The 71,896-nt window shown below is 43.7% G+C and overlaps 1 protein-coding gene and 1 long non-coding RNA gene across 3 annotated transcripts; one reads left to right on the top strand and one right to left on the bottom strand.

Annotated features, from left to right (window-relative positions):
- The first annotated feature begins 17,956 nt into the window (after positions 1 to 17,956).
- LOC128822756 (arrestin domain-containing protein 3-like) lies at positions 17,957 to 55,851 on the top strand. The gene is made up of 8 exons (XM_054004565.1): positions 17,957 to 18,441; positions 22,869 to 22,950; positions 49,612 to 49,759; positions 51,353 to 51,455; positions 51,918 to 52,174; positions 52,590 to 52,752; positions 53,576 to 53,730; positions 55,346 to 55,851. Exons 1-8 carry the CDS (start codon positions 18,162 to 18,164, stop codon positions 55,400 to 55,402), a joined length of 1,245 nt encoding a protein of 414 aa, XP_053860540.1. The 5' UTR covers positions 17,957 to 18,161; the 3' UTR covers positions 55,403 to 55,851.
- On the bottom strand, positions 31,041 to 38,625 carry LOC128822757 (uncharacterized). Of its 2 annotated transcripts, none has more exons than XR_008441584.1 (2): positions 37,780 to 38,625; positions 31,041 to 32,633 (listed from the first exon to the last, which is right to left on the bottom strand). It is a non-coding gene; the product is annotated as an uncharacterized LOC128822757 (long non-coding RNA). The 2 variants fall into 2 exon arrangements; XR_008441585.1 differs by lacking the exon at positions 37,780 to 38,625 and adding an exon at positions 37,183 to 37,290.
- Positions 55,852 to 71,896: the final 16,045 nt, after the last annotated feature.

Raw genomic sequence — 71,896 nt, 5'->3', positions numbered from 1 at the left:
AAAAGATGCAACCGCTCCCGACACTCGCATGGGAGAAAATGGCGCCTGGGTTACGGCGGGGTAGGATTTTATGGAGGGGCGGGGCGAGAGGATCCACGGCCTCCCATCCAATAGAGGCGGCTGCCGTGGCGGTGATATCGGCCACAGCAATCAACCAAGATGGGGCTGGGGCGGTTCCCAGGTCCCTGGGCTAGTGGGGATGGGGCATCAGGGAGATTGGTGGGGAACACTCTGGCCAGGACGGGGAGCGTCTGCCAGAGTGATTGGGGTAAGCTCCAATAGCACGCAGCTAGGAGTGAACAACTGCGGGGAAGGGAAACACGGGGGGTGTGCGGGATTACAGAACTTGGCTATCTAACATAAATTTAAAACCCCTAATCTAAACCCGAACCCCAGGATGGAACAGAATACTGCCACTTCAGACAGGAGCATTGGGACTGTCTTAGTCAAAGAGTTCTTACAGTCTGGCCTTAGCCTGTGACTTGTACAGGGAAGAAGGGAAATTACCATTAGTACTATACTGTATACTTTATTTGATTCATCCCAATACTGGACACGCTAGCTGGGTTATACGTAAATGTTTAAATTATGGGAATAATTGGTATTGTAGTTCATAAAATCTATGTTCTCGTTGCAAGAAGTATCGAGAACTGAATCAATTCCCTATACAAATAGAACTCAAAACAACTGAAGTAAAAACTTTGTTTTGAGGATGAGAATTATAAGTGCCTGTTGACTGAGAGATACCTGAGGAATGGTGGGAAACAACAGTTAAGGAGTGCTGCAAATTATTTGCCTGGAAATTAGCTAAGAGAAAGTGACAAGGAAATAGAGGGCAAGACCGGATCGGCCTCTGTATTCGCCACCAAGAAGATCAAATACACCTGCTGTGGGTTGCAACCCCATAGGCATGGGAGGTGGGAGTATAAGCCATACTGCACCTCTGTCATTCCTTCTTCTGTCACTCATTTTTTGTCTTTTCCCTATTGGGATATCGACAAAGCCATGCCAGAGATGTTACGGAAAGCTGTATATGGAAAGAAACCAAAGTTCCTTTTTTGTTACACACACCCATGTCAACAGCCACTGTTATAACCCATCCAAATTAAGTACCTGTAGGCAAAATGGGGAAAAAGATTGGATTACAAGGAACTTAGGAAAAAGTGGTAATAGATGGGGCATTGAATGTCCGAAAGGAGAGAGATGGATTCGTTTTACATTTGATCTCAGAGATATAGTCCAAGATTTGGTAAAAAGGCAATTAGTAAACAAAAAGGTAAAACCAGCACTGCAATCTAACTCTGTATTGACCCCAAATTATATACTGAATCCTATTATAGTGAAGCAATACGCGGAATAAATAAATAGACTCCACAACCTGGGGTAGTTATGAAGTGGCTATGTATGTCAGCGCCCGGCACAAGTGAGATAGCTCTCCAAAACATGTGCCCCGAGCCTCAGTCTGACCCACACTTTTATTCCCAAAGGTGTTCCATGTGCAATACATTACACAACTTTTCCATGCATATTCAACCCCTGGCCCCGCCTGTCCTCGCCTCTCATGCCAAATAGGTCCACGCCCTTCTCGACACACGTGGTTTGCTGTGGTGGTCGTACAGGGGTCTCTCGGTGGTCCTGAGGCTGAAGATTGTGGTCTTCCTCATGATTGAACTTCTGAACTTTTCCCCTCTGTGCGTGCGCTTTCGGTCCTTTGGTGCTTATCTGAGTACGTCTGTCAGTCTTGATAGGCTTGGAGACAGAGGAGCTTTTTTATCTGGGTCCTTTGCCTCCTCTGGTATTGTTCTTTATGCAAGAAGCTTCAGAAATGTGCATTTTCCTATGCCCTTTTTACCAGGCAGAGGTTTCTTAAGTAAAAGGTTAAAATTCAATACATACCTCTACAAGCTAAAATATAAATGCTTAATTCATTTTGTTAACTTAAGTGAACTCCAAAAATCTCTATTTCAGTCCCCCCTTTTCTTAAAATATAGTAAAGTCTTTTACTACAGGGGTCTCGATTTAAATTCCGACCTACTATCACGACAGTCTTCCTTCAGCAGGATTCTATGAGTTCTAGAGAGGGAAGTTAGAATGCTTACACATTTTAACATCTTTTAATTTTACTTGAGTGTTAAAATAGACATCATTAAACTTATAGAAACTAAAGTTAATTAAGTTATAATGGGGTGACATAGTGTTCTAAACAGTGCATTTCACTAGTTATGACTTGTGTTTATTAGCTAGTGGGATATGATTGGTGCTGAATACACAAAGTTAGTAAGGGGCACTTGGTGCGGTCTCTCTCATTGTGGTTCTAGGGCCTTCTTGTAAGAGACTTAACACATAGGAGATTAGTGGCATGTCTTGGGTAGACGTTCCCTTCTGCACCCCATATGGTTTCTCATAAAGCAATTCAAAGGGGCTCAGCTTTTCTTTAGTCTTGGGTTTGGTTCGAATCCGCACCAGACCGCTTGATTGTGGGTTATATGGGGTGTCAAGTTCCTAGTCTATGCCCAAGTATTGGCTAACCTGTTGCACCAATTTTGCGATAAAATGTGGTCCTCTATCTGAGGAGATTGTGGCCGGGACTCCAAAGCGTGGCATGATTTCCTGTACCAATACCTTAGTTATTTCGCGAGCTTTAGAAGTCCTGGTGGGGAATGCTTCTGGCTATCCTGAAAAGGTATCTGTTAGCACCAGTAAAAACTTATACCCCCCTTTTCTTGGCAATTCCGTGAAATCGATCTGCCATTGCTGCCCCGGCCCATGACCCTTCCCAATCTGGCCAAGTTTTGGTTTGGGAGTATTTTTGGGGTTGGTCTGGAGGCAAAGGTCACATTGTCGAGTCACTTGGGTGATAGTTGCTCGTAAATGTCTAGCTATGATCCTTTCATTTAGATATTTATATAGAGCATCAATACCTCAATGGGTTTTCTGGTGTTCCTCCCGTATTAGGGATCATAGTAAATAGAAGGGTATAACTAATTTTCCTTCTATGGTGGCCCATCCCTCTTGGTTATAGGCTCCTTTCTGCTCATAGATCAATTTCCTGTCTAATTTGTTGTATTTTGGCTTACCTTCGAGGGAAATTTGCCCATCTGGAATCAGGGCCGCCTCAGTTATTACGTCAATTTTTGCTGCTTCTTTTGCTTCCCTGTCTGCCAGCTCGTTCTTTTCTTCCAATTCTGAGTTTGTCTTCTGATGTGCCTTAATGTGCATGATTGCTACTTTCTCTGGGAACTGGACTGCTTCCAGAAGTCACAGTATTTCTGATGCGTTTTTAATATTTTTCCCTTGAGAGTTCAGCAGTCCTCTCTCTTTCTAAATGGCTCCGTGAGCATGCACTACTCTAAATGCATACTTTGAGTCCGTGTATATGTTTATTTCTTTCCCTCTTGTCAATTCTAAGGCCCGAGTCAGGGCAACGATCTCGGACTTTTGTGCAGAGGTATTCGTTGGCAGGGGCCCAGATTCTATTACCTCTTTACAGGTAGTAATTGCATACCCGGCATGCCGTTTTCTACGGATGGTATAACTGCTTCCATCAGCAAACCAGACTTCTGCATTCTCGAGAGGGGTGTCCTTCAAGTCAGGGCGGCTGGAATAGGTGGCTTTGATGGTCTCCAGGCAGTCATGTTCCACTGGCTCCCCTTGGTTTCTACTGAGGAAGGAGGCTGGATTGATAATGTTAGTCACCACTATCTCCACATCATCTTGCTCCACCATAATAGCTTGGTATGTCAGGAACCATTGTGGGGAAAGCCAATGTCTGCCTTTTACCTCTAGCACTGCAGGCACTGTGTGGGACACTAGCACAGTCATTTTCTGGCCCAGGGTGAATTTGCGTGCCTCTTGGATATTCAGTATGACTGCTGCAACAGCTCTGAGGCATCCAGGCCACCCTTTAGCTGCTGCATCCAATTGCTTAGAGAAGTAAGCCACTGCCCTCCAGTATGGGCTGAGGTCCTGTACTAATATTCCCAAGGCGATTCTTTGCTTCTCATGGGAGAACAAAAGGAAAGGCTTACTCACGTCTGGCAGTCTCAGGGCTGGAGCTGACATGAGGGCTTTTTTCAGTTGGTTGAAAGCTTGCGTAGCTTCCTTTGTCCATTGGATGTCCCTGCTTTCAGTTGCAATCAGTTCATATAAGGGCTTAACAAACAGTCCATAGTTATAGATCCATAACCTGCACTACCCAGGAAAGTTCGTAGTTCTTTACAGTCTGAGGCTTTGGGGTCTGGTATATTGCCTCCTTCCGGCTTTGGCCCACTGTATGTTGTCCAGCACTAACTTCGTAACCCAGATAAGTTACTTTCTGTTTTACTACTTGGGCTTTTTTCTTTGATACCCGGTACCTTTGGAGCCCCAAAAAGTTCAAGAGGCTTACTGTGCAGGCCACCCATGCTTCCTTGTCCGTAGCAGCTGTAGCAGCTTCCCTTCCTCTGGAGGGGCTTCCCAGGTCTCTAATTCCTTTGCAAGTTGTTCTCCAAAGAAAGTGGGTGAGTTTTTTGAATCCTTGTGGGAGTCTGGTCTATGTAAGTTGAGTTCAACGCCCGCTTTTAGGATTTTCCCATTCAAATGCAAAAATTTTCTGGCTGGCTTCGTGGATAGGGGGGCAAAAGAAGGCGTCTTTTAAATCTAAAACAGTAAACCAAGTTAGTTTGGGTGTTAAGCAAGTTAATAACGTGTAGGGATTGGACACCACAGGATACAGATCCTTAGTTACATTGTTCACGGCTTGCAGATCCTGTACTAACCGGTATGACCTATCAGGTTTGCGAACTGGTAGAATGGGGATATTAAAATCAGATTGACATCCTTTTAATAATCTTAGACGCAAAAAGTTCTCAATTACTGGGTTAATTCCTTCCTTATCCTCCCTCTTCAAGGAATACTGTTTAACCCTGACAGGTTGCTTTCCCTCTTTTAGCCTGATCTGTATAGGGGGAGCATTTTTCGCTCTCCCTGGTACATCAGAGGCCCATACCCCAGGGAATACCTGATTCATTATCTCTTCATCAATTTCCGTTTCTCTCGTGACTTCACTAGTGGTTAATAGCAAATTTAATACTTCTACATACTTTTGATCATTTACCTTCTGAGTTATTTCCCTATTTTTAAATGTAATGTTGCCTGTAATTGTCCCAGCAAATCTCTTCTTAAAAGTGGCTCAGGGCAATTGGTCACATATAGAAATTTGTGGATCCCCCACTGCTGTATTTTAGTGGCTTAAATAAAAATGCCTTTTCAGTTTGGCCAGTCGCTCTTATAACTATAGCGTATTCATCTCCTATGGGCATCAAGGCTGTATTTAGAACTGAGTACGTTGTCCTAGTATTGACTTGGAGTTTTACTTCTTTCTTCACTTCTCCCAGCTTTAGAATTACAACTAGAAGGCCTGCTGGGGTAGTCTTTTCTGGTCTCACTTAAATAACATTAGTTGTAACAAGGTATTATATTCCAATGTACCTGTAGGAGGCTATCTTGCCTCCTCCATTAAACAATATAATGGTCATCAATGGGAGCAATATTTGATAAAACTTTTTTTTTTTCCCCGCCCCCTTTGCCTAATATTTCTTTCCAGTGTGCTACGACACATCCTAGTGGGCTGGCCTTGGGTACGTCTTTACTCTGTTTTGCTCCCATTATGTCTTTTAAAGCAAACTTAACTTATTCAGTTCTGAGTGTTCAAATATAAGTCACAGATAAAAGGAAAAGAAAACCTTTTGTTTTGTTTTGTTTTTTTGTTTCAAAAATTAATAATTATTCAAATTAAAATACTCAAATAACCGAATTAAAATATAAATAGCCAAATTATTAATCAATAATACTTCTAATATTGAAATATTATTGTATTAATTAAGTAACCACCAATTGTTGTTAATTTGTTGTTTGCCCAGTCCCACATAAATTTACGAACTCCTAAGGGTTCAATCTAAACCACTGGGGAGGAGAGAAAAGGAAAAAAAATTCTTTAGTTCTTCATTTTAATATTAAGGCTGTGCCACTCCTTTATCCTTTCCCAATCTTCTTCAAACACGTCCTAGGTTTCAGGGACTAGGTGGCTTTTCCCACAGATTAAATTCACTATTTCACACCTTGCTTGTTCAACCCCCGGGTTATAGTATCTCGGTAATTCAGGGGTACACGCATGACATGTGGATCTCCGCCTAGATGAAATACAATACCACCTCCTCTGACACTTCAAGCATCAGAGGAGAACCTAACCTGTGTGCCAGTCTGGCTTCTAGCAAAAGGTTGTCACTCCGCCCATGAAACAGGGGATTACCCTTTCCAGACCCCACCTCAAGGGGTTCCTAAGCACCCGTTCAACTGGCGGTTGTTCCCAGTTAAAGGCTAGATAGCAACTTGTTGAACTTTGGTATATCCCTCCTAAGAACACTCTGTCCCTCCATCTTACTACCCAGTCCCCTGATGGATGAAGAGTCTGACTTGGTTCAAGCTGAAACCACCTGTGGAGAGCCTGTCTGGGAGGCCGGGCTCTCTCGGCCCGGGCTTGAAGTTCTGCAGCCACTGTGGGCAGATCGCCTCTCACTTGTAACTGTTGCTTCTTTTCTCTCCGACTTCCTTGTTTTCGCCCGGCTCCTCTTTCCCGGGCCGCTGGCCAGGCACTTCCAGGAGCAGCCGGAGAGAAGCAACAAACACATTTGTGGGTTCATTTGATACAGGCAGAGCTATTTAGAGAGCACGATCAAGACTGGGATAAAGAGACTCAAGAGATTGGACACTTGTTGTGCAGTCCAAAGTAGGTTGCATTTGCTCGATCGCCGCACGTACAAGTGACCATGGTCAGGGGTTGAGTTACAGGTTATATAGGGGAAAAAAAGAGATAAGGTGAAACCAATAGAACAATGCCCAGTATGAATACATTATAGGTAAAATCCAATGGGAATAACTCCAGGGGGAAGGATGAATACACATAAAAAATACTGAATAGAAACTCCAGCTTTAGGTTTAGGAAACAGAAACTCCCATCTCAAATTCACAAAGCCTTTTTGCTCCATTTGCGTAGCTGTACACTACAACATCTCCCTCTTTTTTGTTTAATAAAATGAACGGAGCTTTGGGGGAAGGAGAAACTGCAGCTATCAAACTGCAGTGTTGTTTTGTTTTCCATCTTCCCACCATTCTCCTCCCGTGGTGGCAGCAGCAACTACGACAGGTGCGGAGGCTGCAAACTTGGAGGAAGCAATGCTAAAAATGATTCGCTTAAAAATCCCAAATGATAGCAAAACTAAAAAAATTGCAACTACAAAATAACAAATATCCTTTAGAAGGGACAACACCCACCCAGAAAGATCCCAGCCCTTGAACATGCCCTTGAACCAGTCCTCATTCTCCTGCTTCACGCTGCCAATGAGGTTTCTCATTTCCTGGATGGATGATTGAACACTTTGGCCTTTTGATGACAAATTAAAGCAACACTATCCCTCAAATTCTTTGCATCCATGCCCATGTGCCAACAGCAGGAAATCGATAGCTGCCCTGTTTTGCAGGGTGGCTTTCCTGGTAATTTCCTCGTCTGCAAGCAGGTCACTCAAGACTGCTGATGTTAAACTTGCCTGCTTTGTCACCCAGCTTTCCAAATTGCCTAATTCACTCAATGCTTTGGCTGCCACTACCCATGGTAGGAACACAGAGACGGCAACCCTTTTTGATTTTGCCCAATGGTAAATTTCGGTGTCACAATGTTCATCAAATTGACTTGCACTCCGTTTAGTAATTTTTGTTTCACCTTTTGTTTGCCCGATTGGAATTTGAGTCATGTTGGGGGAAGCAAGGGAAAGACGCCCCAGAGTGCATGGACCTCCAACCAGACGAGAAGGGATTCCTGGATATGCTCTATCCCCACAGATGAAAAACATTCCCTTTTCCAGCTTGCGGGGATAGAAATCCGTGGTGCTAGGGACCTCTAAAACAGCAACAGCTGTGCACCATTGTCCCGCTCTGAATACCATCTTGTATTGTCTGACCTGTGCATATTGTTTTATCTCTTTAACTGTTGAGAAATCAAGTTGAATGCAGTATTCAGCTTTTGTGGAGCCCAGTAGTTCTAATTCCTGGGGCTCCCCATCAGCAACGGGCAAGTCTAGAACAAACTTTTGCCACAGGAGCAGGGGATTCTGAACAGGTATTTTAACACGTTCTACAACATCCTTGTGCTTGTAGAACTCTGCCCAAATATTCGGTGGATTGTTTTCATTTAACTCAGTTTGCAAATGGATCAAGGACTTTGGAAATTCTTGCCCCTTGCTCGGAATCCCTACCAGGCATGTGGACATTGGATTTTCTGCTGAGGCAGTGGCTAAAAACAGGTGTTCTTGTTTCAAAGCTTGGGCAAGGGTGACCCACACATTTTTCCGTGGCTGAGGGACAATCCATGCGTCCCCTGTGGACAGGTAGAAGGTCATTTTCTGGAACCAAACGAGGAGCAGGAACATAGAAATTGACATCCTGCTAGTCTGAAAGAAAAATGAAACCATACAACAGGGTAAACCAACTATAAAAATTCTGCCAGTATAAAGGAAAAACAGGAATTAGGGTTCTCTTCCTCCCTTGTGGCATTTCCTGTTTGACGCAACTGCATCATCTGTGGCGTCTCCAACATCCCCCTGACCCACCCCATTTGTATCATCACGCGGGGTGGATCCGCCCTCCCCAATTAGTTTTTTTGCTGCTTAGAGACTTCTCCCCCCCGCCTCCCTCCCCCCCTGAGGAGGCGTTGTCCCCCGAAAGGGGCACTGGCTGATGAAATGGCCTTCCTCATTGCAGTAATAACACCTACGTTTGGGAGGAGGAGAACTCGATGTTGGAGTTTTTGGGGTTGCTGATGTCGGGGCAACCACTTTTTCCTGAAGACTTTCCACCAAGTCCTCTGCCATCAGTGTGGCTTTTCTTGTGTACTCCTCAATGAGCCGATCCAGCGTTGGTGGAGGAGACGCTGGAAGAGCCATGATGACTCGCTGACAGGCATCATTGGCATTTGTGGTAACAATTTCAAACGTGATTTCGTCTCGTGCTTCTTGCCCTTCCACCTTTTTCTCGACCGTGTCTCTCACTCGATCAACAAAATCCATGAATGGCTCTGAAACAGATTGCTTGAGAGCGATATAAGGTATTACAGGTTCTTTTGAGGGCATACTAAGAAATGCCCGTTCTGCTGTGTCTTTTGTGAGATCTAACACTGGTCTTGGAATCCCTGCTGCTTGTTTTTGGGCTTGATTCCAATCCCCTTCACCCACAAGATGTTCGAGGGTGATCTCATCATCCTCTATATCTTTTGCATAATCGGGACTCTGCAAAATTCCTGGAAGAAGGTCTCCTGCAAACCTTTTCCAAGTTCTTTCCCACATTCTGTATTCTGATGGAGGGAGCAAGCAACTGAACAAGCGCTTTAAATCAGCGGGAACTAAGGTGTTAGAATTGAAAGTTGCCTTTAACATGCTCCTAAAAAATTCGCTTTTTTGCCCAAATTCACATTTTGTTTTGCAGAGTTCCTTTATACTTTCGTATGAAAGTGGTTCCCATCTGGGGTTTTGCCCTCTCGCGTTGTACAACACTGGCGTGAGAAACAAGGAATTTGAATCCTTGCCTGCTTTCTGTTTCCCGGCTTCGGCTTCCCCGTCTTTCCCTTCGCCATGGGAACCAGAGGCCGGGGCTTGGGAAACAGGACGAGGGGGGGCAGGGTCCGGAGGCTCGGGGGTGGAGGTTTGTGTGGGAGTGGCTGAGGTTGGTGATGCCGTGTGGAGCGGGGTGGGATCGGGTGATGGAACCTCGAGGAGTGGAGCTGAAGGAACCACCTGGAGGGGCGGTGCTGTGGGTGGAGGCCTGCAATAGCACTTGGGAGGAGTTTGGTCTGCTGCAAGAGAGGAGGAGGAGGGGTCAGGACAAAGGGAAGGAGGGTCAGGGACTGGTGTGGGGGGGGTACCTGGGAAGGAGGAGTTCCCACCGTGCTTCTTTGTCCATCTTGTGATGAGACAAAGACCCCCGCCACGCGGCCGCCGCCATCTTGTGGCGGTTCGTCCTGTGGGGGTTGAGGGAAGGGGTTAGAAGGAGTACAGCATTTTCGGGAACAGCCACAACTGTGAAAAGAATCAGAAGATGGGTTAGGAACAGAAGTTTCAACAGAGCGATTAGCATTTTCAGACCGTGGGGGTCGGGGAGATGGGGGAAAAAAAGCAGATGGGCTCTTTTCAGTTTCCCGTGTTTCCCGACTGTCTGCGTCCTCTTTAACAATGTCATACACTAACAAAAAGATCCTCATGAAGCCTTTTTTCACTGAAGGATCCCCCTTCTTGGTACCTTCTGTTAAAACTGCCCCAACATGATTCCAAAAACCCATTTTCCTCACATCCTGAGCTGAGACGTTTGGAAATCTTAAAATCAACCACTTTATAAACTTTTTCACAAAACTTTTAGAAACTCTGTCAGGGTTACTTTTACTTGGTTATAGATCTCTTTCTGCTGTGTAGACAATTTCCCAACCACTCTGCCCACCAGCAAGCCTCACCCACCTGCTGCTGAAAAAACAAAGAAAAAAAACCCTAAAAAAGTCTAAAAACCGACGGTGGTACCCCAGCACGCTGCGCGCCGCGTGCTCCTTTCCCTCCGCGGGAACGGGGGTGCCTCCACGCAGATTCACTAACCAGGGCCCTCCCGCGTTATTATTGAATCTTACCGATCCGTCGACCCTTAGAAAACAAGAAAGCAACAGCGGTTCCCGGTCTGAAGCCGTCTTCTGGGGTGTGCAGAAGCTGTGTCTTCACTCCGCTGGAAACCCGGAACCGGGCAGTAGCCAGAACAGTTTCTCAGCGGCAATAGTGCTGCCGGGGCTGAGCAGAAGGAGCGGAAACCCCCTCAGGCTCGCCGTGGTCCAAGAGCTTTTTCCCGCCGGGCGGACTCTGGCGCTGACGGCTCAATGGTGGCGGCGTCATCAGCCGTGTCTCCCGTGGTGACGGCGGTGGAAATCAGCATCTGGAAAAGCCCCAAACCAGAGCGCTATCTGTTGCGCTTTAAAACCAGCTGCCGCATCAGAGCCTTATGTTGGGGCGCCACTTGTTGCTTCTTTTCTCTCCGACTTCCTTGTTTCTCGCCCGGCTCCTCTTTCCCGGGCCGCTGGCCAGGCACTTCCAGGAGCAGCCGGATAAAAGCAACAAACACCTTTGTGGGTTCGTTTGATACAGGCAGAGTTATTTAGAGAGCACGATCAAGACCGGGATAAAGAGACTCAAGAGATTGGACACTTGTTGTGCAGTCCAAAGTAGGTTGTATTTGCTCGATCGCCGCACGTACAAGTGACCATGGTCAGGGGTTGAGTTACAGGTTATATAGGGGAAAATAAGAGATAAGGTGAAACCAATAGAACAATGCCCAGTATGAATACATTATAGGTAAAATCCAATGGGAATAACTCCAGAGGGAAGGATGAATACACGTAAAAAATACTGAATAGAAACTCCAGCTTTAGGTGTAGGAAACAGAAACTCCCATTTCAAATTCACAAAGCCTTTTTGCTCCGATTGCATAGCTGTACACTACAACAGTAACAAGAACCAAGCAGCAAGCCCCGTAATGCAAAGGATCTCCCAGTGACAGCTTTTAACATTAAAGGGCAGTGCTATCGCACAACAAACACTTAACTCTTAGCTCAGCCGGGTTCACTGGCTGCTTTTGCAAGCCCTTTACCAACCAGCAATGCTTTTAAGCGGTGCTTGTAACTCCCAAATTGTACCGCGCTCCCACTAGCTGCACTATCATCTAGCGGTGTTCAAAGCAGCTCCTCAAACCGTGGCTTGTGCCTGCGCGCCTGCTGCGCTATCAGCTAGGCTGCACCTAGAGCACCTTTACAAGTCCCGACTTAAGCCCCATACTGCGCTCCCCCTGCTCGCCAGAGACAGCCCGTGCCACACATGTGCACTGCCTGATCTATCAGGCGAATGCGCCTGTCTACTCCATCAAACAGTGACGGCTGAGAGCTGCCCCGCGCATGCGCTCTGCCTGCTCTATCAGGCAGTGTGGGCTGAGAGCTGCCCTGCCTCTGCGGTCTCCAGCATCGCCATGCCGCGTCTCTGTATCTTAGTAACGCCGCACCACGCTTCACCGTTTCACTCACACACACACAAGCACGCATGTCTAGACATAACAGACACACCACACTGAAATTGGAACACACCACACTGCAGTCGGGACAAAACACACTGAAATGGCGATTTCTCCCTCCCCGAGCCACACTATCAGCTGGGGGGGGGTGGAGGTTCTCCCGCCGCTGGTCTCTCCCCTGGTGGTGTTCTGCTTGCAAGCCCCTGGGCAAAACTGCACGCAAAAACGTCTTTTTGCGACTTATCAGTGCCAACCTTAAGAAAAGAAATTAACACATACCGCTTCCATCCTCTTGTTGACGGGCCGTGGTCTGCTCCCCGCAGTGTACAGCCGAGGTGCAGAGTCCCTCCGGGGAAAAGCCCCGCGGCGCCTGAGGGCGTCTACTCCCAACCAGACCCGCGGGTGAGCAGAGAAGTCCCTTTGTGGTCGCCAACTGAAGCGATACGCGGAATAAATAAATAGACTCCACAACCTGGGGTAGTTATGAAGTGGCTATGTATGTCAGCGCCCGGCACAAGTGAGATAGCTCTCCAAAACATGTGCCCCGAGCCTCAGTCTGACCCACACTTTTATTCCCAAAGGTGTTCCATGTGCAATACATTACACAACTTTTCCATGCATATTCAACCCCTGGCCCCGCCTGTCCTCGCCTCTCATGCCAAATAGGTCCACGCCCTTTTCGACACACGTGGTTTGCTGTGGTGGTCGTACGGGGGTCTCTCGGTGGTCCTGAGGCTGAAGATTGTGGTCTTCCTCATGATTGAACTTCTGAACTTTTCCCCTCTGTGTGTGCGCTTTCGGTCCTTTGGTGCTTATCTGAGTACGTCTGTCAGTCTTGATAGGCTTGGAGACAGAGGAGCTTTTTTATCTGGGTCCTTTGCCTCCTCTGGTATTGTTCTTTATGCAAGAAGCTTCAGAAATGTGCATTTTCCTATGCCCTTTTTACCAGGCAGAGGTCTCTTAAGTAAAAGGTTAAAATTCAATACATACCTCTACAAGCTGAAATATAAATGCTTAATTCATTTTGTTAACTTAAGTGAACTCCAAAAATCTCTATTTCAATTGGACTCCAAGCAGTTATAGAGGAGATAACAAACAAAGCTGCTCAAGCATTGGAATTAATATCGCGTCAGAAAAGCCAAACAAAAGCTGTAGTGTATCAGAATAGGCTGGCTTTAGACTATTTATTGGCTAAAGAAGGGGGTGTTTGTGGAAAGTTTAATATATCAGATTGTTGAAAATAGATGACAACAGGGAGGTCATCCTGGCACCGGTCCGAAAAAAATTGGAAAACAATGTTAAAAACTAACTGATGGGGTAATGTATTGAGGATGGGATGGTGGAAGAAATTAGGATTCTTCCTTTTAAGTGTTACAACTGTTTTGATGTTTCTTCCTTGTTTAATCCCATGTTTTATTTGATTACCAACATAGTCCAAAGAATGCAAGTGGATAAGGAATATTGCTCAAGCCAAATGATTTATAAAGAATAAGAGGGGGGATTGTGAAAAATGCCTATTTTATTATTGGCTCTTTGCAAATATTAAATTGAATACTATATGTATTATGGAGTGTTATTTTGTAATACTGTGTTAATCCTTTTAAAGTAGTGTGTTAAATATAGTTTTAGGTTATAACAATGTCAAAATAGAAACTATGAGATGTAAGATATTTTTTTACTAGATCAAGAAAAGGGATAAGATAAACAAGAAACTCTTCACACAGAGATAACAGCGACATGAAACCTGAAGTGTTACAGACAAAGCAAACATTCTTCCACCTTCTCTCTGTCTTTATGGAACCACCAGGATTAAGGGGAAGAAGTTGACAAAAACCAGAAAAATTCTTAATTTGAAAGGAATTTATGCATCATGTATATGAATATGCAACAGGCTATTGCTTTTAAGGGTTATTCCTTTGTTCACAAGGCATGTTTTTGGCACCTTAGTGCCCAAAAACATCCGGACATCCGTAATTCTTTGCTTTTTATTGTCTCATAGTGTCCTAATCCTCATTGTCCAAATTTTTATTACTCTAATTTTATTACTATTTGTTTATAACTATTTTATTACTAATAAACTTTTAAGATTAAAAAAAAAAAAGTGGTGTTTTTCACAATGTGCATGGTAGCTTCCCCCCTTCTTGCAATTCCCCTCCCTTTGCTATAGCATACCTGGTATCTCATTTTCCTCCTGCTGTCCTTTAAGATCCATTAATAAACACCTTTTCTCTATTTGAAAGAGGGGTCCTGTAAATCTTCCCTACTTCGAGTCTGGAGATCTGTTACCTGGATACAGTTAAGATCCTCCTTTAAGGCTCGTTTCTCGAGACCAATTAAACAGGAGGCTGGGTTCTCAATTCTAAATCCTCCTGTTCCATTTCACACTGTAAAAGTCTAGTACTGGTCATCCACCTAGAACTTGGTGCCAGACTTTAACAATCCTGCCATCAGTTATCATCAAAGCCGTGGCTGCACTACTCTGCAGATAACAGAGCCTCAGTTACCCTTTGAGCAAAGAATGGGGCCATCCCCTCTCTTCGCAAATATTTTAGCACTAGAATTCCTCTGGCACAGCCCCATACTAGAGGACCACACTGCTTATTACAATTCTGGGTACCTTCAGCATAACCTAAAGTTAGTAGAAATAGCCTATGCATTTTCTCTGTTCAGCAAATTCCTTCACCATTCCTAGGTTTGAGTGTGGGATCACCCGAAAAGCAGTATTTCCAAAAAGTATTTCCACATTTATGAATGATTCACACAAGAGAAATCAGTCTTTGCAACCAGTCCATATACAATTCCAATTCCTTTTCCGGGCCTGGGAGAACAAAAGCTGGGGCATTAATCAACCTTTTTTAAAATTTTCTTGTAATACTCTATTAATCCTAGAAATTGTCCCATTTCCCTTTCAGCCCTGGGCCACCGCACCTCCAAGATTCCCTGGACCCCCTCTGGGCTAACACACCCCCAAGCCTAAAGTCAAAATGCGCCCCAAACATTCAACCTTTGTCTCCATCATCTGTGCCTTCACTTCTGTCTTGGTTTGAAAAGACAGGAGTCTGTGAAGGAAGGCAAGGGCCTCCCGTGAAATGGAAAAGGTAAACCCCCTCTCTCCGAATTACCACAATTTCAAAATAAAAAGGCTCTCAGACAAAGATATGGGAATAACAGTTCTTTACTAGGAAAAAACTAAATAATAATAAAAAAATGTAATTAGTACAAACAAAACTACTGATAGAGTCAGAAACCTGACACCCTGAGGAGTCAGGGTGTTGGTGACAGTCCAGTTAAATGGTGGCTGCTCCTCCTGGAGTGGCAGATGAAATGCGGCTGAAGCGGTGATCCCGTAGAAGGGTGTCGTTTTCTCTGAAGGTCTGGTGATAGAGTAGATGGGCTTGGTCTTCTTCTGGGAATCTAGTGAAAAGGCTGATCTGATGTCTCAAAAAATGCTGATTTTATGCAGGTAGGGATGCTTGGCTCCTCTCTCTGGGTGAAGCATCTCACAATGGGATGATGTAACTTTATCAGTCATGCAGTGAGCCATTCAATGGCTCATTAACAGAAGATATCTCCCCGGGGGGGAGACATTGTTCTTGGAAGAGATAAGAAAACTGCCCAACTTAACAGAAGATACCTGCCCCACCTCTGACAGATGGCAAATAGAATATATGCTTATCTTACAAGCCAGGACAACTTCAGACACTCCAAGCCTCCCCTCCAGCCAGAAAATGGAGCAATTTCACAGTGGCTTCCCTTACCATCTCCTCCCATTCTCCCAATAGGAACAAGTCCTCCACACACTGCAGTAACCAAATTCCTAGGGATGGAGTAAATTAACCTCTTGCTCAACTAAGCCCTTCTCCCTCTTGTTCCCACTCAAAGGCAAAATACTGTTTACTATTCTCTGTAAGGGGGCATCCCCAGAAAGCATCCCTAAAATCAAGTACTGAATAGCACCAGTGTGACGAAGGAATCCAGCTCAAGATGGTACAAGGATCTAGGACCATGGAATGCCTGGGTTTAATAGTTTCACCTGATGCCTCAGATATTAGCTTTTATATTTTTTTGCTTCTGTACTGCTTTAGTGTGTACTTCTGAGCTTCATATTAGGGGATAGTAAGTTCTCTTCACGCAGTAGGTAGACAAAACAATTCCTTCTCTACCTGAGGACCAAGGACAAATGATCCAAATTTCAGGCCCAAGAGCATAACCAACGGTGGACTGAAGAGAGAAAAACAAAAAGGATAGGACTTCATAAGCTAAAGCTATAATTGGACAAGTAACTCCATGTCCTACGGTAACTTTATGATGCTTGTATCCCCAATCATCTGTTCTGTTTATGCTGGATATTATATTCTGTGCCTTCAAGACTAGTTCTGACAGCGAAGGCGGGGAGAAGAACAAGCACAGATTTTGTTATCAGAGACTGCACTCACTCCTCTAAAAACAACACTCCTCCACATTCTGTGCTGGACTGTGTTGTCTGGGCATGGATGGAGCAGAACACCACGCTCCTTTGCTTTTTAGTTAGTTTAGCCAGCTGAGGCAGAGAAGTTTTCCCTGAACTGGTTTTTTCTTTCCCTTTTCTTGGAACCGTTTGAACCTGCTCCGGACTGGGTACCCGGGGAGCACTGAGAGCTTGCACTTTGTGGCCTACCAGGGCCTACTCTGGGCAGCAGCCTTTCTCAGTGCCAGAGGGACTGATAACAGAGCGACCAGCCACAGGAAAGACTTTCTGAATTTGTCTTCTCTTCAGAGCGGTGAATGAGTTTTGTCATCTGGTTTTGTTCGTTTTGTGTGCTGGGGAGTGCTTTGCCTGTTAAATAAACAGGTTTTTTCCACTTCTCTCTGAGGAAATTCTTCCTGAACCAGTTGGAGGGAGGGGCCATGTGGGTTGGCTTTCTAGAGGGGGGGCCTTTTTGGAGGTTTTCTCCCAAATTTGCCCTAAACCAGGACAAGTATTAAAATAGAAAACTTCACCTTGATAGAGTTTTAAATGTTTACTTTTGCATAATGCCATGCTTTTGTACCCTCACTCCTCAGTTAATGTGCCAGGTGCTGCAAAGGGGGGGAGGCAGGCAAAGGCAGCCGTGCCCCGCTCACCTGCCGATGCCCTGCCTATAATATGCCCAGGATTAGCCCCTTCATGAACAAAAGCTTTGGGCAAGGTCTGTAACTGAGCGATGTGCCGAGCATTTCCCCAGCAGAATCGTTGCGATCTTCACTGTTAGCCAGGCAACTGCCGGCTGAGGGGGAGAACCCGTGCCGTCTGCTTCCAGAATCCGGGGCTTGGTGCCCACCGACTGCTGCCCGATTTCAGCTGCCAGCTTCTTCCGAGACACCTCCCAACCAGCCAGCTAGGATCCCCATGCCGTGCCAGGAGGATGAGATTGAGATGAGATGATGAGATGAGATGAGAATGAGATGAGATGATGAGATGAGATGAGATGAGATGAGATGAGATGAGATGAGAAGGAGATGAGATGATGAGATGAGATGAGATGAGATGAGATGAGCCGAGCCTACGGACAAGGAGCCTTCGCGCCCCCCCCCCCCCCCCCCCCCCCCCCCCCCCGCAGACGTTTTTCTCTCATTTCTTCAGTACGTATTTCAATACCGTACTGCGAACTTGCAGCAGAGCCCTGACTCCACCAGGGAGTGCTCTGACTCTCTGCATGAGACGGAAGCAATAACACAAGAAAAATGAACACGGCAGGAAAGACACGCAAGCAGTGGAGGAAACTGCCGCCACGACTCGCTTCGCGCATGCGCGGGGGTGGTTGTTTTTCACAAAGCTGTTCTTAAAGTGAGCTGGCAGCGTGCGGACCTGCTGCCTTTGTACGGATATCGCAGTGTTGGGCGGCTGCCGTTGTCTTCTCAGTAATTCCAATGAAGCGTTCGTAGGGGACACGTTGATCTTGTTGGCAGGCTCTACGCAGCAGAGGCGTTGTTCAGTGTGAAGTGAAGGTCGCGTTTTGTATGAGACCTTGACATTTTTTTGTTTTCCTTGCAGTATATTTTTATACACTTCGTTAAAAATCATGGTGCTGGGGAAGGTGAAGAGTTTGACAATAAGCTTTGACTGTCTCAGTAACAGCAATATCCCCGTGTATTCTAGCGGGGACACAGTCTCAGGAAGGATCAGTTTAGAAGTTACCGGGGAAATTAGAGTGAAAGCTCTTAAAATTCATGCAAGAGGACATGCAAAAGTACGTTGGAGCGAATCTAGAAATGCTGGATCCAACACTGCCTATACACAAAATTACACCGAAGAAGTAGAGTATTTTAACTATAAGGACGTTCTAGTCGGGCATGCAAGAGGTAAGCTTTTCGCTTATTCATTCACTACATGCAGACATATTTCTAGAAAAAGATGCATCTTTGCTTGGTTTATCCCTCCTTAATATGTAATCTCAGAGCGTTCACTATTTTTAAAGATGAGGAAATGCTGGTTACATTCTTAGGTTGTATTTTTGATTATTTGAACGTTTACTTAAAAGCATGTTGAGGTGCATTTCCAAAGTACCTGAAAACAGGACTTTTTAAAAAGACCTGCCTTTTACCAGTGTTTTCATAAGGATTTGCATTGGTTTTTAATATGTGTTTTGTAATATACAGTGCCTTTTTTTTTTTTTTTTCTTAGCGATATTAGCGTGACTTGTTTCTCTATGGGGAAAATAGCTGTTAAATCAAAACCAGATATGTAGTAAATTATTTTTTTGGTAGCATCCTATCGAATCATAAGTGTAATTAAGATGTACCATTAGACGTTTTGACACATAACAGATACAGGTCTGACTTGCAGAATTATTTTTAAGGTTGATTCATTGTTGGCAGATAAAAGATTTCCTGTGGATTACTTTGATGTGCTATCACCACCGCACCCGTAATTTTCCATTTCTTCCTTTGTTCTAAACTAGTATACTTGTAAATTACTTTAATTTCTTTTATTCAACTCCTCTATGGGGGACCCAGATGTAAAAAGGCCAAATAAGAGGTCATGGTTGTATGAATGGAGCATTGCTTCTGAGTTGAGGAGTTCTGGAACCTGGATTCAATGAAAACCTGGTCTGCTAAGCCCCTATAGAAATGGAAAGTGCTCTGCAAATTCCCTTATTTTTGGGTATGGAAATGGGATATTACATTGTGAGTGGGATTGTGGGTCTTAAATTTGCTAATCTATTGTTTCCATAGTTACGTTGTCAAAGTACAAGGGACTCTAAGCTTGTTATTTCTGAAGTTTCCACCCTTTGTTAGAAGCAGTTCAATCCTGTTTGGGGCCAGTCCTGGGAAGAAGGGAGGGACTATTCCTTTTTTCCGCAGATTGGTTGCACACATCAGGTGGTGGTGATGACTCAGTTCCTAGAACGAGAAAATGTTAAAACTGAGTACATAATTTGGTTGGGTGTTTTGGTGTGTTGTTTTGACTTTGTTGGGGGTGGGGAGGTGGTGTTGTTTTTTTTTTTTCTGTGTGTGTGTTTTTGTTTTGTTTTTAAATTTGAAATATATTTACTGCAGAGATTCTCTACAAATAGCAGTTGCTATCGATTTTAATTATGTTACCGTGATGCAAGCAAGCTCGGGTTGCTCATGAGATGTCTTTCTAGTTCAAATGTTCTTTATACTGCTGCCTTAGAAATAATTCTCTCATGCGAAAAATTCATTCACCTCTGGCTTGCAGATGACAGAAACATGCAAGCATGCAGGAGTCACTCATAGCAGGATGTATCCTTACGAATAACGAGTTCCTATGCTTCTGTCAGCTTAAGCAGCAGCAATGACTTTGTATGTGGCCTGTAGATCCAAATGCTGACCTCGATAGTAGGTGCTTGGTTTTGTCTGGAAAGGGAACAAAAGGTGGCAGGGAAGGGACAGATCTGACACGTTCCGACACCAGAAGCAAGACTGGTGCTGCGTGTGCAGCACGTACAATCTTAAGCAGTTGTCCCGGGACACCACTGTCCTTCCCTTGGCTGCAGCGGCAGGACTATGAACACTCGCTGCACAGAGTGGAGTTTAACTCTACGCCTTGTACCCTACCATAGTCTGGAAGACCACTCCCTGTCCCCGCCTTGTCATTGGCCTGCTGGGGTTTGTTAACCTGTTGCTAAGGTGATGCCAGCCGCTGATTGTAGGGGGCTGGGACGTAGGGGAAGTTCCTTTGCCTACTCTCTAGTGTGTGCTGGGGGGCGGAGCGAAGTGGCTCCAGTGGGCACATTACCTTTCTTGGGAATGCCTACCTCTGGGGACAGACAGAAGTATTCAAGCTCCTGCCATGCACATCCACTGGGCCAGCAAGGAGTTGTGATCAGGGACGGCCGTTGGAACACACGGCCCCACAGCCTCTTGAATCGCTCACTCGGTTATCTCTCCTGGCCCACGCCCCTGGCCAGCACTATCTGTGACCGCCTTTCAGTAATGGTCAGCACATGCTCCTGAGAGAAGTGCAGGATTGGGGTGTCTGCACGGAGCAAGCCGGCAGCATGGCCCTGTGGTATGAGGAGAACGGATGGTGAGGCGTGGGTGATGCCCTCCCCCTCTCTCCTTACATCTGCTGTAGTCAGGCCAGACTGTGAGCAGAGTTGCTGAGCAAATGTAGTGGGGTGTAATGTATACTGTATGTATATGAGTGTTTGGCAGGGGATGTGCTTGTGCCTGTTTTGGCCAGTCCTCTCCTGCTCCAGCCTAGTCTGTGACTGACAGCTCAGTACTTGCTTACCATAATTCTGCTGCTGCTGTTCAGGCTCACTGGGACTGCTGATCTGACAGGAAGTGAAGAAGGGATGAAAAAACGTATGTGCAAGGAAAACACTATTATTTTTAATTAAAACCAAACAAAGCCCTCCAAGCGCTTTTTTAACAACAACAACAAAAAAAAAAAAAAAAAACAAAAAAAAACATTATACACATTGCTTTGGTCTTTCAGTGTATTGAAGATTGTTATTTTGTGACATTACATGCTGCAGGTGCATTTATGTAAATAGTGTTCTAGGGGTTTTATATTTTTGCATAGATTTGTTTCAGCATTTCTGGTGCACTAAAGAAATTGCAGCATCAGCACTTTTGTAGAACAGTGGGAACTAAAAAATCTTAAAATGTAGCAGTGTTCCTTCATGATGCTTCAGACTATTAACAACAGGAAGGGTCTTTTGTGTAATCCCACTATATGTGCCTTTATTATGCCAACCCTTTTGTATATGAGATGCTCAATTATTTTATCTAAATAACTTTCTATTCTGTTGGAATCAGCAGGGTTTTTTCTGGGTTCATGGTAATTATATTGGAACAAACCGCAAATTTATTGGGGCATTTAAAGCAATACAAGAAATCATGACTATAAAACAAGGTCAGCTTTCTCATTTAAATTAGGAAATGTTTGGGTCTTTGCTATCCAAGCAAAATCGAGCTAAACTTTGAGTTTTTGATACATTAACTCTTAACAACATTAATTGGACAGCTTGCCACTTCTTGTGCCCCTGAATTTGTTTGGTACTTTCTAGGTGGTGCTTGTGCACTTTTTTAAAAAATCAGGTTTTGGACACTTGCTAGGCAGGCGATAGGAGGAAGCTGAATTACTAAATGTAATCAGTGTAGCAGAAAATACTAAGATCACTTAATACTATTAGAGAGCTCTATTTCATTTTAAGTTTTAACTAGAAGTCATATCGGAAAGCAGTTTCCATTATGGATCTTTCAGGCAGACCTTGAAATGGCAGCAGTTACAGCTATGTCAGTACTTGGATTTAAGATTATTAAAAATGCCCAGATAATATTGGCTTTCGCATTTATGTATTAGCTTATGCACGTTGTTAGTGATTATAAGTATTTAGATATAGTACAAATTATAACTCTTTTTAGCTGCTTGTTAATATAACATAATCAGCTTAAGTATGTCCTGTCTTGCTCATAGAAATAGTCGTGTAATGAATAAAATATCTATGTATAGCTTATATAAATAGTGGTGTGATGAACGTATTGTACTATAGACCTTAGCAAAACATAAGATGTGAAAAGGCTTTTGTCTAACTAAGAAGAACAGTGTAAGGCCATCCACTGACTGACCCATCCAAGTGATAAGATAACCATGACACAAACCAGAGCACTGGAGGACAATTAGAGAATACCATGTTAAATTTAAGGGGGACATACTAAATCCTTATCAGAGGATGTGAGACAGCAGGATGGAGACATAAGAAGAAATAAAATATATTGACCTGACACACAAGATGTCCTGCAGATAAGCCGGAGTGTAAAGAAGTCAAACAAAGGAGTTCCCAAAATATCAGAAAGTTCGCAAGAATGTTTGAATAATGCATGAAACACATGAATATGCATGTACCTCAGAGATGTAACCGTATAAAGATAACACTGTCTGCGGGTGTTCTTTGGCTGTTGGCCAGTAGCACCTCAGCACTGGAAATATCGTCCTTCTTTATCCTATTATTATTAAACTTTTAAAAATTCTAAGGAGTGAACTCTGTTTTTCACAAAATCATAAATTAAAACAAGTTAACTTCTGCTTTTATGTCAGATGAGTCTTGGAATCTCACCTAACCGTAAAAAGTCTGCAGCTATACATCTAGCAGTTAATACAAATGGTCTGGAGAGACTTGTTTCTAAGACACTGTATTCTTAGTATTGTAAAGAATGTATAAATCACTCTTATTCTGGAAAAGAAACCTATATAATATATTGTGCTATGTAAAATGTTCACAGGTGGAATAGCATATTGGGTTTTTCCCTCCTAGATGATGACAATTCTGAAGAAGGCCTTCACACCATTCATTCAGGAAGGCATGAATATGCATTCAGCTTTGAGCTTCCACAGATGTAAGTACTTGCATGCAATACACAGCTTGTGTGAGAGAAGGCTAAGATACATACCTGCTTGTGGGGGGAGGGAAACCTTTTCAATGGTAGTAGGAGTTGTGCTCAGACATGCAGTAGAGGACATAATCTCATTAAACTGAAGAGGTTGCTTTTAAACTGGTTAAGAGTTGTTCACAAAACAGGAGCTCATTGTTGCCCAGTTGGTTACTCTTTCTTTTGACTGAGGTATGTTGGCTCCTTATGGAGGATTGGATCCCTTCACAGAAGAAGGGAGGGGAACTGGTGTCATTTGAGTCCTGCAGAGGGGCTGAGGTATCTTCTAAATGAAACAAGATTTTACTGGAGCCATGCAGGCCATCAGAACCTAGTGATAACAGCTTAACTGTTCAGGCTCAGTCTGAAACAGATGTGGCAGGCTTAATTGCATTTGAACTAAATAAGAGTTTGTTTGGCTTCTTTTTTTTCTACTTCAAATAGGATGTATGTACTCAGGCTGACCTCTAGACAAAACAGCCAGGATGGAAAAAAACCAAATGGATGGGTGGATGAAGCAAGAAACATTCCCATACCTAATCCTGCTTGACTCAGAAAGCAAAGGTGAAGCAAGAGTGATAGCAGAAGTCTTAAGATAAATTGCCACATACACACACACACACACACACACACACGTTTGAGGTGTCTAATGTATACATTGTGAAGGGAAGATTTATACATAGAAGAGTTACCAACATGGAAATTAGCTCAAACACAAGTTGCAGGAAAATTAAATATGAAGGAACAGAGATAGTCTGGAAATAGATGAAAGAAAGGAGGTAGGAGGAGCCTTTTACTGTAAAAGCCAGGTGCCAAAGTCATTAAGGTTAAAAAAAGTTGGCAGAATATTAGACTGATACCTAATTTTAAAGCTAATAAAACATCTGCTTATTAGAGGGCCTGGCTTTAACAGAACCTGCAGATGATAAATGCTTTTACAGATCAGTTTCCGCAAATAGTGCAGGGCTTTACTGTCGGTATTATTAGAATGCTGAAGAAGATGCATATGTATGGAAACTTTTAGAAGTCAATTTAAGGTTCAGATGAAAAACTCTTATAGAAGAAGTGATAAGGATGATACTGATATTCCCTTGAGTTGGAAGAAATGTTCAAATATGACCACTAAAATAGCAAAAGAATTTATTAAAACACTAAAGGTCTTGTCAAGTGACTTGAAAGAATAACTAGGAAGTAATCTTTGATAATACAGGAAAAAATGAAGGCTGGTAGTAAAAGGCCTGAAGAACACTAGTTTGACACTGCCTCCCTACCATTTCTTGCTATTTTATATCCATGGAATATTTCTAAAATTTATTTAAAACAAAACCAATGTGGTGGTTTGACCTTGGTTGCCTGCCAGCCCCCCATGCAGTTGTTCTCTCATTCTTCTGCATCAACAGGCCAGGGAGAGAAAATAAAATGGACAAGCTTGTGGGTCAAGATAAAGGCAGTTTTAATAAGAAAAAACAAAAACTGTATGCGGAAGCAAAGCAAAAATAAGAATTAATTCACTACTTCCCATCAGCAGGCAAATGTCCAGCCACTTCCTGAAAAGCCGGGCCTCAGTATGTGTAGTGGACACCCCACTATATGGGCTATTATGAGGCAAGTTAACTCTATCCCAGCCAGACCCAGTGCAACCAAATACAAAGCAATAGTGAAAACAACCAATATGCTGACTGACCTTACTGGGTTTTTTTTTTCTTAAAGGATACTGCAGCAGGATGAAACATTGAAGGTTGATTAGAAAATCCTTTCATTTGCGTTATTAAGAAAAAAAGTAATCATTTCAGGTGTGCAAATAGAGATGTCAAACTTGTAGCAGAATGATTCTTTCTAGTAAAGTAATAGCACAGCTAATATTATTTGATATAGAATTTAGGGAGGGAAGCTTTGCCCATAGCTTATATTTTATTATGGTGCATTTCAAGCATAGTGCAATATAAAAATTCTTCCTGGAGATTAAGGATTAAAGTGTTAGGAAAAGACAAGTTACAGTTAACGGGACATGACTGGAATATAAAAATCTTATGTCCTCCATCTTATGATGGTGGGGGGAGGGAAGGAGGAGGAGGAGGAAGAGGATAAAAGGGTAATGCTGAAAGGTTTGACGTCCCTATCCACATTTTTTTCCCTCTCCAACTCCCTAAAAGGACTTTCAGTGTTCAGAGCAGAATAGTCTTTATCTTTTTCATATGTGTGTGTGTATATATATTAAGATGATCTCATCAGGGTAAAGGAAAATTAGATGATGCTCAAAAGCTCTCTCTTCAGAACTCTACACTGAAATATTTAACTACTTTACTCAAGGCAAAACAAACTACAAAAGCATTTAGTTATAGTTAAACCACTGAGATACCAGCCAAGTAAATAATACACAGTTATTTACAGAATACAATATCCAAAATAATAATGGGATGGTACTAATGCTAATTTTTCTTGGTGGTCTTAATTTGACCTTAAAAGGGCATGCTATATGCTGCACTTGAAAATGGCCACTAAAGGATATGTGTATTCTTCTGGCACTTTTCTTGCACAATTCTTTAATTGATTCTTAAAACTTCTACAAAACTACTGTTGAATGAATCAGAGATGATATATTTCCCCAACTTTAACATTACGTTTTTCTGAGATACGGAAATGTTGCAAATAAGTTATGCTTATGATTATACATTAAAAATACAGGTCTTCATATGTCTTGGTTTGAAAGACAAGTGTCTGCCAAGGAAAGCAGGAACCTCCCTTGGAATGGAAAATATGACCCCCTTCCCTCCGAATAATTTTGAAATTAAGGGGCTTTCAGGCAAAGATATGGGAAAAGGAATAACAGTTCTTTACTAGTGTGTGTATACATATAACAAGGCAAACAAACAACAACAATGGCAGCAACAACAAACAGAACCAGAAACCCAGTAACAGCCTTCTCTTGGCTGTCAAGCACTTTCCCCTTTGGTGTAGGGATGGTCACAGCCAGCAGGGATGCTGGTGGCTCCCAGCCAGGCAGGGCAGGTGCATTGATACCCCGTGGCTGCAGGGGGTGCTGTGGCGCGATATTGGTCATCTCTCTGCACGTGGACAATGGAGGGCACAGCCGACAGAAGGGATGGGAAAGGGGCTTCCTTTACAAACTCTCAGGGGCAGCTGATCCCGATGCCCCTCTGCATAGCAAAAGGAGCTGCAGCAGGGACCTCGGAAACAGCAAGCTGGAACGGCAGGGATGAGCAAAATCCCGGAATGGTAGACAAGATGTATCAGAAACTCTGCAACTGTAGCTGGAAACGTGGGGCGTCCTGGCAGGCAGGAGGTGCAGGCTATGTCAGAAACGGGAATGCACTCCCGGCAATAAAAGTGATTTCAGCTTTTATTATAAGGCCTAAGGCATAGGGGGCCCACGGGTAGAGCATGAGCATTCCCAGTCAATAACAAGCGAGGATGCTGCAGGGCCGGCGCTGGATCTTCTTCCTTTTGAGCAGGGATGTTCCTGATGTTCAAGGTCAAGCGGCATGCTCTCACTGACTTGGATGCCCCCTTTTATAATGTTTTTTGTTCCTTTGGATTGGTTTCGGTTGGGATCCTTCATTTGCATGAAGGTTAAGGCCCTGATTGGCTCTTATAGTTCCTTCCAGGCTGGCTCGTTTTTGCTTGAGAGGGTGCATTTTACTTAGGTGTAATACAGTAAGTTGAGTACCGTATTTCTTATAACTACCCTTTTAACCCTTTTTACAATACTGTGAAAAACACCAATCACTTGTTTTAAATTTTTAAAAATTTAACAGTAATAAAATAGTTATAAAAATAGAGTAATAATAATTTAGACAGAATTAGGACAATAAAGCAAAGAATTACGAACATTCGGATGCTTTCCTCTTGAAAGCATGGCTCGCTAACAAAGGATTAACCCTTAAAAGCAATAGCCTGTTGCATATTCATATATCTCATACATGATGTGTAAATTCTTTTCAAACAAAGAGTGTTCTCTGGTTATCGTCAACTTCTTTCCCTTAATCTTGGTGGCTCCTTAAAGACGGAGAGGAGGTGGAAGGATGTTTGTCTTTTCCGATAAGGAGGCCATAACTCCTAGTTGTCTTGTTGCTGTTATCTCTGTGCGAAGAATTTCTTGATTATCTCATCCCTTTCTTGAGCTAGTTAAAAAATATCTTACATCGCACAGTTTCTATTTTAACATTATGTTATAACCTAAAACTATATCTACCACACTATTTAAAAAGGATTAATACAGTACTACAGAATAACTTTCCAACATAACACATAGAGTATTCAATTTAATATTTGCGAAGAGCCAATCATATAATATTCATTTTTCACAATCCTTCCTCTTTCTTTTTATAAATCATTTGGCTTGAGCAATATTCCTTATTTTCTATCCTTTCATTATTTGGTTTTTTTTTTTCACTAATCAATCTCACTTCTTTGAGGGGATCTTCTATATTATTTTGTTTCTTTAACACCATGATCCTTTGTGCTGTTTGAGTTGTGGTCAACTTTTGGTCCATGGGCATGGTCACTACTTGCATGCCTTGGACTACACTAGCGATGAGTTGAATGAAACAAGATCAAACAAGGAAGAAGTATTAGACCAGCTACAGCGCATAAAAGGAAGAAGCCTAACCTCTTCCACCATTCTACTCCCAATACGTTATCCCACCAGCTAGTATTTAGCATTGATTCCCATTTTTGAACTGGTACATGGGCGATTCTTGTGATATCATTGACTATATCCAGAACAGCATCCCCATTGTCATTATTTTTAAACAGCAGTCTGATGTATTGAATTTTCCACAAACACCCCCTTCTTCAGCTAACAAATAGTCTAAAGCCAATCTGTTCTGATACATGGCCACTGTTGTTTGGGTTTGTTGCCTTGATATTAATTCCATTGCCTGACCAGTTTTGTCCGTTATTATCTCTACAGCAGCTTGGAGTCTTATAATACGATTTAACATATAAATTGGGGTCTGATATCCTCAATTCCCATCTTGTGCCCAGGTAGCTGGCCCATACGTTTCCAATATGCATTCAGGGGGCCATTCCTCATCTCCCCATTTCCCATTTTTTGAATCCTCCAATCCAATACCTTTTGTTTCTCTTCAGGTCCTCATATCATAAACTGGTATCCCTAATTGATCTCCATCAGGTCCTGGTAAATGAAAAAATCCTGGCTGTATGATTCCCAGAGTACAGCTCCCTTTCCACTGAGAGGGGAGTTTTGGGTATGCTCTTTTTCCACATATCCAAAATAAGCCATCTGGAGCTTTCCAATAATCATTTTTCTCTTGATCTATATTCTCCTAAAATTTAGAGATTTCTGGGATGCCGAAGTAAGGATTCTTGCCTGCATCATTACACTGAAAAAGTCTAATTTTACTATTTCTTACTATTACTTACAATTTACAATTTACTATTACTTACAATTTCCTTTTTTTATTTTTTCCTGGGTCCAGTACATGGTTGGTTCTTCTGGGATCTACCATACAGAAGTTCCATTACTAACCTTATCTCTTTTACAAGGAGTTTTTCCTACTTCCTGAAGAAACTTTTTCCCATTGCGCCAGAAACATTCTTCCCCTATCACTACTGAACTTAAAATCCACCCTTCTGGTCAGTTTTCTCCACTTGTACTTGTTTGGTTCCATTTAAGGAGCTCAACTGGGCCTAAGCTGCTGCCTTTCCATGGCCATTCTTCTGACATCAAAGCCCCTCCACAGACCCAACAATTGGTTATGTTAAGTTCCCTACTTATTCTTTCCCCCAATTCCACAAACGGATTTTTACCCATTTTTGAGATATCTATTTCTTTTTCTACTTGCTGTTCAAGTTTCGTATACAAATTGTCAGGTGAGATTGGCACAGGTTTAGGTGGTTATGCTGGCTTAGCCGTTTTGTTTATCAGTTGCTCTTTTACCAAATCTTGTGCCTTGTTCCCAATAGCATATGTGAAACAAATCCCTCTCCCCTTTTGGGCATTGACTTCCCATCCTGGTACCACTTATTCCTAAGTTCTCCGCAATCCAGTACTTTTTCCCATTGTGCATGCACTTGCCTAACTTGGATGGGTTATAACAGTGACTGTTGACACGAGTGTGAGAAATAAAAAAGGAACCTCGGTGTCTTTCCATATACAGCTTTTGGTAACACCTGTGACACGACCTTGCCGGTATCCCGAAAGGGAAAAGACAACAAATGAGTGACAGAAAAAGGAATAACAAAGGTCTGGTATGGCTTATACTCCCACCTCCCCTGCCTATGGGGTTGCAACCCACAGCAGGTGTATTTGATCTTCTCGGTGGCGAGTACAGTGTCCAATCCAGTCTTGCTCGCTTCTTCCTTGTCATTTTCTCTTAGCTAATTTCCAAGCAAATTGTTTTCGACACTCCTTAACTATGGTTTCCCACCATTCCTCAGATATTTCCCACTCAACAGGCACTAGTAATTCTCATCCACAAAACAAAGTTATTATTTCAGTTGTTTTGAGTTCTACCTGGATATAGGATAGATTTGGTACTCGACACTTCCTGCAATGAGGGCATTGATTGTGTGAACTACAATACCAATTTCTCCCACAATTCAAACATATACATTTACCCCAACTAGCATGTCCGGTATTTGGGTGAATCAAACAGGGTATATGATATGGTACTGATTGAGGTTGTAACTCATCCTCCTCTTTGTATAAATCACAGGCTAAGGCCAAAGTACAAGAGTTTTCTATCTGAAACAGTCCTGATCCTCCTGTTTGAAGTGGCAGTATTCTTCCCCAAGGAGGTTATCGGAGGTATCTTAGAACTTGTCCAGGTGGTACTTGAAACTACTGATATAAGCTCGGTCTTATTTCCCAATTAGGTGTGATCCTTTGTACGTTTCCTAGATCATTTGGGTCTTCCCAGTTCATTACCACTCATTCCTCGTTTAAGAGTCAGTTTGGTATCACCCAGTTTAGATGTTATCGTCCACTCCTTGGGTTCTTCTACGGGTCCTTTGATTCTGCTGGCGTGGATCCACTCTCGTTCCCTGGTCCAGATCACAGCCTTGGTAGTCAGCAATACCGGAAAAGGACCTTCCCATTGTGGAGTTAAAGACTGTTCTTTCCAGGTTTTTACTAGCACCCACTCCCCTGGATGAATATTATGAATTTTAAAGTCTAAAGGTGTGGTTTGAGGGATCATCCCATTTAACCGCAAATTTTCAAGAGTTTTTGCAATGGTGTTCACATATCCTTTAACACTCATTTCCCCTACTTCATAGGTAGCAATTTCATGTTGGGTGGTCATAAAAGGTAGCCCAAATATAATCTTATAAGGTGACACTCCCAGGTCAGACCTGGGTTGTGTTCGGATCCTCAATAAGGCTAAAGGTAGGCATTGTACCCATGGCATTTGGGTTTCCACTATTAATTTAGTCAAAGTTCGCTTTAAAGTCTGGTTAATCCTCTCTATCCGGCCCAAACTCTGTGGGTGCCATGGGGTGTGTAACTCCCATTTTTTCCCTAAGGCTTGGATTATTTGTTGTAACACTTTTGACATAAAATGCGTTCCTCTGAGTCTATCCTATTAACTATTCCATATCTGGGAATAATCTGTTCCAAAAGGGTTTTACTTACCACGTTGGCTGTGGCCTTGACAGTGAGAACAGCTTCCACCCAATGAGTTAGATGGTCTGTCATTACTAATAAATACTTCCATCTTTGTACTTGAGGAAGTTCAGTAAAATGTACTTGGATACTTTGAAATGGTTGAAGAGCTAACTCACGACCTTCTAATGTTGTTTTTCTCATCACCTTTTTATTTATCCTTTGGCAAGTTATACATCTTTCAGTTACTTGCTTTGCTATGCCAAAAATCCCAATGCACTCATAGTTCCTTAAAAAATGATCACACAAAGCCTGGGTACCCCAGTGGGTTTTCTGATGCATGTCTTCTAATTTTTTCCTAGTAAGCATTTTATTAAGTAATTGTCTCCCATCAGGAAGTTTCCGTTTCCCAGATTCATCTTGCTCTCCTCCAATTGTGATAAATTGAGGCGAATAATTTGATTCAGCCTTTTTAAGGTCAATTAGAATTTTATTAATTACAGCAAGCAGTAGCAAGCAAAACAGCGCTGGGTGGGTAGGGGTCTCCTAACCGCCCCTCCTGCAGTGTCCCACACTGCAGTGCCCCACACCCCACTCCCTTATTCAGTTTCTTTTTATAGTTTCTTGGAGGTTTCTTCATTCGTGTCTTTTGCGATAGCGGTGTGCGTAGCTTGAGCATCTCTCTGCGTCGTTTCTGCGTTGTGTCGAGGCAGGTGATCGCTGATTTCACAATCGGCTTCGGACAGTGATGGGCGTACCTGGAGCACTCCTACGTTGTCTAGTCCGGTGGCCGTTGCCTGGTGGTCGCTGATTTCATAATCAGCTCCGGCCATCCCCCGACATCCTTAGCCTGTGTCTGCAAAAAAGCTACAAAAAGCTCCCTATATGGTGATTAATCATACTTGTGATCTTGCGGTTTTGCAATATGTCTATAGCCTTGCGGTTTGTAGCAGTTGCTTTTTTATTGTCCTCCCCTATCTCCTAACAAGCAGGCTAGTCCCTTATACTTTAATTTTTATATTTCCTCCTTTAATATTCCAATTCTTTTGATGAACAAACAAGTTACCACAGTTTATCACAATCCCCCATTTTCTCTTTTACCATTTTGTTCATCAAATCGCTTTGCTGCTTCGTAGGCTAGAAGTAAAGTGTTCAGCATTGTCCTGACTAGAAACACCACTAGGACAGAGCAATAGAAAACTAATAATTTGCCAATAAGGGTGGAGTCCTAGCCTTGTTTTTGTTACGTAATATCCTGTTTTCCCCTTTTTGGCTTGCTGCTCCCTTGGTGTTTCGGAGGCACTTAGACTGGTCCTTTGAGGGATCCTAGTACTCGGCTGGCAATAGTTGGAGCATTTCAGCATTGTTCCACTTAGAGGGGGCTTGGCCTTTTCCTCTCTGCCTCGCTCGCCGACTCGGGTGCTTCGAGCCGCGAGGTAAACCATCTTCTCGGCAGCAGCAGTACTCGCCTGAGCATCCCCTTTTCCGCTCCTGCCTAGCCTTGTACTGTTCCCAGTTCTTATCTTTGACCAGAGGTGGGTTGCAAGGAATCCCCTTCAGTTCCTTTCGACAACACCCTTTTATTATCTGAGCAGCAAATGGAGTGGGCTCGTTAGTATGAAAACAAGAATATTTCCCACCACTCAGATCCAAAACTGACCCACCGATTTTCCAATTCTCCTATCCTTAGCACAGTTTCAGTTAATTTTCACTGAGTTTTATAGCACTCAGTACAAACCCCAATTGGTGGTCTTCCCCTCTGGCAATGGACCCACCACTGTTCTTGGCAAATTTTACATATAAAGCACACAAAAGGATAACAATCTCCACAACCTTCCTTATTACAAATCACTATATAGTCTTTAGCTAGTTTGTAATTGTATCCCTTTGCTTCCCCTTATGGTTGATTTGGATAATGTCCACAGAGTTCATTAGTTTTTCTTAAGAGTCACTTTCAAGTTCCCAGGCTGGCTAGTCACTCTCCACTGGTTATTTGTGGCAACCGGGCCTTTCACTCGGCTGGCGTGAGTCCACCCCTTTTCGGCCGTCCTGACTGCCGTTTCTGTGGTAAGCAAAACAAGAAAAGGACCTTCCCCACATGGAGTTAAGGAATCTTCCTTCCAAGACTTAATAAGTACTTGATCCCCTGGTTTTATCTTATGGATTGTGATATCCAGAGGTGGTCTCTGTGCCAACACTCCTTTCTTCCTCAATTCCTGCCTTCTGCTCACAATTTGGGTAATGTAGAATTTAATATGAGAATCTTTTAGGCAGGGGTGATCTGTGGGGGCTTCCATATCATAAGGCATTCCAAATAGCATTTCAAATGGGGAGATTCCCACATCAGTTCGGGGTTGAGTTCGAATGTTCAATAAGGCAAGAGGTAGGCATTTAACCCATGACATTTTTGTTTCCAGCATTAACTTTGTGAGTTGTTTCTTTATTTCTCCATTCATTCTTTCCACCCTCCCCGAGCTCTGTGGATGCCATGGGGTGTGATATTTCCATTGAGTCCCCAAAGCTGTCAGGACATCTTTTGCAATTTTAGAGGTGAAATGGGGTCCCCGGTCCGAGTCTAAACACTCAATTAATCCATACCGGGGGATAATTTGCTCTAATAATACTTTTACCACAGTGTTCGAAGTAGCTCGGGCCATAGGATAAGCTTCCACGTAATGGGTTAAGTGGTCTACCAGTACCAATAGATATTTATACCTCCCCACTTTTGGTAATTCTGTAAAATCTATTTGTATATGTGAAAAGGGTCGTTGTGCCAGTTCCCTTCCACCCATTGGTCTTTCTCTTAATTGTTGTTTATTTATTCTTTGACAGGTTAAACATTGTTGGGTTACCTGTTTTGCAAGATTATAGACCCCTATACACATATATTTAATTGCAAATTGGTCAACCAGGGCTTGAATTCCCCAGTGGGTTTTCCTATGGATTGCTTGCAGGACCCTCATTGCTATTCCTTTTGGGAGTACCTCCCGCCCGTCCGGTAGTATCCACTTGCCTCCCTCTTTTTCCTTCACCCCCATTTGGTTTAATTTTTGTTTTTCCTGTACCATGAAGGCTAACACATGGTTAATGGGTTCATGGAACCGGCAATGTTTGTCTTGGGGGTTATCACAGGCACACTCATGATTAATGAGTCCGTGGCACCATCAATGTTCCTTTTGGGGGTTATCACAGGCACACTGTATCGAATCAATCCCGTATGCATCCCAACAAGCCCAACATGGTTCTTCCTCTAAGTCAGCTCCACAGGTGGAGCAATCTTCCCTTTGTGTGACCCCCCCCCCTTTATATGGTTTTAAACTCATTAGAGCTGCCTTTTTCGCCTCCTGGTCGGCTAAGTTATTTCCCCGTACTGAGTTTCCCATCCCCACTTGATGTCCTTTTACATGAAAAATAGCTATTCTTTCCGGACCTCTCAAGGCCTGGAGCACTTTCCGAATTAATTCCCCATGTATCAACCCCTTTCCCTGTGAATTGATAAGTCCCCTTTCTTCCCAGATTTTACCAAATGTATGAACCACCCCATAAGCATATTTTGAATCAGTATAAATGGTCCCAACCTTTCCTCTTAGCAGTTCTAAAGCTCTGAGCACTGCATACAATTCACATGCTTGTGCTGACCAGCTGGGGTTAAGAGGACCAGATTCTATTTTCTTAAAAATTTTCCCATCCACAATAGCATACCCAGATTTCCTTTTCCCTTCAAGGACCCGAGAGGATCCATCTACATAATATCGATATCCTTCCTCTAATTCCTCCTCTTTGAGATCTGGTCTTATTTTTGTTTGTTCCTCTATTTGCAAAAGACAATCATGAGTTAGTCCCACAACTGGTTCCCCGTATAGAAACTGGGCTGGATTTTGTAAGCTTGTGGTTTCAATACTTAACCTAGGAGAGGAAATTAGGATGCCTTCATACTTTAGGAGTTTGGCATCTGTTATCCATTTATCCGCTTTTTGTTGTAGTACTCCACGGATGTTATGAGGAGATAAAACCTTCAGTTCACTCCCAAAAGTTATCTTTCCTGCTTCTTCTACCAAAAGGGCAGCAGCCACTATCGATTGCAGACAGGCAGGCCACCCTCGACTAACAGGATCGAGAAGCTTTGAAAGATATGCCACTGGTTTCTTTCCTCCAGCCCATTCCTGGGCTAACACCCTGTATGCCACCCCTTCCTTGACATTAATGAATAAAAAGAATGGTCTTTTTAGATCCGGGAGGCTGAGAACCGGGGCATTGACCAGTTCAGTTTTTAATGATTTTAACCTGGTCTCATCCTCGGAGCTCCATTTTAATAGCCCGTCTGTTGTTAATTTTTCATACAGAAATTTAACTTTCCCACTAAAATTTTCAATCCATTGTCTGCAATACCCAAAAAGTCCCAGTAACTGCCGAACCTGCCTTTTAGTTTTTGGAGCTTCCAGGGAAAGTATTCCCTGGACTCTATCAGTATCCAATTTCTTAGTCCCCTGAGTCAGCCAGTGTCCGAGGTACTTAACTTCCTCTTCCACGAATTGTAATTTCGACTTTGAAACTTTGAGTCCCTTAAGGCTTAAATAATTTAGGAGTTTTATAGTTTCTTCCCTTAGTTTTTCTTCTTCTTTCCCGGCAATTAATAAATCATCTACGTATTGTAGAAGCACAGTCCCCTCCCCCTGTGAATATTCTGCCAATATTTGTTCCAGAGCTTGCCCAAACAAATTTGGGGATTCAGTAAACCCCTGGGGAAGGACTGTCCACCTCTATTGTTGTTTTCTATGTGTATCCGGGTCTTCCCATTCAAAAGCAAAATAATCTCTAGAAGTTTCCTTAAGGGGACAGGCCCAAAAAGCACCTTTAAGATCTATTACACTATACCACTGGTTTTCTGGGCCAAGTTGGCTTAAAATAGTATGTGGATTGGCTACGACCGGGAATCTTTCAACTGTTCTTTTATTGATTTCCCGCAAGTCATGCACCAATCTGTAACTGCCATTCGGTTTCTTTACCGGCAGGATGGGGGTATTGAAAGGGGACATGCAGGGTTCTAAAAGTCCCTTTTCCAAAAGTCTCTTTATTTCTGTTTTTAGTCCTTCCCTCCCCTCTTTGTGTATGGGATATTGCCGAATCCTGACAGGGATTTCTGGGTTCCTGATAGTTACCTCAAAGGGTTCAATATTTAATTTCCCCACACTGTCGGGGGTATACCAAACTTCTGGGTTAATCTTTTTTTTTTTTCGTCTTCAGCCCGGAGAGGATATAGTTTTACTGTTAGTTCTCCCTTTTTTTTTTTGCCTCTATCCCTATCCCCAACTCGACCATCAAATCTCTCCCTAATAGATTATAATCTGCTTCTGGAACTAGTAAAAATGACCCAATTCCTAATTTAAAATCACTTTCTAAAAGTACATCCTTAATTACAGGTACTCCAAAGGGTTCCCCTTTGGCCCCAATCACCTGTATTATTTCAGGTGAAACCTTACACCCTTGGGGAAGCGTCTGGACAGTTGATCTCTCCGCCCCTGAGTCCACAAGGAACTCATATTCTTGTTGCTGGGGACCTATTTTTAATTTTACCAGGGGCTCTGTTCTTTCTCTTGTCCCCAGCAGATAGAGCCCCCGACCCCCCTAATCTTCTTTGAACTGTTCCTCATCAGCAATCTTCTGCCGACACTCTCTCCTCATGTGTCCCTTCTTCCCACAATAGAAACAGACAATGCTCTCTCCACCTCTCGACTTCCCTTCAAACCAACTCTCGACTTCCCTTCAAACCAACTTCGCTGGACGTCAGTCTGACCTCTGGACTGACCTCCAGTTCCCCCCACCGGGGACTCCGCTGTCCCCCCCCACTGCTGCTAACACGATTCCAGACTGCTTTTTAAAACTCTCATCCTCTCTCCCAACACACACCTTTTGAGCCTCTCACAACAACTCATCCAATCCTCTTGCCTGCCATCCCTCCAACCCCTCCAACTTCTTCCGAATGTCCACCCAAGAATCGACCACAAAATGCACCTTCAAAAGTGTCTCACCCTCTGGGGTATTGGGGTCCACCCCTGAATACAACTGGAAAGCTTTCTTCAATCTCTCCCACTATCCAAAGAGCTGCATATTCGCTCTCCTCTTGGTTAAAGGGCTCTTTGGAGTTAATATATCTATATTAGAGCTTGACAGATCCAATCCTCAAACGACCCAAACACGGGCCAATACAGCTGGTCTCCCCCTATCCGTTTACTCCCCCCAAATTTTCATACAATAATGGATCATTTTAACCCTATCTTTTCCTTTTCTAGAAGGAAAGGCATCCCAATACTTTACCATTAAGCCTAGTGGAAGTTTTACCGAGATTCTCCCACCCATGGGTTCAGCAGATTTACTTTTTCTCTGACCCATCTTCTAGAGTGCCTTCTCACACTCAACACAAACAATACGACAGTCGCTTCCCCCAATTCGTGGCCCACTCCGTCGCCAGATATGGGAAACGCACTACTATGGGGTCCACACTCACTTGGGGAATCTGAGCTGCCAGTTCCCCTCTCACACACACGTTCGCATTCGCTGCACTCCAGGACTCCCACCCCTGACCGAGCGACCGGGCGGACCGGACTACTCACGTCTTTCCGGCGCCTCCGTTTCTCGACCGGGGCTTCGCCCTGTGTGTCTTCTTATTCACCTCAATCACCCCGGGACTACACACCCCTAAACGACTCTTAAAGACCCCGTTTCCGTTTCCGGGGTCGAGGCTTTGTCCCTTTCACATGCACTCCGGAGCCCGCTTGTACGGGGCCCACCGTCTTTTTCACATGCACACGCATTCCGGAGCCCGCTTGTACGGGGCCCACCGAGCACATACACTTATACTAAATTAGTAAGCCGAAACTTGGGGAAGTTTCTCCGGGGATCCCCCGCCCCAGGAACTTTGACGTAGTCCACCTCCGCGTCGGGATTAGGCCCGCTTGCTCTCCTCCTAACCCAGGAGCCTCCCCACCGAGGGTAACTTGACGCCGAGGGGGGTGCAGCTCCCCTCCTCCTACGTCCCCCAACCCTGGATGCTCTTGGAACATTAGTCCCTCAATCCAGCAGATTTGAATCAACCCTGGATGCTCTTGGAATATTAATCCCTCAATCCAGCAGGTTTTAATCAACCCTGGAAAAAGGAGGCCCACCACCCACCGGGAAAAGAGGCCCACCGCCCACCGGGGGCTACTTACGCTTCCTGCGTGTTCACTCTTCCGCGGTTCTTCGTGCACAAAGATTAACGGGGGTACCTTTGCTTGCTACTGAGTTTTAGGTTCGTCGGTAAAGGCCCAAGGAGGAAGCCCCCCCTTAGGTCCACCGCAAAAAGGCGGTGGGGCGCCTCACCCTAGTGGGGCCTCCCTCCCGGGTTTCCTTTATCCGAGTCACGGCACCAAATTGTGATAAATTGAGGCGAATAATTTGATTCAGCCTTTTTAAGGTCAATTAGAATTTTATTAATTACAGCAAGCAGTAGCAAGCAAAACAGCGCTGGGTGGGTAGGGGTCTCCTAACCGCCCCTCCTGCAGTGTCCCACACTGCAGTGCCCCACACCCCACTCCCTTATTCAGTTTCTTTTTATAGTTTCTTGGAGGTTTCTTCATTCGTGTCTTTTGCGATAGCGGTGTGCGTAGCTTGAGCATCTCTCTGCGTCGTTTCTGCATTGTGTCGAGGCAGGTGATCGCTGATTTCACAATCAGCTTCGGACAGTGATGGGCGTACCTGGAGCACTCCTACGTTGTCTAGTCCGGTGGCCGTTGCCTGGTGGTCGCTGATTTCATAATCAGCTCCGGCCATCCCCCGACATCCTTAGCCTGTGTCTGCAAAAAAGCTACAAAAAGCTCCCTATATGGTGATTAATCATACTTGTGATCTTGCGGTTTTGCAATATGTCTATAGCCTTGCGGTTTGTAGCAGTTGCTTTTTTTTATTGTCCTCCCCTATCTCCTAACAAGCAGGCTAGTCCCTTATACTTTAATTTTTATATTTCCTCCTTTAATATTCCAATTCTTTTGATGAACAAACAAGTTACCACAGTTTATCACACTATCTTGCTTAATTATTTTTTCTCTATTTCACTAAACTTTGGAATTTCCAATTTCTCCTTATTTGGAGTTACAATTAACTCTTTCAGCCCCATTTTCTGCTGCATCCTTAGTTTCCTGATCTGCCAGGTTATTTCCTCTTATTTCTGGGGTCATTCCCTTTTGGTGTCCCTTCATATGAACTATAGCTATCTCTTCAGGTAATTTTAATGCCTCTAAAACCTCTAAAATGAGTCCTTAATGTATTAATCCCTTTCCTCTTGAATTAAGTAATCCTCTTGCTTCCCAAATTTTTCCAAAGGTATGTACTACTCCAAAGGCATACCTTGCATCAGTATATATAGTTCCTTTTTTGTGTGCTAAATGCTCCAGTGCTCTTTTTAGAGCATATAATTCACAGGTTTGAGCTGACCATTTTGAAGGTAATTTTCCTTTTTCGATAGTTTGCATGTTTTTTCCATCAACTACTACATACCCTGACATTCTTTTTCCTTGTAGACATCTGGAGGAACCATCCACATAGATTGTTTCCCCTTCTGAAAGGGCTTGTTCTTCAAGATCTTCTCAGACTTTTGTTTGGTATTGTATAATTTCTGAACAATTACATATTAAGTTATCTGCTGGTTCTCCATATAAGAATTGAGCTGGATTTAAATTTCTGCTTACTTCTAGTGTCATCACTGTCTATCAAGATTGCTTCATATTTTAACATTCTAGAGTCTGTCAACCATTTTTCATCCTTCTGGTTTAACACATTTTGAACCGCATGAGGTGTACACACAACTAGTTTACTTCCAAAAGTAAGCTTACGACTTTCTTCTACCAGGATCGCAGTAGCTGCTATAGCTTGAATACATACTGGCCAGCCATGGCTCACTGGATCGAACATCTTTGATAAATAAGCTATTGGTCTCTTTATTCCTCTCCACTCCTGAACCAGAACTCCATGAGCTACCCCATTTTCCACATTCACGTACAGATGGAAGGGTTTTTCTAACGAGGGTAAGCTTAAAGCTGGTACTGAGGCCAGTTTTAACTTCAGTTCTTCTACTTTAACATCATCTTCCTTGGTCTACTTTATATCATCTCCCTCGGTCCATTTCCCATACAAAAATTTTACTGCCTGTGTGTACCCATCAATCCATAATCTACAATATCTCAGTAATCCGAGTAGTTTTCTGATTTCCCTCTTTGAAGAGGGAGGGGGAAGAGATAAAATTCCTGTAATTCTCTTGGGGTTGAGCTTCCAGCTACCCTTACTTATTAAGTGTCTAAAATATTTTACCTCTGGTTCTACAAATTGCAGCTTCCCTTTTGATACCCTTAATCCTTTTTCCCCGAGAAAATTCAAAAGTTTTATAGTAACCTCTCCAACTTCAGCTTCCCCAGGAAGTAAAAGATCATACACATATTGGATAATTTATATTCCAGGAGGAGTGGGGAAACCTTGTAGTATTGTTTCCAAAGCTTGCCCAAATAGGTTTGGAGATTCAGTGAACCCCTGTGGTAATTTTGTCCATCTTAATTGCTGCTTTCTCCCAGTTTGTGGATCCTCCCATTCAAATGCAAAGATATTTCAGCTTTTCTTGCTAGTGGACAAGCCCAAACAGCATCTTTAAGATCCACTACACTAAACCACTGATGCTGGGGAGGGACCTTACTTAGAAGAGTATAAGGATTTGGTATCACTGGGTAACGAGTCCGAGTTCTTTTGTTAACCTCCCGTAAATCTTGTACCAATCTATAGTTCCCATTGGACTTCTTTACTGGGAGAATAGGGGTATTATGAGGAGACATACAAGGTTCTAATGTCCCATCTTTTATTAGTCCTTCTATTACTGGCTTCAAACCTTCCCATCCTTCTAATGAGATAGGATACTGAGGTACAAGTATGGGACAATCTTCTCTCTCAATTGTAACCCTTATGGGGTCAATATTTAATCCTCCCCTATTTCCTTCCCCAGCCCAAACTTCCTTGTTAATTTTTCTCCATCCTCTTGGCCAAGTTTTAAAACTCTAGCTGTCATTTTCCTGTCTTCTGGTATAACCCTGTTTCACCTCCAAGTCCCTTCCCAATAAGTTGCTACCTGTCCCGGGGACCAATAAGACATCTCCCATCTAGATTCTAGTTTCTTCCTCAATTACCACAGCTTTAATGACAGGAACTGTGAAACTTTCTCCTTTTTCCCAAATTTTTACCTTTACAGTGTCTTTGCTCACACTATAACCTTTTGGAATATTTAACAGGCAGGTTCTTTCTGCCCCTGTGTCTACCACAAATTTTAATTCTTCTTCTTGGGGACCCACTTTTAAAGTTATCACAGGCTCCAGATGGTATTTGTCCCCTAGAAAATAGAGCCTATGACTTCTCTATTCCTCCTCTGTGCTCATCTCTCGGAAGATTTTCAGATCTTTTACCCGCTTAGGACAATTTCTCCTATAATGCCCTTTGCCCTCACAGTAAAACCAGACATTTCTGGAATGCTCCTGAGACTTGGTTTGCATTGGAGTTCTCTTTTTTTCCTTTCCCCTGTCTCTACGACCCTCATATCTAGGAGTAGTGCCTGGGGGTTTTAGATTTCTCTGGAAATTGTTTTCTCGCATGGTGGCTGCCATAATTTTTGCTTTCACTTTAGCTTTTTCTTCATCTCTCTGGACGTAAACTTTCTGAGCCTCCTTTAATAAATCATCTAATGATCTATTATGCCAATCCTCAATTTTTTTTCTAATTTTTTCCTAATATCTGGCCAGGCATTAGTGATGAAATTAATCGTTAACAGAGCTTGTCCCACCATAGTCTCAGGGTCTATCCTGGAATATTGTTTTATATTTCTCCTAAGTCTGTCTAACCATTCAGTTGGAGTTTGTTCTTTCCCCTGCTGTCCCTCAAAAGCCTTTTTAGCATTTTGCCCTCGGTGTGCCGCTGCTTTTATTCCCTTGATTATTAAATTACGATATTCATTCATGTGTTTCCTCCCCTCCTCATTATTTTGACCCCACTCCGGAGGTGCAGTTGGCATTTTGTCTTCTCCTGGAGGGCCCTGCGGGTTTTCTTTTCCCAAACTTTTATTCCGGCTGTTCTGATTAATTGCCTTTCTTCCTGAGAAAAAACTATTTTCATTATAGAATGCATTTCTTCCCAAGTATAAACGTTTGGACCTAAAAACTGGTCTAATTGTTCAGCTGTGCCTACGGGATCCTCCAAAATCCCTTTGATTTCCTTTTAAAAATTTCTGACCTCAGAAGAAGTCAAAGGGGCATTTACAAATCCCATTGCACCCCCTCCCATTGGAACCTCTCTTAGCGGAAATAGACTAATACCGTCCTCCCACTCTTTTTGTTTTTTATCCTCTATAGCCTTTTTCCCGTGTTTTGAGGAAGGATCAGGAGAGGGCTGTCTTTTAACTGAGCTCCTAGTGTTTCGATAAGCTGCTGCTTCTTGAGAGAGAGTTTCTTTGAACAGCTGGAGCTGTGGTTACTAAGGGAACGGAACTCAGGGCAGAAAGGGGGGTGAGGGGAGGGCATCGCGCCGAGACTTGGTCCTCCAAGGGCGGGACGCAGGCGGGGTCTGCTGCCGGAACCGCCGAAGGAGGGGGATCTTCCGGTGGAAACCAAACCGGAGCGTGGACTGCCCGCACATGGTTTATGGCGGCAGCTCCCGGTGCAGACAAAGGAGGCTGGGCGGCCCCAGCAGCAGCGGCGGCGCCTAGTGCAGCCGGCACGGGCAGAGTAGCCGGGGGGGGAACAACCGCGGGAAGAGCAGTCAGGGATGGGACGGCCGGGACCGACGGGACCCCGCCTGGCACGGCCGGCGGAACGGCCCCGGGCCAGGCGGCCGGGATGGGGGCGGGGACCGGTGGTGCAGCTGCGAGCGGCGAGACCGGGACTGGGAGAGCAGGAGAGCCGCTGCGGGCGGCGGGACAGAGACTTGGAGAGCAGCTGCGAGTGGCGGGACAGGGACCGGCGGTGCAGTGGCAGGCGCCGAGCCCAGACCTGGGACGGGGGCCGGGAGTAGCGGCTCAGCCACGAGCGGCGGGGGAGCAAGCGGGATCGGGGTGGGGGGGCAATACTTGCAAAGGATCCCACCCTTTTTCTTTCTTTTTTCCTTCTTACTCCCCACCCTTTTCTTTCCCCTTTTTCTTTTCTTGCTTTGTCTCGGGGGTTTCTGATACTTTAAAGATTTTTATTCTCCTAAAATCTCCCGTCCAGCATGTGGCATATTCTCTTTCTTCTGGATTAAACGGTTCTTTTGAATTTACAAATAAATTCAGAGCCTGACAAATCCAGTTTTCAAAAGAGCCGTATCTAGACCAATAAATGTGGTCAGATCTTATTTCCTTCTTTGTCCATTCTAGCATACAAAATTGAATCATCTTTACTTTGTCCTTTCTCCTTGTACAAGGGTTTTTATCCCAGATAGCTAACATAACTCCCAAAGGGCTATCTTGGGGTATCTCTGCTGGTACCCTTTTACTCCTATTTTTTTTCCTGTGTCCAACTTACTGATTTTCTGTCCCATTTTTCAAGATCTTATCTATTCGTCCCCTGCCTCTGTTTCCCACTTTCTAAAAACCTGAATACCATCTTCCTTCAACTACCCACATAAAAAATCCTTTTTCTCACAATACTATTCAACACAATACACCATACACCTCCCTCCAAGGAGATAAAGTGAAGCTCAAAATAATCTACATTACATACTCTTTGATTCATCTACATTTACTCGCTTTTATTTCTCACTCACTCTCACACACATTCACACCCTCAGGCCTGTTCATTCATATTTCTCGACTCCTGCTTAGCTGAGTTTTTGGTTCATGTGTTTCGCCCACCTGGACTGTATAAGATTTTATTTGAACCGTTTGGTATCCTCCGGAGTCCAGGCTACAGGTTCTGTACTTATTAATTTTTCATACAAAAATGTTATAGTTTGAGTATACTGATCTGTCCATAATTTACAGTAGCCCATTAGACCTAATAGCTTTCTTACATCTCTTGTAGTCTTGAGTGGTGGAATTGACAGGATCCCCACAACTCTTTCAGGACTGAGCTTTTTGTACCCTTTTCCAATTAGATGCCCCAGGTGCTTCACCTCTTCTTCTACAAATTGGAGTTTTTTCTTTGATACTTTTAATCCTTTTTCTCCCAGGAAATTTAGTAAGCTCATACTGGCCTGTTGGACCTGTTCTTGTTCTTTGCCTGATATTAGTAGGTCATCCACATATTGTAGAATTTGTATCCCTTCCCCAGGTACAAAGGACTTTGAAAGATCCTCTAAGGCTCGTCCAAATAGGTTAGGGGACTCTGTGAATCCCTGTGGGAGGCTGATCCACCTAAGTTGTTGTTTATGTTTGCAGTCTGGGTCTTCCCATTCAAAGGCAAACCAATTCCTGCTCCCCACCTCTAACGGATAGGCCCAGAAAGCATCTTTCAAATCTATTACTGAGAACCATGCATGCTCTTGTGGAATTTGACTGAGAAGAGTATATGGATTTGATACTATTGGATATCTGGAAATAGTTTGTTAATTTTCCTCAAATCCTGCACCAATCGATAGGTTCGATCAGCCTTTTTGACAGCTAGAATTGGTGTATGATGTGGTGACATGCATGGTTCTAGTATGCCTTCTTCCACAAGTCCCTGTATCACAGGTGTTAGTCCTCTCTGGCCTTCAGGGGAGATGGGATATTGTTTTACCCAAACAGGGGGGATTTCTGACTGCATTTCTATCTTAATTGGTGAGATATTTAACAACCCTCACCCTCCTCCTTCTGCCCAGACTATTAAGTTAATTTCTCCCATATCCTGTTCAGTTAATAACATTATTTGGGGTACCATCCTCCCCTCCTTTGCCACTACTCCAATTCCCATCTTTACTTGCAGGTCTCGCCCCAATAAGTTACAACCTAGTTTTGGGATATAAAGGAAATCATGTCTGCATTCCTTTGAGTTGCCTTTTATAATTATGCTCTTTATAACCTGGGCTCCAAATAGTTCCCCTTTGGCTCTCTGCACTTGGCAGATCTTTTTGCTTAGCTGAGCCCCTCTGGGGAGCTTCCTCACACAGGATCGATCAGCACCTGTGTCCACTAAAAACTCATATTCTTCACTCTGGGGGCCAATTTCTAAGTTTACCAGGGGCTCTATCTGGTGTCCGATCTCATTCCCCAGAGCTTAGAGCCCCTGACACCCCTAATCATCATCTCCTCTCAGAATCTCCTCCAGGGTGTCCTGTTCTTTCTCAATTGCTTCATCCATTTGTAATTTTTTATAGAACCACTTAACGTGCCCTTTTCCACCGCCACAGTGATAGCAATACACATCATCTGATGGTGGTCTTTTCCATTTACCCAGCTTCCCCTTTATTTTCTGCCCCCCCTCTTGGCTCCCCTCTTCCCATTCCTACACTTTCTCTTGCTACTGCCACCATAATTTTTGCTTTGGTTCTGTTCTCCTCATCTCTCCTTAAATAAACTTTTAAAGCTTCCCTTAACAGATCGTTAATTCCCCTTTCTTGCCAGTCTTCTAATTTTTCTAATTTCCATCTAATGTCAGGCCAAGCTTTGGTAACAAACTGTACTTTTAATAATACTTGGCCCTCTGGTCCATCAGGATCAATGTTGGAATGCAACTGAAAATTTTCTTTTAATCAATTTAGCCATGACCCCAGGGATTCATCCTTTTCCTGACTCCCATCAAATGACAATTTGGTATTGCTGCTTTATGGTACAGATTCTTTTATGCCTTGTAGAATTAGGGTCCTGTAGTCTTGCATATTTCTCAGGACCTCTTCCTGGTTGGGATTCCAATTTGGGTCCACTACAGGGAGTTTTTGCTCACCTCAGGGTCCCGTATGATTTTCCTTCTCCCAGATCTTTATCCCTGCTGACCTTATGAGGTGTATCTCCTCTGGGGAGAAGAGGATGTTCGTAATAGAATTCAGCTCCCCCCAGGTATATATATATTGGGACCCAGGAACTGATCTATTTGCTGTGTGGTGCCAATTGGATCTTCTATTAAACCAACTAGCTCTTCAATATTCTTACTTCAGAAACTGTCAGGGGTGCATTTACAAAACCTATTCCTCCTACCCCCCCACCTGGTGGAACTTCCCTCAGGGGAAACAGCTTGTCTGTATTTACCTCTGGCCTTACACCACTTTTTGATCTGGTATTACAGTAAGGGCCAGCATCTGAAAGGTCATTTGACTGGCTCACTAATTCTTTGTTATCATTTTGGGAGGGTTCACTTGTTAGTTTGGAGGATATATCCAGAGGGTTTTTTTCAGGACAAGGTGTGGTATTCTGACTTGCAGGTGGAGTCAGCTGCAGGTCAGTGGGTATAGGAGGCAGTGGGGGAAAAGCATCAAGGGGTGGATATATACAAGGGAGCGGGGTTGTTGGAGAGGGGGAAAAATGACCTGGAGATTCCCTGAGGAGATAGAGGAGAGGCAGGGATCACTGGAGGGGATAAAGGTAGGTTTTGAGAAGCAGGAGGCTGGGTGTTAAGTGGGGGGGGGTGGCTTGATAGTTTGAAGGAACAGTTGGTGGGGCTACATAATCAAGGGGATCCCACCTCTTTTGAGTAACTCCCTTGTTTTCTTTATCCTTTTCCTCTGATTTCTACCCTTTATCTTTTTTTAGTTTGAATACCTTAGAATCCCCTTCTCTCGAGATGTATTTGACCCAGCAAGTAACATACTCTACTTCTTCTGAATTAGGGTTTTCTTGGTTACACACTTGCTGATATAATAAATTATATAACCACTTATCTCTACTTCCATACCAGGGCCACTTTAAGGACTTCTGTTGTAATTTCCTCTTTGGCCAATGTTCCACACAATAATAAACCGTCCTCACTTGATCTAACTTTTTAGTTGTTTTCCAGTCTTCCAGTATATCACCAAGGGGGCTTCCAGGAGGAATATTCTTATTCTTTTTCTTTGGTCGCCCTCCTCGTCTACTGTGGTTCTGACCCATGGTGACTTTCAGTTAGTATAAGCTTTCGGGCCGATAAATAAAACTGCTAGGGTAATACTAACTTACTGTTACCCGCCTGTTTAAAAGTTCTGTCTTACTTTTTTTTTTCAACTTAAGAGAGAGAAGTTCTCCTTCTCTGAATTTAAATTAGCTCCTTTTAATCTCTTTGTGTTTATGCAACAGGTCTCCTTGCACTCAACAATTGACTTTGGTGCCCCTGGGCGCTCTTATCTGGCATTCTTATCTAAGGAACACTTATCTCACTCACACATTGTACACAGTCTCAAGAAAGGTGGTGCAGGAGAGACTCTTATCTCACTCATACATTCATACATACCCTCAAGCCTGTTCATTAATACATCTGGATTTCTGCTTGAGTGCTGGCTCTTGCTGCCTCACCCACCTGGATTATGTAGGTACTTTTTTTGACACTTCAGAGCCTTGAGTACTGACACCTTAGGTTTCCTCACTGACCTAGGTTCAGCACTCCATAAATTTCCCTTTTCTTTTACTGAAGAGAGGAAGGAAACGTTAGCAAACCTCTTAGACTTACACGAAGCGGATCTCTGTTGCCAGGGAATTACTGATCCGTGTAGGCCCCCATCCTGACCCCTTCCACCTCCCCGAGGTTTGGCTATCCCTCTTCCCTAGAGATAGCTTCAGTCAGGGGTTTGGATCTCCGCACCTTGCCCAAGCTGGACTTCCCACCCCCCGTACCTTGAGGAATGGGCCACACGACCGCCCCTTGCAGCCGCGGTGCTATAAAGGTCCTACGATACTGTAGCCCCCCTCGCCTTGGGGTTGGCCTCTCCAAGCTCCAGTATCGCCGGGCCTCCAGGAAGGACCCTGAATCTGGTTGCCTCTGGTGCTGATGCGTCCACCAGTTCACCTGTGAGCCTGATTTTGTGTGTCACTCTCTCTCTCTCCCCACAGCCCCCACAAGCCCTGGGGAAAAAGGCTTGTTTCCGTGTCACTCAAACTTTTGCCACTGCCCCCTACACGGCCAGGGGACGGCTTGCTAGGCTTTAATGGGGCCTGCCTGGGTGCCCTGACTGAAGGAACAAGGATGGGTGGGGGGGGGCGCCTCACTCGGTCTTCCCTGTTTCACTTCCCTCCGTTCCTAGACAGCCTCCTCGCGGAAAGCCAGACCGCGGTACTAGGAGGTCCTCACTCACGTCAGGGCACCAAGCTGCCAAGCTGCCACTCCCGTCTCAAACACTCTCCACACACTCGCCCCCCATGTCCCCCTGGCCCCTCCCCCTACCTGTGGATCGGTGATACTTACCAGCTAGTGTCTCGCTCCACTGTGCCTCATGTGCCTCAGGCCTTTTCCCAGATACCAATACAAGGTCCCTCTGTGGATCTGGGGAGGATGGGCGGCTGTCCTGTTCTCCGGTCTCGGTTGGGCAAGGTCGTATCCCGGCCAAGTCCCCAAGCTGTTATAAACGGGAATGCACTCCCAGTACTAAAAATTATTTCAGCTTTTATTATAAGGCCTAAGGCATACGGGGCCCGCGGGTAGAGCAGGAGCGTTCCTGGTCAACGACAAGCGAGGATGCTGCAGGGCCGGTGCTGGATCTTCTTCCTTTTGAGTAGGGATGTTCCCGATGTTCAAGGTCAAGCAGCACGCTCTCACTGACTTGGATGCCCCCTTTTATACTGTTTTTTGTTCCTTTGGATTGATTTCAGTTGGGATCCTTCATTTGCATGAAGGTTAAGGTGCTGATTAGCTCTTACAGTTCCATCCAGGCTGCCTTGTTTTTGCTTGGGGGGGGATGTACTTTACTTAGGTATAATACAGTAAGTTGAGTACCGTATTTCTTATAACTACCCTTTTAACCCTTTTTACAATATAATAACCTTTTAACAGTATATGTTTAACAATTATTAACTATTTTACAACAGTTTCTAACCTATTTTTGACAGGCTACAGTGTAGCAAAAAACCCAGAGCAGTGGCAAAGAAACGGTGGGGGCTGGGCGGTGGCAGCCTGGCTCCTGAACACAGCAGGAAGGGGAAAGGGCTTGGGACCCTGGGGTTTCCACTGAGATACCCGAGCAGATGGTGAGAGTCCTTTTTTTTAGTGAGGTAAGGTATTAATAATATGAGAAATGATACTCACTTTTAAAAAAATTTAAAAGGTTTATTAAAACCTTATCAAAACTACAACAGAAAACTGAATAGAGAAAATGTTACGATGCCGGGAGCAAAGGATTTTTTCCCACCATGTGCTCACCCACACAATGGAGGTTTCGCCTTTTAACCCTTTAGCCCCTCCCAAAGTTCTGTCCATCCACTTATTCGTCGCTGTCCAGTGGTGGAGTTTGCTTCCTTAAATCTTGATTGGAGGTCAGATGTTGCCATAGTAACAAGCCGACCCTCCCAAATGTCCCAAACCCAGGCCACCCCCTGATAACAACGCAAGGGGGTAAAACATAACTATAAGTCTATAAAACTTCTCTTAACATATATACATGATATTTGCCTTTTAATTGTGAGAGTCAACCATCACATTACTCATCTATCACAATAAGGTCCCAGTTCAGTGGCTGCTCTCACGAGCAAAGGCTCACCCACGGCAGAAGAAGCAGGACAGGGCTGGGCTCTGGCGGCGGCAGCAGTGAATTCTCCTCCCCCCCCCCCCCCCCCCCCTCCAGTGAGCAGCAATCGTCCGACTCCGAGAGAGCAATAGAGAGCTAGAAGCTGCACCCAACCCCTTCCCCCAGCCCAAATCTCGCGATATCTCTGCCCTTTCCAGGAGAATGCCGGCTCAGCCAAGATAGTAAAGCCAGCTGCACCCCTCCCCCTTCTCTGTGGTTACTTCTTTTGTTTCTCTTAAGTACCGGTCGTTATTGTTTCTTAGCAACAAAATGGGAGAAAATTCCCTAAGAGAAAGAAACAAAAGGAAAAATCCTAAACCCAACAACATACTAATTCCAAATCTGATCAATTGCACTGGAATGAGAGAAAATCTTTACTCAACTTTGACCTTTGTCCTGCACAGACCACTTGCTACCTCATTCGAAGGCAGACACGGCAGTGTGCGGTATTGGGTGAAAGCTGAATTGCATAGGCCTTGGCTTCTACCAGTAAAATTAAAGAAGGAATTTACAGTCATTGAACATATAGATATCAACACTCCTTCGTTACTGGTAAGAACTGACAGAACTACTCATTCCTTTTCTTGCATAAAAATAATGAAGTATAATAACTGAAACAAGGTTAGCATGTAACTTTACCTAATATTTATTTGTTAGTTTAAGTACAGCTCTTCTTTTAAGTATTACATCAGTTTAACAACTCTTTAACTGCTGGTATTTTGAAGGCTAAGTTATCCTGTACTTGGAGTTGCTTGATCTTTACAAGACGTAAAATGCATTTGTCGGTCTAAACTGATACTACCAAATTGTAGACTCTCAGTAAGGAAGAAAATTTGGTGAACTGGTCCTCTTAAGTTATAAATAAAGAATACTCTATGAAGGAACAATGCAATGCTTAATATTTTAGTGAGGGATTGCTAACTTAAAAATGCAAAGTAAAAAATTTACTGTAGTGCACAATTGATAATTTCAGTATGGATAGTTTTCTACTGATGGGGAGGAAATTATCACAATTCTGTATAATCCTTTTCTGAAATATAATTTTATTAAAATAACTTTATTATCACAACTGCTCTCAGTGAGGATTTGATTTCAGTCTGGCCTAAAAATCCTTTATTTTATCCCCTTCTCAAATTTTAATCTAGAGGGGAAAGAAAATCAGAAGACCATTGAAACAGATTTCTTGTGTGTATGGGTGAAAAATCAGCTTGCAAAGGGACCTTGTGTTGCCCTGATTTTTAAAAGTATTAAGTTTTCTTTTATAGTTCTTTTGAAAGTTTTAAAGTTCTCGTAAAACTTCTTTAGCTTTCTGATAATGTTTACATATTTGAGAGTCAGAATTCCCACACAATTTCATGTATAAATAAAATAGTTTACATATTTCTCTGTAGGTGGAGAGAAATGATTGATTGATCTTCGGAGCAGTGTGGTTGGAGAGGTGGTAATTCCATCCTCCAATCCATGGTCACCTTTGGAATTCTATAAATACCAGATGTTTGAATAAAACAGTCTTTTTCTCTTTTGAACTTACCAAGCTTCTGTGTACTTATTTCGTGTCCAATAGCGACAACCTTGTAAAAACTCCATGAAAATCGAAGGTCTCTCATTTGACTTTAGTGGGCTTTGGATCAAGCCCTAAATCCTGGTGTTGCGTAAAATAAGTCTTTTTAACATAGATGAAACAGGATTATTCAGAAACTGAGGAAATAGCTGGAGTAAAGATTACAGTAGTTTAACTTATTTATTTTGCTTTGGAAATGCAGCATAATGGAAAGTGTGAAGATGTTCTAATTTGCTGTTAGTTAAATGAAAAGCTCTGCAGCATTATGTTGGGATGTGTAGGCTATGAAGCCTTTTGTTTTAAGCTGTACAGTATTTTCTTTTAGTATTGTTTTAATTGTGGCTGTAGTATGGAGGATCGCAGAAAAAGCAATACGAATACACCAGTGGAATTAGAACAAACACTGTATCTGTATAATGTTGTTTAAACTGCTTGAGACTTTTCCTATGAAAGCAGCTTTGTTTATCAAAATATGTAATAATAAGCACATTATGAAAATTATTATTTTCCTGTGTTGGTTTAAATACCCAAAGAGATTCATGGAGCTCCTAATTTGATGGACAATACTTTTCTTCTTCTTGCAGTCACCCCAAGCAGGCACAAAAGAAAAGACTCTGTGTTGTTGGCTTTGTACCTCAGGCCCAATATCTTTAAGTGCCAAAATTGAAAGAAAGGGCTACACCCCAGGTATGTGATCCTATAATAAATTCTGTGTGGTTTTCCTTCCTTTTTAAAGCTGGAGTCTGTACTACTGTTTTTACATAAATGAAACATTAAGGATATTTGTACCACATCAGTCTGCATTTAGCAATCGTCTCTGCATACCCTGTTAACTAAGACAGCGCTACTTGTATCTCTAGATGTTTCAATGACCTCATCTGTTAGACTGGCATGTTTTGGGTGTTAGACTGGTATTTTTTTTTTGAATGTGTTGTTTTCTTTTTCCTTTTAGAACAGCTCATGGGGATCTTGTTTCTATTAGCATCAGTGGATGGTTTTTTTCAGGTAGAGCAGTGATAGCAGCATTGTTATAACAGTATAAAGAATGTGAAAGTTTGCTTAAGCTGCCTTGTAAATGTAAAGAGAAATTGAAATTCTGGTGTGTTTTGTTGATTTTTTTTGTTTGTTTTTTTTTCCTTTTTGTTTCAGGTGAATCAATTCAGATCTTTGCTGAGATTGAGAATTGCTCTTCCCGTATGGTGGTGCCAAAGGCAACCATTTACCAAACGCAGGCATTCTATGCCAAAGGGAAAATGAAGAAAGTCAGACAGCTTGTTGCCAACCTCCGTGGGGAATCCTTGTCATCTGGCAAAACAGAAACCTGGAATGGCAAACAATTGAAAATTCCACCTGTTTCCCCTTCAATCCTTGACTGTAGTATAATCCGTGTGGAGTATTCACTGATGGTATGTTGGGCAGTCTGCTTCACTCGCGAGAATGAGTAGCTTCCAACATGCCATACAAATTTCTAGCACAGCATTTTGTGATGATTAGTTATGAAAGAAATACATGTTCTGGTATTAGTGTCATGACAGGAGGTCTGGTAAGTAAATTTAGTTTAAATCATGCAAGTTCTTAAAGCAGCTGTCTGTCAACTAAGCAAGCATTTAATGAGAAAACTGTATTTCCATGTGAGGGCTCATGTTAAGACTCTTCTTAACTTGAAGAGCTCATGTCTCCATAGGGGCATGGACCCTAAAAGGGGCTATTAGGAACAAGCTCCTCATGAAAACTTTAATAGAAAGATAACTTAGACTAATACTTATGAAATGCTGATAAAACCCCACATTTTAATAATATACTTGTTTCATTTTTCTTCAGGTATATGTTGATATTCCAGGAGCTGTGGATTTGTTCCTTAACTTACCACTGGTCATTGGTACCATTCCTCTACATCCATTTGGTAGCAGAACATCAAGTGTAAGCAGCCAGGGTAGCATGAACATGAATTGGCTTGGTCTGACTCTGCCTGAAAGACTAGAAGGTAGCATGATAATACAAATCCCAATCAATTCGCTAGTCTCTTGATTTTTGTCTGCTTTATTCATTGCAGTCTTGTTAACAGAGTCAAATTACATCCTTTTATAATAAAGCCCACAGGAAATTCGTTGTGGATGTTTTCTTGCCACCTGCTTGTTCTGTGTAGAGCAAGAGATTTTTTTTTTCCTCCCTGCCTTTCTGTCTCTAGGACAGGCAGTGAAATCTAGCTTCTTTGGAAAGTAGCAGAAATAAAAGCACAGGATACCATTGTATCTGTGCATAACTTCATTGCTTCCACTTCCAGTATCTCAATTGCATCCTTGGTTATAAGGCATTGCAACTCATAATAGCAGTTTCTGGGCTTTCTCATCAGCCTGAGTAGCCAAGGCTTTGTGAAAATATAATATTCTTTTCTATAGGAGATTTCTCATGGCCAAATAAAGAATTATGTATTTCCTTCCTTCTCTTTTTACATATCTAATATCTTGCTTTTTTTAAGTACAAACCCCAGACCTGGAGACTTCTGGAGTACAGAGGACTGCAGTGTTCTGTCATTTCTACCTGTACAGAGAATAAATTATCTTTGGTCTGATTTAAATTTTAAGGGGGATAATTCAGCCACAATAAACAATGGTCAGCCTGTCTTTGAACATAAGCTTAATATCAGAATAAAACAAAATAGTCTCCCTTTTTTGTTTAACAATTTTTAAGTCATTGTTTATCTGCTGGTGAATCTTTCAGTGGTTGAAGTTTAATATTTATCATGTTGTATATTTTGTCATGCATAAGAACTTGCTGTTTGAACTGTATGTACTTTCTCCCTCCAGCACCTCCTAGCTATGCAGAAGTGGTCACAGAGGAAAACAGACAGTCTGGCCTTGCACCTGTAGCTGCTTTTGATGATTTTCAGAGAGCACTGCAAGGACCATTATTTGCATACATCCAGGAGTTTCGTTTTCTGCCTCCTCCCCTATATTCAGAAGTAGGTATATCTGTCAGACTATGATGATTTATATATTGTTTGTGGCTGATTTTTTTTTTTTTTGTCTAATGGAATACGTTTAGAAACCTGTTTCTCCTTCCTAAAATTGGAAGAAACCATTAAAATGATGAACATGGAATAAGCTGGTTTTGAGGAGGATTTTTGTTTGTTTGCAAGATGCAGATGAATTGCATCATGAGTTTTCCATGCCTGTTTTACAGCATGGGTTACCCTTTTTATAATTTTTTTAAATTTTATTTTTTACGTGAACTCTGCAACCTTAAATTTAAAAGATGCTCCATGAGGTGCCTTGGCTTCTCCATCATGCTATTTCCTGGAGCTGCCGACCAGGGAGGTAATTCTTCTTGTCAGCACTCTTCCCTAGTCTAATACTTTCTGGAAATTCTCAGTGTTGTTTGCCATTTTAGAAACATAATTTTTTTAAAATTTGTGTATTAAAAATAAGGTTTCAACTCTTTCACCTCTGCTGCTTCCTAACATTTTATAGCAACCACTAATCTGTTTTGCCTGCATGTGTGTTTAAATTCTGTGAATGTAGGCCTTTCAGAAGTTTAATGTAGAAAAGCGATGTATTGGTATTAATTTATTACTTAAGTTTTCTGAAGTACACAGTTCTTCAACACTTTTGGCCTTCACAGAACCAAAAATGCAGCCACCGAATAACCATGAATGAGATGCAAATTTCAAAGCTTTTCATGTTGGTTTTTTTTCTTTTTCAAGAAAAATAAGTGATATAGGACAAATTAAAAAAAAATGTCCTCTGGCCAAATTTTGTCTGAATTGATCCACTTTAGGAAAATAGCATTATGTAGCACGACATTCCCCCCCCGGCTTGAAATGCAAAAACAAAGGTCTATATGAAGTTAACTGATTCAGTGTTGTCTAAAAGATGCAATGTACGTGTAAACTATTCTTACATCTAGTTTTTGAGACCTAAGTTAGCAGGCTTGTACCCTTTATTTCTCCTGTAGAGAGGAAGAAGAGGTGAGGTTTAGAACACATGAACCTTTTGAAACATCCCATAAGATATTTGAGTATTAACTGCTTTAATTTAAAAGTAGAAGGATTTTTTAATTCATAAATTTCTGCCATTTCAAGAAAAACTTCTTTGCTTCTCTCAAGTAAATATTTCTTAAATTATGTTTCCAGTGATATGTTGTCATCTTTTTTGTATATGTCAGATAATTCAAAATACTTCTGTGTGAGTAAAGGAGAAAAAATTTTTTATAGCAGTTATTCATGCTTATCCTTAAATTGCCATCAATCTGTAGTTTAAAGTCTTCCACTGGATCTTTCTATTACTGTTTATCCAAAGTTTTGTCTAACTAGAAGTTTTTCAGTTATTTCAATAACCCTTGGACTGGAAATGCCACATATCATTATAGTTGTCTTAAACTTGTGAATTTTGATTTTTATTCCTAGCAATTGATGCTGAAATGCACTGAGTTGTCATGGCTTTTATTTTTGGTTTTTGGGGTTTTTTTTTTGTTTGTTTTGTTTTTGTTTTTTTTTTTTTTTTCTGGGTTTATTTGGTTGATTGTTTGGTTGAGTGTTTTTGTTGTTGTTTGGGGTTATTTCTTTTTCTTTTGGTTAGATTGATCCAAACCCAGATCAGCCCACAGATGAGATACTGTCTTGCCCCTCTCGTTGAATGAATCCATAAAAAGCTGTCTTGACTTGGGTTTTGAATCACATCTTCTGTGTTGAAGATCAAGGTGTCATAGTGGAGACTTGCTTTTAAAGGAAATGGTATTGCTCTTGCCTGTATGGTGAATAAGTGAAAAGAACCTGTGATCATGCTTTGACACCTACAGCACAACATAGGACTGCTCCACATGCTTGAAAACCTGCGTCTCCCTCCATTAAATAGTGGCACATACTAGGAGGAGCCTTATTAGCATGCAGTCAGGTGTTTCAAAACACTCAAACCATGTTGTAATGTTGTAAGAGAGGAATGGCTGCTTTTTACGATTCTATGAAAATTTGCACATGCTTATTACTTATGTTATACAGTTAAGTGTCACTACAACTTATTCTCATTTGTGATGGACTGCTGTTACCAACCCCTCCCCAATTGTTTGTGATCTGCACAACAAGGAACAAAAGACAACTTTACCAAAAAAAAAAAAAAGAAAAAAAATTATGAAGGCTGACAAATGCCCTGACTTTTTCTTTTCTTTTAATTTGATGTAGCCTGGACTTTGCCTGCATATGCACATGCTCAGAATTGTCCTAGTAGGCTGATCCTGTATCACCTCTTCAGCTTGGATCCTATTGTGGATTTATTTACAAGCATTACATGCCTTCAAAGTCAATCCTTGCTGTATGTTTTGCAGCCAACTGTAGTAGAGAAGCAACAGATAGGTGGGGGAAGAGAGAACAGAAGGAAACTAATGAGATGTAATCAAGATTGTATACCTTCTTGATTTCTTAAAATAATTTGTTGCCTTTCTGCTTTTATTGCAAAGCAGTGTTTTGTTACAGAGTGCCTAAAGATCACTTAATCTCAGGTGAATTCATCACTTGCCAAACTGCTAGAATGCTATTTGGTTTATGTTACATTGTTATTTATGTTTGTGTTTTGGTTTTGTTCTTTGAGGGGGATTTTGAACAGGGACATACGCAAAACTTACAAAGTGAAAGCAGCACCAGCAGACACTAGCAAAATGTGAAAAGAAAGTGTGAAAAGGGGATAATAATATGCTGTCCAGGGTTCACGGGCAGAGATAATCTTAACTATTAGGGATGGGAAGGAGAAGGTTTGTTGCTTGGTTTGTGTTTGGTTTTATTTAAATAATATGTAGTTCCCTAATCATCAAAAAATATATATAAAATGAGTCTCCAGTAGAAAGTGTATTTCAGATCGCAAGAAAAAATTGAACTATGGCAACTAAGCAGCAGCTCAGTTTGCCCATTTGGTATTATCTTCAGGGTTTATGATACTCTGTCACAGAATCATAGAACAGCAGATTGGAAGGGAGCTCAAGGATTATCTGGTCCAACCTTTCTTGGCAAAAGCATGGTCTAGACAAGATGCCCTAGTACACCTAAAAAGTGTCCAATGTTGGGGAATCTGCCACTTCTCCGGGGAGATTATCCCAATGGCTAATTGTTCTCATTGTGAAAATTTGTTCTCTTGTGTCCAATTGGAATCTCCTGAGGAGTAACTTGTACCTATTACCCCTTGTCTTTTCCATGTGAATCCTTGTAAAAAAGGAAGTCTCCATCTTCTTCATAGCCATCCTTTAAGTACTGGAACATAGTATGCCCCTGTGCCCACCCTGAAGCCCCCTGGCTTCGCCTGCCCGGCAGAGGCACTGAGTGAGATGAGGAGCCGAGTGATGGACAGGGTGCCAGGGAGGGGACAGGGGAGTGACTGAGCATTTTCAGGGAGATCGGCACCGAGGGAAAGGTGGGAAAGCTCGGGGTGGAACCATTGGGAGAAAATGGGGGGTGAAGGGGCAAACCATTACAGAACTGTTACAGAAATATAAAAACTCAATACAACAATGGTGATAAGGTCTCCCCTTAGCCTTCTTTTCTCAAGGCTGAACAAACTCAGTTCTCTCAGCCTTTCTTCACATGGCACCTTCCCAGTCCCTGAATCATCTTTGTGGCCCTTCTCTGGACCCTCTCCAGCCTGCCCACATCTTCTTTTGTATATCAGGGACCAAAAGTGAACACAGTATTCCAAGTGTGGCCTGACAAGGCACTGAGTGTAGTGGGATAATGACTTCTTTATCTCTGCTGATGGTGCCCTTGTCTATGCAACCCAGCATCCTGTTGGCTCTCTGTCACAGCAGCTCACTGTTCACTCATATTCAGCTTGTTGTCCACCAGGATCCCTAGAGCCCTTTCCACAGAACATCTCCCCAGAGGGATAGATCCCAGCCTATGCTGCATTCCTGGATGATGTTTTCCAGGTGCAAGATGTTTGTCTTAGTTGAACTTCATAAGGTTCTTGTTAGCCCACTCTTCCAGCCTATCCAGGTCTTCCTGCAGGGTGGATCTTTCTTCCAAAGTGTCCCCTTCCCCACTCAGCTTGGTATCATCAGCACACTTTATTGGGGTACACTTGATTCCATCATCCAGATTACTTATGAAGATATTAAACAGCATTGGAGCCCAATATCGATCCCTGGGGGACCCCACTTGTGACAGATTTCCAGTTTGAAAAGGAACTATTTACCACCACCTTCTAGGTGTGGCCTGTCAGCCAGTTCCCCACCCACTGCACAGACCACTTGTCTAGACCATAACACATTAGTCTCTGCAGGAGGAGGCTGTGGGAAACAGCATCAAAAGCCTTGGAGAAATCCATGTAGACAGTGTCCACTGCTTGCCCCGCATAACCAAGCCAGTTACTTAGTCATAGAAGGTGATCAGGTTTGTTAAGCATAATTTGCCCTTGGTGAATCCATGCTGGCTTTTCCCAATCCCATGCTTCATTTGACTTCTAATAGCCCCAAGGAAGATTTGTTCAATACCTTTCCCAGAGACTGAATAAGACTGATGGACCTATAATCTCCGTGATCCTCTTTTAATCCTTTCTTGTAGATGGGGGTGATCTTAGCCTTCTTCCAATCTCCTGGGCAGTCCTCCGATCTCTGTAACTTCTCAAAGGTTATGGAGAGCAAGCAGCCTTGCAATGATGTCAGCCAACTCTCTTAACACCCTTGGGTGAACAGTGTTAGGGTCCATCGATTTGTTTGGGTCAAGCTCCTGTAACAGTTCACATGCCAACTCAACTCTTTCTTCATCGACAGTAGATCTGTTTTTGCATTAACCTGGATTTTTGTTCCCAAGGCCTGGGGCCCAACAGTGCTGGGTGAAGAAGACAGGAGAAGAAAGTGTTGAGAACCTCGAGCCTTTTCAGCATTGTTGGTGACTAATTCATCTCTCCTGTTTAACATCAGGTCCATATTTTCCTTCTGTTTCTTACTATTTACATACACAAAGAACCCTTTCTTTGGATTTTTGACATCTCTGGACAATTTCAATTTGGGCTGAACTTTTGATTTTCTAACTGCTTCTCTGCATGCCCTGGCATTGCATTTGTAGTATTCAATAGATATTTGTCTGCTTTTCCATCTCTGGTATGCGTCTCTTGGTTTTGAGCAGACACGGAGACTTGCAGTTAAACTAGGGGGGTCTCTTTCTCTGCCTATTTCTTTTACCTTTAAAGGCGAATTACTTTTGTGCTTCCAGGAAAGCGTTCTTGGAAAAACTCCCAGCACTCACTAGCACCTTTATCCTCTGTGGAAGCTTCCAATGGAATCCCTTCTAACTGAGCTCTGAGCAAGCTGAAGTTTGCTCTTCTAAAATCTAAAACCTTTGTCTGAATACTAACCTTTAGCATGCTCAGCTGGCTCTCCAATTCCACAATATTGTGATCACTGCAGCCAAGTTTATCACTAAAGGATATTACAAAGCAGATTTTCTTGGTTTGTGAGAAGCAAGTCCAGCAGTGCCTCATTTCTGTTTGGCACATCTTGAAGTTTGTATTAGGAAGCAGTCCTCTACGTATTCTAGGAACCCGATGGCTGAAATATGAGCTGCTGTATTGTTCTTCCAACAAATGTCTGGGTAGTTGAAGTCATCCATGAGAACCAGGTTCTGTTGACCTTAAGCTTGTTTAAGTGACCCAAATATTGCTCCATTGGCCTTATCATCTTGGTTTGGAGGTTGGTAGACTGAAACTATTATAAAACTGAGCCAGTGCCACCATGCCTGCCTGAAGCTCCCTGGCTTCGCCTGCCCAGCCAAGGCACAGTCAGCAGCGGGGGACACTCCCCTGTTTCTCAAGGAGATTCGGGGAGCGGCTAAGACAAAGCGCTGCGCTGTTTGCCTTGTAAAGAGGAGAGGCGGCATCCGAGGAGGTAATGAGGGAGTTGACTCAAGGCCGGGGAAAAAGTCTCAGGTTTAATGCAAGCTCCAGGGAGCTCGGAATGCCATTGTCCCGGCGGCCAAAAGTGGCCTCAAGGCTCTCGCAATTCTCTTAAGTACCGGGGCGGTAACCAGAGGGAAGGGACGCCCACCACCCAAGGGGGGGATTCGGGGGAGTGGAAGGCGGAGGGACAGAGAGACACACAAACCAATGGAGGAAGTTCAAGGGAGGGACCCCTGGCCCTCGTCCACTCACTCGATGCCCAAGGTGGAAGATTCTGGGAAAGCAGGATGGGGAGCCAAGTGATGGACAGGGTACCAGGGAGGGGACAGGGGAATGACTGAGCATTTTCAGGGAGATTGGCATTGAGGGAAAGGCAGGAAAGCTCAGGGTGGAACCATTGGGAGAAAATGGGGGGTGAAGGGGCAAACCATTACAGAACTGTTGCAGAGATATAAAAACACAACAAGCCAGAGTATCTGTGTTACCAACCATACTCAAATTAGTTTGCTGAGAATTGCTCTGATTGCTCCTGGGCTAGTCCTGAGAGCTTTAAAACAAACAATTTATAACAAAAAAATTCCATTTTAGGGCCAGTTCTCTTCAACATCTTCATAAATGACTTAGATGCAGGACTTGAAGGTATACTAAGTTTGCTGACGATAATAAAATGGGAAGAGCTGTTGACTCCCTCAAAGGCAGAGAGGCTCTGCAGAGAGACCTTGACAAATGAGAGGGCTGGGCAATCACCAACCGTATGAAGTTCAACAAAGGCAAGTGCCAGATTCTGCACCTGGAATGGGACAACCCTGGATGTATGGACAGACTGGGGAACAAGAGGCTGGAAAGCAACTCTGCAGAAAGGAAACTGGGGGTCCTGGTCAATGCCAAGTTAAATATGAGTCAGCAGTGCCCTGGCAGCCAGGAGGACCAACCGTGTCCTGGGGTGCATCAGGCACGGCATCATCAACCAGTCAATGGAGATGCATGTCCCGCTCTGCTCCACACTGGTGCGGTCTCACCTTGAGTCCTGGGGGCAGTTTTGGGTGCCACAATATAAGAAGGATATAAATCTATTAGACAGCATCCAAAGGAGGACTGCAAAGATAGTGAAAGATCTAGAGGGGAAGCCTTATGAGGAGTGGCTGAGGTCACTTGGTTTGTTCAGCCTGGAGAAGAGGAGACTGAAGGGAGACCTCATTGCAGTCTACAGCTTCCTCATGAGGGCAAGTGGGGGGGCAGGCACTGATACTGATCTCTCTGGTGACCAGTAACACGACCCGAGGGAATGGCCTGAAGGTGTATCAGGGGAGATTTAGGTTGGATATTAGGAAAAGGTTCTTCACCCAGAGGGTGGTTGGGCACTGGAACAGATTCCCCAGGGAAGTGGTCACAGCACCAAGCCTGACAGATCTCAAGAAGTGTTTGGATTATGCTCTCAGGCACAGGATGGGATTCTTGGGACTGTCCTGTGCAGGGCCAGGAGTTGGACTTCAATGATCCTTGTGGGTCCCTTCCAACTCAAGATATTCTATGATTCTATGAAACAAACAAAAAATGCAACAGCTTTAATCATACATTCATCTAGAATGTGAGAAATTATATAGAAAAAGCACTGACTCCTTGAACATATTCTAAAGAAGAAATGAATGATGGAGCTATTAGATCTGATCAGTGTTTTTATGCTAGAGATTTGTAAATGTAAGTTTTCTTTTCATAAATCACATAAAAAAAAAAAAACAACCAACCAACCACCAACAACAAAAAACTCCACCCAAAAACCAACAACAAAAACTATTGTCTGAGACATGTCTGATGTTGACTATTTAAAAACTAATTCACCATGTGAATCCTTGTGCAATGAAACAGCTCGGAGGGGAGGGGAGGGGAGGGGAGGGGAGGGGAGGGGAGGGGAGGGGAGGGGAAAGGCGGGGAGGGGAGGGAAAGCTGGTGGTTTTGTATTGTGCTCATTTTTACAAAGTTATGCCTTATTTTAAAGGCTTCATAAATATAATAAAATAGGCTTTTCCATAAGTGGCCTTTATGAGAACATGAAAGATCTTTTATGTTCCAAAAATGATGACAGGGTGGTTAAATGAGAGTCACGTCTTAAGTGATTCAGTTCAAATGTTTGGGCTTTGATAAGCAAGAATTGGAAATTGGGTGAGGTCTTATGCTGACATTTTTGTGACTGTCCTTTCCTTCAGTCCTTTCCAACCAGACAAAATTTTACAAGTTAAAATTGTTGACATAAAAGGGCATTTGATGATTTAACTTTTTTTTTCTTTTTTGTTAACAGACTAGGGAACAATTGTTGATATATGTAGCATTGAAGCACGTATCCTAGTATATTGGAAAAACTATATATGAAGCAAAATTGACCAATGTTGTCATAATTTATGTTGCATCACAGGCTGTGATCAGAGTGAAAAATTCTAAAACCTTATCAAATAAAGATTTCCCACTTAAACTTTTTTATTAGTTGTTCAGAGGAATTATAGGTTCATAGTTGTAGCCCAATATTTGATATAGAATCTTGATCTGAATTAGGAAAAAGTAAAAGCCAAGCATTAGAGAAACAAAGTGCAATATTAAATGTTTGCTTTATAGATTCTCTTCTATGGCTAGGTTTTGGCTGGGGTTTTCTGTTTGGGTGTTTTTTTTTTTTTTTTTGGTTGTATTTATTTTTTTAAATTAAGTTTTGGTGCTGAATATGTCCTTATGGACTTTCTTTTAAGAGAACTATGTGGAAAACAATTTTTTCTATTGTTCTTCCTTGTGAAAAAGAAACTTTAAAATTTTGTTTAAATGCTTTAAAATGCTTTAATTGTAATCTGTAAGATTGCTTGTGACCTAAACATTGAATATTGTGTCTTTGTGTAAGATAACATCCATAGGGATCAAATTACTATCAGAAATGCATATGCTATGTATCAACTACATAGGGGAAAACTATTTCTGGAGCTACACCACTGATTAGTACAAGAGCTGAGTTTCAGGACCTTCAGTTCCTTTGCCTTGTTTATATCAATGGTTTCTTAGGGCTAGGTTTCAGCTGGGAAGCTATAATACAATCTCCTAAACTTAGAAAATACCAATAACTTACAGGATATGAATGTTTTTTTCAGGACACTGCTTAAAAATTACTGTAACTCATGACCTCTCTGATCAAGTTATTTAGTGTTTTCCAGTACATATGGTGGAGGCGGGGACTGCACATTTTTGTAGGGGTGGGAGGAAACTGGGGAAGGGGAAATACATTAAAAGCCAGATAACTCACTAATTTGCAGTTAGGATCTGAAGGTTGGTTTGTTGAACTGGGGTCAATAAGGTGTGTCTTGCTGTTTAATTAGAAGTCTAATGTTACCAGACGTTGAAAATCGCTATCTGTGATTTGTGTTTTGGTCAGTAGAGCTTTGCAAGATATTAATACAGCTCCTCAACATTCCAGAAATGAAGCACTGCCATAGCATCTTATTTCTGTATACTGCACACAGGTGAATCTCTGAAAGAATGGACTATCATCATTGCTTGGTATCAAAGTATATTTTGACCTAAGGCAAGGTTCACTAGGCTAGCAGCCCGGACTCAAGAGTCCAATAAATGCTGTTCCTGACTGTTGGTGTTGAAGGTACTGAAGACTGCTAAATTATCATGGTATTGTTACAGGAGGTTTTATGGTATATGCTACTAACATAGACAACCCAAACATTGGATCTAACTCCTTGTATAATGCAAACAGTAGACTTCCTAAATGCGTGAATTATTGTGTCAAATAAAACATTTTTGTTTAATTTTGAATTTGTAACTGCCAACTAGGCAGAATCCAGAAAGATCTTTTAGTTTTTTTTTTTTTCCCATTAATAACACTGTGAATCATTTGTGCTTGAGTTTTGATTGAAACCAATAGGAAATATAGAAAATAAAGTTGTCTCTCATTATGATTAGATGTGGGATGTGCCCATGGGGAGGACAATGTGGGAATGCCATGGGAAACTACAGCCATTTAACATAAGGTATTTCCCCAGAGTCCTCTGCCCCCCAATACAAATGAGCACATGCCCATTACCTGTCAGTTTGTGGTTGTCATCTCCCCAAGTTCTGGAAAGTTCCCTGTTCTCGTTGTTTCTAATGGTTCCCTCTGTAAACCACTCCTTCCCTTTTCCCTCATTGGCCCAGTTTATGTTACCCCATCCCTTACACCCTCTTCCCATTGGATCATTTGTACCCTAGTTACTCCTTCCCTCCCCAGTTATATACTCTGGCCCCTCCTCCCCCGGGGCTCTCTCGGAGTCTGCCTCCCCTGAGTGTGGTTGTCCCCCTGCTCCTATTTCTGCCTCCCTACTCCTTCGATCAATCCTCAATAAACCCGCTCAGATTCTAGCAGCTCAAGAGTCCTTCAGTCTTCCTGGTGGGGATTTTAATTACGCTATCCAGGCACCCGTTGACCAGCTAACTGAGGGTTACCCTGCGGGACTCTGTCCGGGGTAGCCTATATCTGGCGTCCGAACAGACTGGACTGTCCAGCCCAGAACGTCTCCTTCGGATTTTGGATCTGTGACCCGACTCCTAAGGATATCAAGCGTCATTCAGAGCCAGCCCCAGGAGGAGCTGCGCTTTCGTCAAGGAAGACCCCTTTTCCTGGACCTGCTGACCCCCTCCAAACATCCATCACTGCAGCTTTGGGGGAAGCTTTTGGACTTTGCAGGACCGGCAGGACACCACCACCCCCCAAAGGCTCTTTTCTTTTTGCCTGTGTCCCTTCTGGGTGAGTCTCTGCAGGGTCAGCTGCCAGGTGCTTTGCGCCTCATACAGGCTCTTTTGTTTCCGTTTCTCCTTTGCTTTGTGGGGGGAGTTTTTGGCTGTTGAGCAAAATGGGAAATCACCTTTCTCCAGCCTGACTGGAGTTTTACATCCAAGTTAAGGCAACCCTTGTTTTGGGGGATGTTTCATTTAAGAACAGGGAATTGAAAGCTTTTGTTAATTTTATTTTTGAGCATTTTCCCAATGCGTCCAGGGAAGATGTCTCTTCTGTTTTATTTTGGGGGAAAGTTGAGAAATGTATATATGATATTCAGGTTGCAGGGAGTTTTAAAGTGGGGCACTTCTATCCTGCGTTTAATTCTATTTTTAAGTTAATTAAACAACAGGAGGAGAGTTCGGTCCCTGTTTCTCCTACCCCTCGTTCGTCCCTCCCCAATCCTTATCCCACTTCCCCTAAGGGTGGGTCGGGAGCCAGACCCTGCCAAAAGGCACAGAGCTGCTGCCGACTCTCTGCTGTTTCCCATCCCACTCTGTCCCTTCCTCGTGCTGGGACCGGCCACCCCAGCCCGAGCCTCACCTGTTCCCTCGTTCCTAAGTCCCCAGACCCCGGTTTAATTCCCAGTTGTAGTGATAGTTCTGTTAAACAAAATGGCACCGGCCACATGGCCGAGCACCACCATTCTAGAAAAACCCAACATGGTGCTGCTCCTCCTCCTTCTTCACCCCCTTGGGTTCCCACCATTCCTTTGCCACCCCCTCCTTCATTGGGTGCCGCCCCTGCGTCGGGTCCCTCCCACTCCACCACGTGGATTGTTACATCGTCACATCGTCGGGACCTGCCCCGCCCGTCCCCCTGACCACACCCCTGTGTATGCCCCTTGTGGGTGCAACCGCCCCACAGGAAGGCCATGCCTTGGTGGGTGGGTTAGGCCGCGCCCCCCCCCCCCGCCCCCGCAGCTTTTGGTTCCCACGCCACTGGAACCGGAGGTGGGCGTGGCCGGAAGGAGGCCTTCTTGGCCTGCTGGGTCTCACAACACCGAGACCCACCGATCAGGCAGAGGCTCCGTGCCCTAGCCCATCCTGCCTCATCCTCTGATGAGGATGAGGACAGTGACAGCCCCTGCTTTACCATCAAGCCAGGGGGAGGCTGGGCCCGGATGCAGGAGGAGGCGATCAAGGACAGGGACCTTGACCTTGCATGGGACTTGGAATCCTTTGCGGCACCAGTCATCCACAGGAGGGGAAGGGAACCCAGGTGGGAGCAGCTACCTTATGTAGAAGTCAAAGAGTTAAGAAAAGAAGCCAAAGATTATGGCAGAAATTCACCATTCTTTAAGAATGTCTTGGACTTGACTTTCTCTGGGCACACACTAGTCCCACACGATTTGAGGTACATAGCCAAAGCATTGTTTACACAAACTGAATTACTGCTATGGGAAATTCATTGGAAAAAACTGTTAAAACCACTCTTTAAAAAGTATGACCTCAATGAAGTGTTGGGAGAGGGCAGCGAAGGCCTTGAGGCCCTCGCTGGAGAGGGGGAATTTAGCCGGCCGGAAGATCAAATTCTGCTGCCAAATAACCTATTAGATGAAATCAGAGATGCTGCTAAGGCCGCGCTTTTAAAAATTCCAGATGGGACAACCCCCCTCCAAAACTTTTCCTCCATTTTGCAAGGCCCAGAAGAGACTTTTATTAAATTTGTGGATCGTTTACGAGAGGCCATTGAAAGACAGATAGACCATGTAGAAGCCCGAGAGGAGCTTCTCAGAAAGATGGCCATGACGAACGCAAATTCAGAGACCAAGAAAGTCCTGAGAGCACTGCCTTAAGATCTAGAACCTAACATCTCACAGATGGTCAAGGCGTGCTTGAAGGCTTCATCCATGGAACATACCGTGGCTTTAGCTGTGAGCAAAGGGGTGGGGGAGGCCATGGTCAATTTAAGTAATGTTCGGTGTTTTGGATGTGGCCAACTAGGACATATACAAGCTAACTGCCCCCACTGGCCACCTGAACCTCTTTATCAACCACATTTACAAACTCTGAGGCCACCATTCAGGGACTTTCAACAGCACCGGCAATACCGTCCGGGAAACGGGCGGCGGAGCGCAATGCGGGGCCGCGCGATGACACCAAATGGCCAACTGCAGCACTCTGGCCTGCCCACCAGCCTGCCCACCATCCAGGAAAGCCACTGCCCGGACGGTACATTTCTGCGGACTGCAGCCATGAGGATGGGCTTCAGTTCTTCCGCAAAACCAGCAAATTAAATCAGGATAACCATCGGGTCTTCTGCAGCGCCGTCCATCTTTTGCTGCCAGACGAGGACCTTGTGAGAGTCCCTGCGGGATATCTACACTCACCCTATCATGACAGGCCCACAACCGTCCTGCTCCTCGGGGACAGCCACATCCCCGAGGTGGTTTGTGTGGATCCTGGCAACGAAATCACGGTATCAGTAGTTTGCACCAACCCCCCATTTACTCTCTTTAAATGGGCCCCATTTGCTTTACTATACATCCTGGAGGGGCAGGACTTTGACAATGAGGACAAGAACAAGCATGTTTTCTTTACTCAAAACGTCTGCAAAGAAAGACCATTAATAACATCTGCCATTTCTTTTCAGGGGAAGTCAGTGACTTTGGACTTAATGGCGGACACTGGAGCTGATGTCACCATTCTCCCTTGAGCAAAGTGGCCGCGTGACTGGGAGTTGGTGCCCCCTTGCAGCACAATCTCTGGCGTCGGGGGAGCTGTCAACTCCCTCAGAAGCAAATATCTGGTAAGCGTGGAGGGACCGGAGGGGCAAATTGCAACAATCAGGCCTTTTGTGGTTTCCTCAAATATCATGCTACTTGGCAGGGACGTTTGGTCCCAATGGGGAGCCTGACTTGACATCCCTGACCCTAGGTGGGATTTTTAGTATGGGCCACTGCAGGGCACACCACCCCACCTCTCAATTGGAAAACCGACACACCGGTATGGGTGGACCAGTGTCTCCTTCCAGTAGAGAAATTAGAGGCACTCCATGAATTAGTAGAGGAGCAGGTGCGCCTGGGGCATTTAACACCTTCCACCAGCCCTTGGAACACACCTGTCTTTGTCATCAAAAAACCTGGCAGGGACAGGTGGCACCTGCTCCAAGACCTACGTAGGGTCAATGATGCCATTGAAGACATAGGCCCCATTCAGCCAGGCCTCCCCTCTCCCTCCATGCTTCCCTGGGATTGGCAGCTCACAGTGTTAGACATCAAAGACTGCTTTTTTAACATCCCATTGTACCCCGGAGATGCTCCCAGGTTCGCTTTCTCAGTACCATCAATCAACAGGGGCGAACCTTAGAAAAGGTACCAGTGGACCACTTTGCCTCAGGGAATGAAGTGCTCTCCAGTGCTCTGTCAAACTTTTGTTGCACAAGTCCTTTCCCCTGCCAGGAGAATCTTCCCTGAGGCAATAATACTTCCTTACATGGATGACGTTTTAGTGTGTGCTGCCACAAAAACTTATCTAGATGCAGCACTTGCGAAAACTGTGCAGGCCATCAAGGCAGCTGGACTTCAGATTGCACAGGAAAAGATTCAGTTATCAGCACCATGGAAGTATTTGGGCTTCATCATCACTGGGAGGACCATTGCACCTCAGACACTGACCATCAAGGAAGACCCACGGACGCTGCGGGACGTTCAGCAAATTTGTGGCACCATCACCTGGATCTGACCTCTCCTGGGGCTCACCACGGAAGAGCTAGCACCCCTCTTCAACCTCCTGCGAGGAAATGAAGACTTAGCTTCCCTGCGTCAACTAACATCAGACGCCTGTGGAGCCCTGGAGAGAGTCGCACAGGCCCTGAAGTCCCGACAGGCTCACCGTGTAGTCCAGTCCCTCCCACTGAACCTCTGCGTCCTGGGTAAGTGCCCAAACTTTTATGGACTTTTATTTCAATGGGATAGTACACTCAAAGACCCACTCCTCATCATTGAGTGGCTTTTCCTACCTCACCAGCCACACAAAACCGTGACAGCACCAGCAGAATTAATAGCCAAACTTGTTATAAAAGCCCGCCACCGCCTCTGGACCCTCGCAGGGTGTGATCCGGCATGCATTTATTTACCTTTAAATTTGGAACAATTGGACTCAGTACTACAAACTAATGAAAATTTACAAATTGCATTAGACAGCTATCCCAGCCAGATATCAATTCATTATCCAAAACACAAGTTGTTCAAAGGCACTCTGTATTTGGCTCCAAAAACATTTAAAAGTAACACTCCTTTGAAAAACGCTCTCACAGTGTTCACTGACGGGTCGGGCAAGTCCCACAAGTCAGTGATCACCTGGAAGGACCCGGACACTCAGAAGTGGGAGTCTGATGTCCAACTGGCTGAGGGTTCCCCCCAGATCGCAGAACTTGCTGCGGTTGTGAGAGTCTTCAAAAAATTTCAACAACCTTTTAATCTAGTTACTGATTCAGCGTATGTTGCCGGGATAGCAGAGCGGGCAGAACATGCCTTGCTCAAAGAAATTCAAAACAGAAAATTATATGGCTTGCTCTCAGAATTAATTTGGCTCATCTCCCACAGGGAGCAACCCTATCATATTCTGCACGTCCGGTCTCACACTGACCTGCCAGGTGCCATCACTGAGGGCAACCAGAGAGCAGATCTGCTAGCAATGACCTCACAGATTTCTGACAAATCTACCCTACCTGACATTTTTCAGCAGGCTCGGCTGAGCCACGCTTTTTATCACCAAAATGCACCTGCACTTTCAAGACAGTTCAAAATATCCAAAGAACAAGCCAGAGCCATTCTTTCCACCTGCCCCAACTGGCAGTCCTTCGTCCTTCCTGCTGTGGCAACGGGGGTCAACCCCCAAGGACTGGGGGCTTTGGAACTCTGGCAAACAGACATCACTCATTATGCCCCTTTCGGGCCATTAAAATATATACACGTCTCAATTTACACATTTTCAGGAGCAGTGTTTGCCTCCCTCCACATGGGAGAAAAAACCAAAGATATCATCAAACATTTTTATATGGCATTTGCCCCCCTGGGCGTTCCAAAATCCATTAAGACTGACAATGGCCCAGGCTTTACGTCAACGCGCTTTCAGAAATTCATGCAGCAATGGGGGATTGTCCACACCACCGGCATTCCACATAACCCCACTGGGCAATCTGTAGTTGAAAGAACACATAAAGAGATCAAGAAATTGCTAGAACAGCAAAATGATTCGGCCCTGTCTATAACTCCTGTTGAAAGACTGTGTAAGGCACTTTATGTTTTTAATTTCATGAACTGCTCAGACAGGGAGCCGAATCCGCTCATTCTGCGGCACTTTCATAACAACACTAGAGCACTTTTAAAGGAAAGGCCTCTGGTCCTTATTAAGGACCCAGAATCTAAGATCATCAAGGGCCCGTACCCACTCATAACATGGGGGAGAGGATACGGCTGTGTTTCCACCGAGCAGGGCCCCAAGTGGATTCCTGGGAAGTATGTGAAACCGTACCTGGACGCCTCGCCACAAGATGACCTCCCGGCAGAACACCCTCCTGGAGCACCACAAACAGCCCAACCGGACAATGCAGTCACGTGGCGACGACGCAAGAAGGACACCACTCCACCAAATATCATCTCCCGTGTCCTCATCACGAGAAGACACTTTCCGCTACCAGCTGAAACAAACCCAGTTTTACCTTCTCCTGTTGTCCCATTCCCTTTCCCCTCTTACCTTTTCCCTCGACCCCCTACCCCTTATCCCTAGACCTTACCTGTAATTTATTTCATTCTATTAAGTTTAACAAAGGGGGAGAAAGGAGGGAAGGGAACCAAACAGAATTTTACTTACAAATGCTTTCTTTTGTTATCGTACTAGAACACACCCAGAGCAGTGATGGCCATCCAGCTGACACCTACCCAGACAACACTTAAGGCACCCCAGAGCGTCCAGATGGCTGCCACCACACTTTTCATCTTACTGTGTCTCCAGGCAGCCGATGCATGGTTTGTCCCACAGCCGAAGGAGATTTTTTGGATAACACTAGCAAAGTCCCTCAAGCAAGACAATTTTTGCATGGTCATGGGCAGGGTAGGAGACCCACTCTCGACATGCCTGATGGGAATCCCTCTGTCAGAAAAAGACTACCCATACACAGGTAAGAAACCTAACCGGGTGAACTCTTGGGATTGGTGGACAAGGACCCTCCCACATGCACCATAGGAACCCCAGGAATTGGACTTACTGGGGTCCACAAAAGCTGCCTTCTGCGTTCAATTTTTCTATAAGTCAATCAAACAAGAGCCTCAAGAGATAATCAGGAAAGATGTGTCACCAAATGACAAAAAATACATGACCGACTGGTGCAATTACACCAGCCTAACATGGTTCGAGTCTTCTCCCATATCCCAAGGTGCTCCCTAGGGGAGTGTTTCTTATCTGTGGTGACGGAGTGTGGCCAGGGATCCCATTCAAGATTAAAGGGGGACCCTGTAGCCTTGGCCAGCTTACTACCCTGACACCCAACAAAACCCAAATTTTTGACTGGAAAAAGGAAAAACAATTGACCCACAAAAAGAGATCCTATACCTAATTTGACCCAAATTGTGATTCCCAAATTTATGATTGGAGTAAGTCAAAGAGGGTCGCTGTGTCCATTTTCCTACCATGGTACGCAGCAGCAAAGGCCCTTGGTGAGCTTTCTCACCTTGAGTGCTGGCTTAGTAAGCAGGCCAATGCCACGTCCGCCACACTGTCAGATCTTTTGGTGGACGAAGAAACCACCAGACATGCCACATTACAAAATAGAGCAGCCATCGACTTCCTGTTACTCACCCATGGCCACGGCTGTGAAGACTTTGAAGGACTGTGTTGTTTTAACCTTTCCTCGAGAAGCACCTCCATACAAGCCAACATCAAGAAACTCCAATCACAAATGCAAGACCTTAAGACTGAAAACCAGGCTGTGGACGCAATAAATAAGATACTCACACAATGGGGTGTTCCTAGCTGGGTGGCCTCCATCCTAAGAGGACTGCTCTGGATTGTACTTATAATTTTTATTGTTTCCACTGCTCTAACTCTCTTCAAAAAGACCCTTGTGAAAACTTTGGGGCACGTTTCTTTAATAAACAGACAAGGGGGAGATGTGGGATGTGCCTATGGGGAGGACAGTGTGGGAATGCCATGGGAAACTACAGCCATTTAACATAAGGCATTTCCCCAGAGTCCTCTGCCCCCCAATACAAATGAGCACATGCCCATTACCTGTCAGTTTATGGTTATTATCTCCCCCAGTTCTGGAAAGTTCCCTGTTCTCGTTGTTTCTAATGGTTCCCTCTGTAAACCACTCCTTCCCTTTTCCCTCATTGGCCCAGTTTATGTTACCCCATCCCTTACACCCTCTTCCCATTGGATAATTTGTACCCTAGTTACTCCTTCCCTCCCCAGTTATATACTCTAGCCCCTCCTTCCCCGGGGCTCTCGGAGTCT

This window comes from Vidua macroura (assembly GCF_024509145.1).
Source record: "Vidua macroura isolate BioBank_ID:100142 chromosome W unlocalized genomic scaffold, ASM2450914v1 whyW_random_scaffold_67, whole genome shotgun sequence".
NCBI classification, from domain to species: Eukaryota; Metazoa; Chordata; class Aves; order Passeriformes; family Viduidae; genus Vidua; species Vidua macroura.
Note: the sequence above shows the minus strand (reverse complement) of the source record. Positions and strands in the feature narration are given on the sequence as shown.

Bases quoted from the DNA above. Each gene is read 5' to 3' on its own strand.
- LOC128822756 (XM_054004565.1), top strand. From the start codon at position 18,162: ATGGTGCTGGGGAAGGTGAAGAGTTTGACAATAAGCTTTGACTGTCTC. The intron at 22,951-49,611 runs GTAAGTACTTGC...TGTCCTGCACAG, and splicing joins AGCTTTGAGCTTCCACAGAT to ACCACTTGCTACCTCATTCG. The intron at 49,760-51,352 runs GTAAGAACTGAC...TTCTTCTTGCAG, and splicing joins TCAACACTCCTTCGTTACTG to TCACCCCAAGCAGGCACAAA.